The sequence below is a fragment of the Akebia trifoliata genome, chromosome 7 (assembly GCF_017979445.1).
Source record: "Akebia trifoliata isolate Shusen 1 chromosome 7, ASM1797944v1, whole genome shotgun sequence".
Lineage (NCBI taxonomy): Eukaryota > Viridiplantae > Streptophyta > Magnoliopsida > Ranunculales > Lardizabalaceae > Akebia > Akebia trifoliata.
In genome coordinates, this window is record NC_141381.1 from 23,787,812 (window position 1) to 23,859,557 (window position 71,746).

The 71,746-nt window shown below is 35.5% G+C and overlaps 5 protein-coding genes across 12 annotated transcripts in view; 4 read left to right on the forward strand and 1 right to left on the reverse strand.

The window, feature by feature from the left end:
- Window positions 1-239: 239 nt before the first annotated feature.
- On the forward strand, window positions 240-6,241 carry LOC147398461 (UDP-arabinopyranose mutase 1-like). Of its 2 annotated transcripts, none has more exons than XM_086447664.1 (4): window positions 240-682; window positions 1,927-2,177; window positions 4,711-4,888; window positions 5,667-6,241. In XM_086447664.1, exons 1-4 carry the CDS (start codon window positions 359-361, stop codon window positions 6,018-6,020), a joined length of 1,107 nt encoding a protein of 368 aa, XP_086303790.1. In that variant the 5' UTR covers window positions 240-358; the 3' UTR covers window positions 6,021-6,241. The 2 variants fall into 2 exon arrangements, with proteins under 2 accessions (XP_086303790.1, XP_086303791.1); XM_086447665.1 differs by having other exon boundaries at window positions 249-682; window positions 4,720-4,888.
- Window positions 6,242-18,540: 12,299 nt separating this feature from the next.
- Window positions 18,541-24,572, forward strand: LOC147398462 (uncharacterized). Its single transcript, XM_086447666.1, has 4 exons — window positions 18,541-18,966; window positions 19,055-19,254; window positions 22,373-22,602; window positions 24,063-24,572. The coding sequence occupies exons 1-4, from the start codon at window positions 18,875-18,877 to the stop codon at window positions 24,327-24,329; spliced, it is 789 nt and encodes a 262-aa protein (XP_086303792.1). The 5' UTR covers window positions 18,541-18,874; the 3' UTR covers window positions 24,330-24,572.
- A 7,108-nt stretch (window positions 24,573-31,680) lies between these two features.
- On the forward strand, window positions 31,681-44,860 carry LOC147398463 (uncharacterized). 2 transcript variants are annotated; one of them, XM_086447667.1, is made up of 14 exons: window positions 31,681-31,868; window positions 33,839-33,912; window positions 35,113-35,190; window positions 38,186-38,261; window positions 39,292-39,359; window positions 40,092-40,193; window positions 42,054-42,143; window positions 42,242-42,316; window positions 42,432-42,464; window positions 42,554-42,634; window positions 42,959-43,021; window positions 43,376-43,447; window positions 44,228-44,272; window positions 44,343-44,860. In XM_086447667.1, exons 1-14 carry the CDS (start codon window positions 31,826-31,828, stop codon window positions 44,475-44,477), a joined length of 1,035 nt encoding a protein of 344 aa, XP_086303793.1. In that variant the 5' UTR covers window positions 31,681-31,825; the 3' UTR covers window positions 44,478-44,860. The 2 variants fall into 2 exon arrangements, with proteins under 2 accessions (XP_086303793.1, XP_086303794.1); XM_086447668.1 differs by lacking the exon at window positions 42,959-43,021.
- A 6,246-nt stretch (window positions 44,861-51,106) lies between these two features.
- The window catches only part of LOC147398464 (SUMO-activating enzyme subunit 1B-1-like), a 21,447-nt gene continuing 807 nt past the window's right edge, over window positions 51,107-71,746 (reverse strand). For 3 of the 6 annotated variants that reach the window (XM_086447671.1, XM_086447672.1, XM_086447670.1), the window contains 11 exons: window positions 70,247-70,331; window positions 59,507-59,602; window positions 59,337-59,388; window positions 58,512-58,707; window positions 56,968-57,047; window positions 56,677-56,793; window positions 53,627-53,677; window positions 52,062-52,128; window positions 51,725-51,828; window positions 51,533-51,637; window positions 51,107-51,440 (listed from right to left, as the gene is read on the reverse strand). In XM_086447671.1, coding sequence (XP_086303797.1) covers window positions 51,339-51,440; window positions 51,533-51,637; window positions 51,725-51,828; window positions 52,062-52,128; window positions 53,627-53,677; window positions 56,677-56,793; window positions 56,968-57,047; window positions 58,512-58,707; window positions 59,337-59,388; window positions 59,507-59,589 — 957 coding nt within the window. In that variant the 5' untranslated portion in view covers window positions 59,590-59,602; window positions 70,247-70,331 and the 3' untranslated portion in view covers window positions 51,107-51,338. The remainder of the gene's footprint in view (window positions 51,441-51,532; window positions 51,638-51,724; window positions 51,829-52,061; window positions 52,129-53,626; window positions 53,678-56,676; window positions 56,794-56,967; window positions 57,048-58,511; window positions 58,708-59,336; window positions 59,389-59,506; window positions 59,603-70,246; window positions 70,332-71,746) is intronic. The other 3 variants (XM_086447674.1, XM_086447673.1, XM_086447675.1) reach the window with 2 other exon arrangements.
- LOC147398465 (uncharacterized) lies at window positions 63,589-66,857 on the forward strand. The gene is made up of 5 exons (XM_086446726.1): window positions 63,589-63,805; window positions 64,338-64,621; window positions 64,784-64,903; window positions 65,022-65,364; window positions 65,956-66,857. Exons 1-5 carry the CDS (start codon window positions 63,589-63,591, stop codon window positions 66,855-66,857), a joined length of 1,866 nt encoding a protein of 621 aa, XP_086302852.1.

Sequence of the window (71,746 nt, forward strand, 5' to 3'; positions counted from 1 at the left end):
AATATGATGGTTTACAGAACCATAGCTATTCTCCTCGAGATACGATTAACCAACTCATGAAACATCGATGGTTATCTGTAAAACACAGTATTAAAGACAGTATTGTAGTAAGTCAGTGTAGTAAAGCTCCTTTTGAAAACCCCCAGTAGAAGTAAAGCACCCCCCATGTGACTGTCTCCCTCACTTCATTGCTTCCTCGTTTGCAAGAACGAAATCCGCGCACCCCCACCCCCATATCGCTATAAAATAAGCCCAAATCCCCATCTCTCCACAGTGCCTATCCTACACCCGAATTAACTCCCTTCACCTTCACCTGCGCACCCCCCCATCCCTCTCTCTCTCTCTCTCTCTCTCAACCATGGCCCAACCTTCAAGCCAGATCTCTCCTCCTCTGACAGATGAACTCGACATCGTCATTCCAACCATCAGGAACCTCGACTTCTTGGAGCAGTGGAGGCCTTTCTTCCAACCGTACCACCTGATCATCGTTCAAGATGGAGATCCAACCAGAACGATCCGAGTCCCTGACGGTTTCGATTACGAGTTGTACAACCGAGACGATGTGAATCGGATCTTAGGACCTAAAGCCAGTTGCATCTCCTTCAAGGATTCGGCTTGTCGCTGCTTTGGATTTCTTATTTCGAAGAAGAAGTATATTTTCACCATCGACGACGATTGCTTCGTGAGTTGACTCTTTAAATAGCGAGTTTTAATTTTTTACTTATTTTGAATCGCTTTAGTTCAATAGAGTCGACAAATTTGAGATTTCTAGCCGTGATTTACGGTTTAGGTTACAAAAGGAAGAATTTTTTTGTCTCAATCGGAGCAAAATCTCTAGGAAATTCTTGTTTCATTCGTTCATGGTTCTTTTTTGAGACAAAGGAAAAGAGATCCCATCCATACACGACGACACGCGTCGCACTCACAGGAAGTGGGGTCCACTATTTTATAAACTTTTCTTCTTTTTCCTTTTTCTTTCTATTGACTCTAAAAAGCATATAGATGGAATCAAGCCAGATTCTTACAGGAAGTCGTTTAAGTGGGACCGGGACCCAAATATGTTGTTCCCCCACATATGCCTGATTGCCACGTGTATTCTTACAAGTATGTTATTGTTTGCATTACATTGTATGTGTTAATTGTTCAAAAGTAGGGGTGTCACTGGGCCAGATAATTTACCCTGGCCCACCCAAGAAAACTAAGGGCTATGACATTGATCTTGAGCCCACAAAAGTAGGGTCCGGCCCAAACTCTCCAATCCATTAAATTCGGAAAGTTTTTGCTCACAAAATTGGGGATTCTCACTATACGTGACTTCTTGTGGTTGGTCAATCTTAAATTTTTTGAAATCTCATATTACCTTTCTTGTGAGAAAAAAATTATTTTGGACATGATTTAACAATGCCCAATCTGAGACCAGACTCATTAGTTTGTTTTATACATCCGAACTTATAAAATAATAAGTTTACTTTCTTCTCTAATTATTATTATTTTTTAAATGAAGATGACAATAAAATTATATTTTGATGAAAAACAACATCGGATGATTTCATAAGCGGCACGAATTTTATTTTATTTATTTGTGAATCCTACTAAACTTGGTTGTTATGATTGAACGTGGGTTTGGTCAATTTAGGCCCAAGACTTAGTAAGGATCTGTTTAATTGGGAATCCATCTCATCTGCATGTCGTTTGAAATTAGAGATTTCTCTAAAACAATAGCCATAGGCGGCCATAGTCATAGCTTTCGGGCCATTGCAAGGCTGAGTTAGTCGAATGTTTCATTGGGTCAACCTGAAATGACTCTGTTTCTGAATCGAAATCTCTGTATTCTCTCAGATTTCTTCTATATTTCCTCTACTAGAAAGTAAATAATGAACATTTTCTCTTCTCGATTGATGTTTGTGGGGAAAAAAACAACTAAAGGTGGCGAAGGATCCGAGTGGAAAACAGATAAACGCGTTGGCTCAGCATATAAGGAATTTACTGACACCATCGACGCCATTCTTCTTCAACACGCTCTACGACCCATTCACAGAGGGGGCAGACTTCGTAAGAGGATACCCGTTTAGCTTCAGAGAAGGAGTGCCAACGGCCATCTCTCATGGACTGTGGCTCAACATCCCTGACTACGACGCACCCACCCAGCTCGTCAAGCCTCGTGAACGCAACACCAGGTTGGTTGGTTCTTCGATTTAGGTGTTGTTTGTTAAACTGAAAAAAATACGTACTGAATAGCATTAAGTGCTGAAACATATAAGCGCTAAATTTAAGTGCTAAAAAAGTTGTTTGTTCAGATGCTCAATCATGTTTGTTACACATTACTAGTAAATTGTCTTTTTTACCCTTATTACAATCATATTATACAGTATTTGCCTATTTCTTATCAAACACAATAAAATATATTATTTCTTGTAAAATTAAAATACAATTCATTTTTAAATAATAAGTAATACTCAAATTTTCAATTTATAAATGATAATTTTTATTTTTAAAAGCCTACAAATTTCAAATTAAAGACAATAATGTCATACAAGGCACCAAAATTTGAAATTAACATTAAAAGAACTTAATTTTGAATGAATAAATTTTTATGGAAATAAGGGATGTGTAATTATAAAAGCACCCTATGAATTAATAAGGGCAACCCACACCATAGCCAACTTTTTTTGTCTTATATGAGTTAAAGTTTTTTAAATGAGCAAATTTTTAGTGAGGAAGATCTATATGGCCTAGAGATCATCCTCACAAAAAATCAACCCATTCTGAAAGTTCTTACCACGTCAAAAATGGTTTCAAAAAAAAAATTGGACGATTTACAATTCTTGAACTTGTTTTGATGGGGTTAGAAGTTTTGGGATGGGCTGATTTTTAGTGAGGATGATCTCCTCATTGTAGAGATCATCCTCACCAAAAATCAACTAATTCCAAAACTTTTAACCCATATAAAACAAAATAATTTGGCCATGGTGTGGGTTTTTAATTTGTGGGGGTGCTTATATACTTATCCATGGGATATAAGAGATCCTTTTAAGTATAAGGGCATATTTGTCCGTGCCCAAAAAAAATGAAGGGCATACTTATCCGTGCCGAAAAAAGCAAGTGTTTATCGTTTCAACACTTTTTTTTCAGCATCAAAATAGTGTTGAATTTTTTTCACTTATTTTCAGTAATAAGAGTTAAAAATATAGAGTAAACAAACGTGCTATTTTGACAAAAAGTGCTGAATCTTTTTGTTTCATCAATAAGCACTGAAAAATAGCGCAAATAAACATTGCCTTATTTGTTTTGTTTTTGTGGTCTAGTTTTATTTATGGATCTATATTTTGTTTCATAAATTTTATTGGATTATTTTTTGAGCTTTTTAAGTTTGGTTTTGTAAATTATTTTTTGGACATTGTTAAGTGCCTAAATATTATTATTATTAAAATTTTTTTAAACCGGGTATCCTTGTTAGACAGGGGACTAGGCCCGTGTCTGGGCTTTGCCCAGTCCATAGACCATGGTCTTGGCCAAGGACTAGTCCCAGGACACTTAATACTCATATTGGGTATCAAACTCACAACCTACGGATTTTCACCACTTATCGATTCGAAATGGAGCCAACCACTCGGGGTTGCCTAGATATTAGTAGTATGAGTATGGACTATGTATAGTAATACAATAAGTTATGTCACATAGAACAAATGTTGATTGATGATAAGATTATGATTAGGAATTTGAGTTGTGTATTTGTGTTGGTTTAGAATTTTATCTTTAAATAAGTATTGTAATTTGATTTGAAAATAAAATGAGAAGTTTTAGAATTCTTTGGATTTAGAATATTTGACCATCTCGAATTGGTTTAGGATGTCTAATTACCTTCATTAATTTTTATATTCTTGTTTGGCTACATGATCGTGAAGTTACCATTTAGGTTTGTAATAGACATCATCGTAAATTAGTGAGTCAGTAAATCCATTATGATCAAACCCTTATCCCAAAAGTTTGTGTTGACTTATAAATCTTGTTCCTCCATTCAATTTTTCCTAATCTCGTGGATTTTGTTAATTCACGTGTATTCATATGTACTCACCACATCAATTTTCTTTTGTCTTCTCTTACTTTTTTAGAACCTTCAACTTGTATGTCCTTTGTAACTAAGGTTGTTATTAGTCTTTATTGCAGAACATCTCACTTGACTATTCCTTAGTTTATCAGCTTTTGGAGCTCCTCTACATTTTCAAAAATTCTTTCATAAATAATTTTATCTTTCTTAGTCATTCCACTCATCCATCTCAACATCCTCATCTCTGCTACGCCCAACTTATGAGTGTATCGCTTTTCTGTTGAATTGCGCTTAAAAAAGGTTCCTCTAAATTTTATGGAGATATGTTAATCACATATCGGTCCAAAATCACAACTTTTAAATCCTTCAACTCATTGAGTCAGTAAACCCTGACTGAAATTATTTACTAAGAACATATTACAAGAACTTAGAAAAAGAAAATTTTGAAACTAATATCTTTGCAGCGTTGTCATAATGAAGAATAAGTTCAAAATGCTGGAAATAAAATTCAAAATGTGGAAACAGAAGAATACAGCACTATTTTTTCATACCTGTTTGAGGTTTTTCATTTATATTCAAATATATCATAGTATATTGCATCTTAGTTCAAAATTCATGTCGTCATCCATCTATATGCCTAAATTTGCATTAATTTTTTTTAGCTCTTGCAGGTATGTAGATGCGGTCATGACAATACCCAAAGGCACGTTGTTCCCAATGTGTGGAATGAACCTAGGGTTCAACAGGGAGCTCATAGGCCCTGCCATGTACTTTGGGCTCATGGGTGATGGCCAGCCCATTGGCAGATACGACGACATGTGGGCTGGTTGGTGTGCTAAGGTATTTATTCTTGATTTTCTTTATCTGTTCAGCTATCTTTTCTTTATAAATGGGATTTCTCAAATGAAGAGTATTAGATAAAATTCTGCTAATCAGGTGATCCTAGTATCTATTATAAAAAAGTGGGTACCTAATTCGATTGTTAAAATTATCGAATGTTGTCACTTTTAGGGATTTGGCTAACTCACTTGGTGAGTGATCTATGGATGCTCTGAACACATTATTTGCTTTCTCTCATATAACAAGGCATACAGTGTGGGAGCCATCCTCTCTACCATCTTTTGTGGGTAAAACATTCTGTCTTAAACAAGACCAGTAACTCTGGGTGAAGGCAAGTTTGGTGAGTTTTTTGGTATCAACGCCCACAAACATTACCAACTTAGCTCAATTTTACCTTCTTCATTTCCACCCCACCTAGATGTTTCAGTACACATGAACATGCACAATGGTTTGTTGTTTGATGGTTCCCATCATCCCATGTATGAGAAAATCATAAGTTTATGTTCAATTATGTTCTTCACACTATGTATGGAAAAATCTGGTGGTTACCATCATCTCATTAGTAGAGTATTATAGGATGCATTAGAATAAGGTGTATGGTGTTACACCAAATAGAATATGATTAGATTATGTTTACTTATATTATAGTTTCTTTTTATTCAGGATTGTTCGCTATTTTCTATATAAACCCTTTTATAGTTCATTGTAATTCAATTAAGAGAATTAATCCAATTCCCTTCTTCTTTACTAATTAAGTTTAATTGGATTTGATTTCCAGGTGATCTGTGACCATTTAAGCCTTGGAGTAAAGACAGGGTTGCCATATATTTGGCACAGCAAGGCAAGCAACCCATTTGTGAACTTAAAGAAGGAATACAAGGGCATCTACTGGCAAGAAGAGATCATCCCATTCTTCCAGTCTGTTGTCCTCCCAATAGAATGCACAACTGTACAGAAATGCTACATTGAGCTCTCGAAGCAAGTCAAGGAGAAGCTAAGCTCTGTTGACCCTTACTTCCAGAAGTTAGCGGACGCCATGGTCACATGGGTCGAAGCCTGGGAGGAGCTAAACACACCGCCACAAGAGCCTACTTCCACACTAGTCAAGGAGTCCTCTGCCAAGCCCAAGTAGAGGAATACCTTTATTACTTTGGTATATTATGTTATGTTCTTTATCTTATGCTCATTTATGTTATGGTTCCTCTTCGGGCCTTTACTATCTTTGCTTGTATTAGGTTTCATTTCTAGAGTACGAGCTTCTATTATCGGCTAGGATTATCCTTCTAATGGCTATGAGAATTTATTGTACCATGTTATCATGATTTGATGATCCAACATAGTTTTCTTTTCCCATCTCTTCTTCCTACGTATTCTTCTTGGTTAGTGGAATACCATGGAGATTGATTTAATTGTTCAAGTCTATATTGCAAGAAGAGCCCATTTCGACATACACAAATAAGTAACTTTTTGACTTTTGAAAGTTACAAAGTCTATTTGGATTCATTTTAGAAAATTATTTTTAAAAATTAAAAATTCTTATTTGTTAAAAAGTAAAAGGAAACAAATTTCTACTTTTGAAATGTTACTTTCTTTCAAAGTTATGTTTTTTACTTTCTATCCAAACGGTCTCTAAATAGAACATAAGAAATGTAATTTAATTGACAAAATTAAATTACTCAAATTACTAGAGCAGGTTAATCATCCAATTATTTAAAATTAACAAGAAAAGAAAAAACTTATTGATTTTAGTAATATCTATAGATCGTGGCACATTTCGATCTCTTTGTCATAAGGTGGAGGTCTCCACTTTATTGTATTGGTATGAGGCTCTTGGATATCCACTCATAACAACAGTCTAAACAGTGAGAAGAAGATAATGCTTCAATTTGTAGGTTTTAATCAAAAGTACCATGACGATAAAGATGATTAGAATATGTACTTTTGCAAAGGAGAAGAAAGAGAGGGACGTATGGATTTTGTTATTTTCTGTGAGAGAAAACCTATGCAAAGAAGATCCCATTGATGGTGCGAACTAGCTTAGTTGGTAAAGTTTATAGGTGATGATTCTATAGACCTTTCAGGCGACCTTTCTGCCCTCATTAAGCTTACCATTTGAAGAGGGAAAGAAAAAAGAATATTCTATTATGTGGGGTTAAGATCCCTATGGTTGTGCCATGTGACATGAGTTGGTTCATTTTGTGAGGGGTATGATTTTCTACCATACAGACAGTACACATGGATCAAGACGTCTATACTTAGACGCCTATCGTGATTGGGTTCAAAGTATCTAACATATACTAAATGTGTTTGGTTGGTTCAAAGAATCCAAGGGATGCATTTAAGATTGAAGTAGAACTAAAGAAAAAGAATTAATATTTTCTTATCTAAAATGTCTACTCATTAGACCAAAGCCCACATGCGGACCCACAACTTGATGCTTTGATCCCATGACTTGAACCTCCGACTAGTATCATGTGGAGTGTGAACGCACATCTATGTGATATACTCATCATTGTCGTGCCTTACTTTAATTAATGATAAAAATAAAAGGAAGAGTCCTACTACTGTCACTCACCATATATGTTCTTCGTGCCCACTTAGGGTATGTTTGATTGCATATGAAAAATAGGGTAAAAAATCAATTTTCATAAAAAATAACATTTTTTAAGTGTTTGATTCCACATGGAAATGAAAATTCATTTTCCACCCCAATCAAAAAATCCATTAAAACAAGGATTTCACTTTTCCTCCTATATGGGTGGGAAAGTGAAATTCACTCATATTTTTCATCTCCAATTTTTCCTCACTCATACTTCTTTCCTACCACTACCACCACCATCATACTAACCTCGTTGTCGTCGTCACCATCGTCGTCGCCGTCGCCGTCATCACCATCTCCGGTCATCTTCTCTCTCTCTCTATTTCTCTTCTTATCCTTCTCCATCACTCACCTCCGCCTCCGTCACCACCACGTTCACCCCTCATCTTCCTCACTTACCTCTGCCGTCACCGCCACCACATTCTTCCATTTTCTTCCTTGTCATCTTCTTCTTCATTTATCTTTGTCGCCACCACATCCTCCCCTTTCCCTTTTTTTCCTCTCCCTCTCTTTTCATCTTCTTTCTCCTCTTCCTCCTTTCCTTTTCCTTCTTTTTCATCATATAATTTTTCCATGATTTTATCTAAGAAAATCAAACAATGGAATTTGATTTTCCAACTCTACCTATTTTTCATCATTATTTTTCCATAGATTTCAAATTCTATGGAAAGTCACTTCCATGCAATCAAACATACCCTTAAGATTTTTTTAAAATTACATTTTTTTTACCATTGCCCATACACACACCATCTTTTCTATCCATTTTCCTCCATCATCTACCTCTCACTCTCTCAATTTTCTCGTTCTTCTTCTTCATACTCACATCCTTTTGAGTTTTATGAAAGGTTGAGTCAATGGAGATTAGGCTTTAAGGATTTTTCTTTCAAAAATCTTATTTTTTTTATTTTTATTTTTATTTTACTTTTTTGCTTTTTGAATCAAAGAACTCAAGGTTTTTTTACAAATTTTTTTCAATAGGTTCAGATCAAATTTGTTTTAGTCAATTCAATAAATATCCTATTGAGCACAACTTCCTATCGAACATTACAAATCCGATTTGGTAAATGCCTACCAAACAAAACTTTTCTCTTATAATCCTAACACCTCCAATCACATCTACGATCTATTGAATCTATTTTGTAATGTTTGATAGGTACCTAGTGAATCAGATTTGTAACATTTGATAGAAAAGTTATGTCCAATAGGATACTTATTGAATTTTTTAAAACAAGTTCGGTATGAACCTACCAAACAATATCTATATAAAAAAAAAATCTCTGAGTGCTTCGGTAGGTCGCATCAAATTGATTTTGTAATGTTCGGTAGGAAATTATGTTTGATAGTATACTCACCCAATCGGTAAAAACAAGTTCAACTTGAACATACTGAACAAAATCTATCAAAAAACTTCAAGTTCTTTCGTTTGAAATCGTCATTTTGAAGGTTTTAATAGTAGATTTTTCATCTTCTTTGATAATTTAATGCACACACAAAAAAAAGTATTAAAAAAAAAAAATATCTCAAAACCTAATCTCTATTTATTCAACTCTCACATAACTCAAGAGGAGATGAATATGAAGAAGAAGATTGAGAGATGGGTAAATGGTAGAGAAAAATAAGAGAATGGAGAAATATGGTGAGATGGTTGGGATTTTTATTCGATAGATAAAAGAAAAAGAAGATGATGAATGTGTAGAGTAATTTGATGAGGGTATTAGTGTAATCTATATATATTTAAAATAAAAAAAACTTAAGTGGGCATGAAGAGCATATATGATGGGTGTCAGTAGCGACTCTAAAGGAACTTATAACCTAGAATACCTTTATTCGTATATTTGGGAGGAAATATTATAACAAACAAATAGTCACAAATAGAATAAACAACATATGTTGAGGACAACAATGCAACCTCAAGGTATTAATAGAATATACAACATTCATTCTTCTTTTTTGTTTTCCTTTTTTTTTAATGATTAAAATCATTAATTTAATTTCACATAGGAGAGAAGAAAGAGGAGAATATAAGATATACACAAGGAATGCTAACATCCAAGACCTTGTGGGTACGTTAGCATTTTTTGACACATTTTTTTCAATAATACCCTTATCTATTTTGTCTTTTAATGAAAAAGATAAGGGTATTTGATTTTTTACATAACAAATACATGTTTGCATTAATTACCAAAGCATTTATTACAAACTAAATATTAAACGTCATTAGTATTTATTGTATAAAAGACAAGTGTTTATTATGTAAATAAATATTTATTATGTAAATAAATATTTATTATGAAAAAGATTAATATACTCTTATCTTTTTTATTAAAAGACAAAATGAATAAGGATACTAATGAAAAAAAAAAATTTAGAGAATGTTAACGTCCCCATAAGGTCTAAGACGTTAATATTCCCTTATATATATGATAGCGTTCAAGAGCCAAAGTGTTTTGTCTTATATGGGTTAGAAGTTTCGAAATGGGATGATTTTTTCATCATAGAGATCATCTTCACAAAAAATCAACCTATTCCGAAACTTTAGGCCTATTTAAGGCAAAAACTTTGGGGGTCGGGTTCGGTTGACACTTTCCCAAACAAAATTCCACACAAATTGTTTGGAGCATTGGATCTTTTTCAATCTGTGATAATCCTACGATGGAGAGCGAATTATAAACCATGTGCTCTTTGTCACTTAAAACTTCAATAAAGTGCAACTACCTCCCCGAAATTGCAATTACCTTCTCATCCCAATTCATTGTTTTCTTTCTATTTCACATAGTGTAAAGTATTGGTGAGAAGTGAAACCAAATGCAATTAACTCATACATGTATCACCAAGCTTCTTGGAATATGCACACTAGTTTGAAATTGATTACTTGCTTTGGTGATACACTTCATATGAATCGGCAAGTAAATTTTGGGGTGGAGAATATATTTATGTAAAATATAATTTTAGAAGACCAAAATTTATTTGGATGAGGCTTCTTGTTCTATTTGCCATTGTTCTTTAATATGTGTGTATTCTTTCTTTTTTCCTTGTTTTCCGGTTAGTTTATTGCACTTGCAGCCTGGGATCAGACCCAATCATACCCATTTTTTTATTGGGTCGGATCTTCAATCTTGGATCTATTTTGGGTCTCATAAAGAAAAATCAAATATAATTTAACTTGAATCCAAATCTGACACTAGGGATGAGATGCATCCTTACTGTATTACATGGTATCCCATGGTTAAAATTGAATGGTATCTAGAGATAAACGAAGCCAATTCACATTTTCTTGTAGGTCGGGTCAAGTTCAATACTTCAGGTCATAGATTAGATGGGATTGTGTAACATGGATCTGGTTCGACATACATAAATTTGAATCTAAACCACTTGGGTCTGTCCCAAATATAAAAGGTAAATAAATTGATTTGTGTCTTGATTGTGTGAAACTCTTGTTGGCACTCTCCCGTAGAAAGAAGAAGACAATGAAATGGGACGGGAAGGTAATTGCAATTTTGGGGAGGCAGTTGTAATTTATTAAAGTTTTAAGCAAAATAAAGAGCACGTTGTGTATAATTTGCTTTCTACCTTAAAATTATCGTAGATTGGAAAAGATCTGACGTTTCAGACAACTTGTGTTGATTTTTGTTTGGGAAGGGTCGACCGAACCTATCCCACACACATACATATATATATAAGCTCAAGGGCCAAATGTAAAAACATATGAAAAAACAATGGTTTTTTAAAATATTGGTAAGAGGTTTTGGATTGAGCTGATTTTTTGCAAGGATGGTCACTATGATGAGAAGATCATCCTCACAAAAAATCAGCTCAATCAGAAACTTCTAAATCCATCAAAAGTGATTTACAAATTAGTGACAAAAATTAGCAAAAAATCGACGGTCCACATTCTAAATCACTTTTAATGGGATTAGAAGTTTCAGATTGGACTGATTTTTTTTTTCGGATGATCTTCCCATCATAGAGATCATCCTTACAAAAAAATCAGTTCAATCCAAAATTTCTAACTCATATTTTAAAATTTTATTAATGTTACATTGTTTTTACATATGTTTTCTCATATGTCCCTTGAACCTGACCCTATATATATATATATATATGTATGTACCGAGTCATCATAGGTGCCTGAATAAGATCTATATCGAAAACTCACCGGGAGGTTTACCTGCAGGTTTAAGTAACTAACCAGATGGGGGAATCCCTTTGCTGGAGGATATCTTCATCCTTTCATTCCGTGTGTTAAGCGAACGTATCAAGTAGTCTAACGAATCAAAACCTATCTGGCCACTGTTTGTGTATGCGAAAACGGCATAAAATAACGGAATGACATATATATATGATGGGGTTCCTACGACCCCCATTACAACTCACATTGTGACACACCGTTTGTCTTATATAGGCAAAAATGTTTGGAATGAACTGATTTTTTGTGAGGATGATCTCTGTGATGAGAGGATCATTCTGGCACAAAATCATCCCATTCCAAAACTTCTAACCCCATCAAAATTGATTTACAAAAATTGAACGGTCTAAAATTTTTCAACTTATAAACATGGGGCTAGAAGTTTCATAATGAGCTGATTTTTTGGCAAGGTTGATCTCCTCACCATAGAGATCATCCTCACAAAAAATCAGCCCATTCCAAACATTTTTGCCCATATAAGACAAAATAGTATGTTCCAATGTGAGTCGTAATGGGGGTCTACGGAACCCGACCCATATATATATATGGAGATGGATCATGGGACATATGTAAAAACATAAGTAAAAACAATGTAATAATAATAAATTTTCAAAATATGGGTTAGAGGTTTTAGATTGAACTGATTTTTTGTGGGGATGATCTCTATGATGAGAAAATCATCCTAAAAAAATATCAGTCCAATCTGAAACTTCTAACCCCATCAAAAGTGATTTAGAATGTGGACTGTCGATTTTTTACCAATAATTTGTAAATCACTTTTGATGGACTTACAAGTTTCAGATTGTGATGATTTTTTGTGAAGATGATCTTCTCATCATAGAGACCATCCTCACAAAAAATCAACATAATCTAAAATCTCTAACCCATATTTTGAAAAACCATTATTTTTACACATGTCCCATGATCCGCCCTCTATATACATATGGTGTTCGAGGGCCCTAAAGAGAATCAAACATTGTGCAAGCATTTTTTCAATGTACAGGTTAGGAGTTTTGTAATGGGCTGATTTTTTGTGAGGATGATCTCTTCACCATAGAGATCATCCTCATAAAAACTCAGTCAATTTCGAAACTTGTAACCCCTATTTTGAAAAATGTTTGGCTTTCTTTAGGGCCTCCGAACGCTTCCCTATATATATGGATCTGATCACCCTACTCGGAAAAAGGATAAACCTCTCTTCCCCAGCCGGTATGCTATCGATGTCCCACAATTCGGCTTAAAGCCTATTGGTTGGTTAAATGGCATGTGCCGCAAGCTATGGATGAGATTTCGCAAATTCCTTTATTTTTTAAAATCCCTTTCCCCCAAGATTTTTAGGTGTAGTGTAGTCATGTTCTTGTTAATTAGCCGTATCTTGCAGGTTAAACCCAAGATTAGGGATATGGTTCTAGAGTTTAAGGTGAGGTGTACACAAGAGAGCGTAGTGGCCTGAGAGGCATTCGTCTTGCTGATATCGAGAATGACCTTTGTTGCCCGCCTTGGCTTTCATCTTCGATCAAGGGGCTTATTTGCTTTAGGAGTCCATGATGATATGAATCAAGGTAACACTCACGCAGAATCCATGTTTTTGCTGGGTATATATACATATAGGGAAGCGTTTAGAGGCCCTAAAGAAAGTCAAACATTTTTCAAAATAGGGGTTACAAGTTTCGGAATTGGCTGATTTTTTGTGAGGATGATTTCTATGGTGAAGAGATCAACCTCACCAAAATCCAACTCATTCTGAACTTCTAACCTTAGTTTATTAGTTGAAGAATCGTGGATCATTCGATTTCTATAAACCACTTTTGATAGGGTTAGAAGTTTCAAAATAGGATGATTTTTTGTGAGGATGATCTTTATGATGAGAAGATCATCCCCACCACAAATCAGCACATTCTAAAACTTCTAATCCCATCAAAAGTGGTTTACAAAAAATGGATGGTCCACAATTCTTTAACTCATAAACATGAGGTTAGAAGTTTCAGAATGGGCTGATTTTTTGTGAGGATTATCTCCTCGTCATAGAGATCATCTTCACCAAAAATCAGCTCATTTTAAAATTTCTAACCCATGTAGGACAAAACATGTTGGCCGAATATTTGACACCTAAACGATATCTTACATAGAGATCTTTCTCACAAAAAATCAAACCATCTTGAAATTTATATAGCTCATGTATTGAAAAATGCTTGGCTCCCATGAGTTTTCAAATTAGTGACATACCCCCCTTGAATTTGATGAGTAAGACGAGTTGAGGGTGTCTAAGAGAAAAAAGACAAGGGGTTTTAGCTTAAGTTTGAAGACTTAGGTCATTTAAATTAGAGTCGTACTGGGGTGACACAAACAGAAACACAAAGGTGACAAAATGATGTGGTGTCGCACACATTACCATAAATACTTTCCTTGAGATATGAGTAAAAAGTATCTATGGTTATGTATACACCATTATATCATTTTTGTCACGTGTCTCTGTTTGTGTCTTTCCAGCATTTTCTTTTAAATTACCTAGGAAAAAGCGAGACCAAGGGGCATATCTTCAAGCTAAAATTAGGGGTGTCTCAAATATTCATTAAACCTTGAAGCAGCAAATGTAAATTACCTAAAGATATAATGGAATAGGTCCCACAATCCAACTACTATAACATTTTTTCAAAGTTCAAACCACTCAAAATACATTTTAAACGCACCAAAAATGTGTCCACACGTGTAAACTGAGTTGTTTATTTTGCTCACGAAACTTTGGTCACAGTGCTCCGGTTACACGTAAACCTAATAAGGGTATTTTTGTAAATTTGAGCTGCATTCAATACACCCTACCTGGATACCGGATTGTAAGGATAATGATGGATACCGGATAGTAAGGATAAAACAAATTCGTGATAACTTAACGCGCTTTTGGTGTACGCATGCACACAGATTTAGAATGGTGTATCCTATGCAACAAAGGTCAGGTGGCCCCTCATTTCATGCATGAATGTGTGGTCTATTCCTTAGCGAACCTACTCACAAAATATCAGTTTGATCGGACATGTGAATCCATTGATAATTGCATTGTATTAAAAATGATTTCAATTCATTGGATTCAATCTCTTTTTCAAGAACTTAGAATAGATATTAAGTTATAAACACTATGATTTTTGGTATAGGTTCGCCTAGGGATGGACCACATATCCATACATTCAATGGGTCCACAAATACGACATGGCATTAAATGAAGTGTCAATTAACCTTTGTTACGTACAACACATTGTATCCCAATCCTTTGTATTCATGCCAAAAGTGTGTCAAAGTGCATACACGAAAAAATCTTAATTTATCACGATTCAAAAAAAAATTGATGTAAATTGATCTGTGGGCCATAATTCTACCAAAAGTGGGGCCCAAAAATTTAATATGCATGGTTTTTAATCTCGTCCGAGACTGAGACGTATTGCTCGAGTTAACTCCATATCAAAGCTGAACATGACCAACTCACAAAGTATTTTGAGACGACCGCATATCATGAGATAAGCGAGTCATCTCGGACAATATTTTCTAATATCTTGGATGATACAAACGAGACAACACAGAAAATGATTAACTCATGAGTTAAACGAGATGTATTGAATAAGATTTTCAAAATCTCATCCAAGTTAATCGAGACAAATAAGTTAAAGTCTCAATCCTCTATTCTTTCACTCCCAATTTGATTTTTTTAATATTATATATATATATGGGAAATGTTCGCCACTAAACATTTTGGCAAAACATTTTTCAAAACATGGGTTAGAAGTTTTGGAATTGATTGATTTTTGGTGAGGATGATCTCTACAGTGAGGAGATCATCATCACCAAAAATCAGCCCATTCCAAAACTTCTAACCCCATAAAAAATGGTTTACAAAAAATGGACGGTCCACGATTTTTCAACTTGTAAACATGGGCTAGAAGTTTTGGAATGGGCTAATTTTTGGTGAGGATGGTCTCCTCACCGTAGAGATCATCCTCACCAAAAATCAACCCATTCCAATACTTCTAACCCATGTAGGACAAATGGTTGGCTAAAATGTTGGCCAAAATGTTTGGTGTTGAACGGGATCCTATATATATAGAGGGCGGTTCAGCAGTCCTAAAGTTTGCCAAGTTTTATGCCAAACATTTTTCAAAATATGGGTTAGAAGCTTTGGAATGAGCTGATTTTCTGTGAGGATGATCTCTATGATGAGGACATCATCCTCACCAAATATCAACCTATTCCAAAACTTCTAACCCCATCAAAAGTGATTTACAAAAATTAGACGGTCCAAGATTCTTCAACTTGTAAACTAAGGTTAGAAGTTTCAAAATGAGTTGATTTTTGGTGAAGATGATCTCTTCACCGTAGAGATCATCCTCACAAAAAATCAGCTTATTCCAAAACTTCTAACCCCATCAAAAGTGATTTACAAAAAATGTTTGGCACAAAACTTGGCAAACTTTAGGGCTACCAAACTGCTCCCATATATATATATATATATATATGGGGACGGTTCGAGGGACGTCTTAGAAACCGAATGAGAAAATCATGTTTCTCTCTCGTTGGATTTAGAGAAAACAACAGCTAAGATTTCGTCAGACGTCAATTCCAATTGGTAAAAAGAAACTCGTTATTTTTTAAAAACTCCCTCGTTTTTTGTTTTTTTAAATTAAAGTAAATCCAACTCTCTGTTTAAGGAAATAACTCTCTGTTTCGCTCTCACTCGACTGAAATCCAAGTCTCTTCTCTCTCGATCGATGAAAACCCAAGTTTCTTCTCGTTCGATCAACTGAAATTACAGGGAATCTCTCTCTCTCTCTCTCTCTCTCTCGATGGGGCCATCGCAACATGCATAACCTTACACTCCACTACCACCTCCATCATCACTGTAGTCTCACCCATCGCCACTGACTTCACACAGTAAAGAAACCCATAAAAATGAAAGTACGGCACCGTCGACAACACTACGGAAGAAAACTCATTGGTTTTCCGACTCGTATGGATTTTGGTCACCGCAGATATAAAATTTTGGTGAGTCAACACTACACCTTTGAATCGTCCAGTTGTACCAGATGAGTATAGAATCATTGCTAGATTGGATTGGCTCACCTCCATTTTGGTAAACTTTCCTCTTGCAATTGTTTTCATAGAGTGGAAATCAAGCGAGTCAATGAGAATCATTTGGTATTTAAAAGAATGGAGCTTGTGAGCAGTAGTGGAGATCGCGAACGTGATTACTGGTTTGGAAAATTTGATTTGGTTAAAATTTCAGATTTGGTGCTTGTTGGATTGGCGGGAGAGATAACGACACCTAGAAAGAAGTAGAGAATTAGAATTTGAATGTTGGATGGAGAGATTACCAAAGTGGAATCTCCTTTGGAGAGATCGATTTGGATTTGAAGAGAGGCGACGAGAGTTTCAATCTGATGGAAGAATTATGAGTAGGAGAGGTGGTTTTTGGTGGAAGAATCGATCAATGTAGTGGTTTCCGGTGAGGAGGATATGCGTTGGAGATTGGAGACATGATCGGTGATGGAGAGTGGATAATTCACCAGAGGGATGGTAATCGTCGGAGGGAGGGTAACAGCCGGTCAGAGGTTGTGGTAGATCTTCATTTCCAAACAGAAACCGCTCTTAGTATCCGCCATTAGAGAGATAGAGTGAGAGAGAAGAGACTTGAGCTTCGTGTGAGACAATGAGCGTGTTTTGAAAGTTATTTCCTTATTTTAAAAAAACAAAAAACGAGGGAGTTTTTAAAAAATAACGAGTTTCTTTTTACCAATTGGAATTGACGTCAGACGAAATCTTAGCCGTTGTTGTCTCTAAATCCAACGAAAGAGAAACATGGTTTTCTCATTGGTTTCTAAGACGTCCCTCGAACCGTCCCCTATTTATATATAGGATAGCATTATTACGACCCCTATTATGACTCACATTGCGACACACCGTTTGTCTTATATGGGAAAAAATGTTTGGAATGGATTGATTTTTTGTGAGGCTTATCTATGTGATGAGGGGATTATCCTGGCAAAAAATCATCCCATTCCAAAACTTCTCACCGAATCAAAATTGATTTACAAAAATTGGACGGTCTAAAATTTTTCAACTTGTAAACATGGGACTAGAAGTTTCATAATGAGCTGATTTTTGGCAAGGATGATCTCCTCACCATAGAGATCATCCTCACAAAAAATCAGCCCATTCCAAACATTTTTGCCCATATAAGACAAAACGGTGTGTCGCAATGTGAGTCGTAATGTGAGTCTACGGAACCCGACCCATATATATATAGGGAAATGTTCAACACCAAACATTTTGGCAAAACATTTTTCAAAACATGAGTTAGAAGTTTTGGAATGGACTGATTTTTAGTGAGGATGTTATGTACGGTGAGGAGATCATCATCACAAAAAATCAGTCCATTCCAAAACTTCTAATCCCATCAAAAATGGTTTACAAAAAATGGACGGTCCACGATTTTTCAACTTGTAAACATGGGGCTAGAAATTTTGAAATGGGCTGATTTTTGGTGAGGATGATCTCTTCACCGTAGAGATCATCATCATAAAAAATCAGCCCATTCCAAGGACATAAATAGTTGGCTAAAATGTTGGCCAAAATGTTTGGTGCTGAACGGGACCTATATATATGTTTGGGGTTCATTTTTTTAATAGGAATCATTTCTGAATTTTTTCAGATTTTTTAAATGATTAAAAATCATTGTCCCAGTGCCGAGACATGTGATCCGAGTCAACTCGGTATCGGCGTGAACGAGACGAGATGAGACGTGATACCGAGTTTAAAAACTAATAATGTGTGACCTGACAAGTGCAGTTGCAGACCGCAAACCATGGTGAGTCGAAAATTTATGTTTGTGGCCCGCACCAATTTTCAAGTAGACTGTAGAGTGATCGGTCTGAGTTTCTCGGGGTGTGTTGCACATTTTTGGTTTCAAGCTTTCAGTCTCAGCTATGGTTTTAAATCTCGTCCGAGACGTCTCGTATCGTCCGCGACGTCTCGTATCGTCCGCCAACGAGACGGATAGACAAGTCACTGTATCGGATGAGATTTAAATTTTGATGTACGTCTCTTAATAATATAAAAAGATCTCTTAGGTTCTCTGGAAAGAGAGAAATCTGTCTCAACAAATCAGGGGAGTCTCAATCTTCTCCTCTCTGTTTGGTTGTTTCTATCTGTTTCAAGAATGGAGAATCCATCAAAGAAGGTTTTGCTCACCTCTGACGGCGACGAAATTTCTCAGAACATCGCGTATTATTTAGCCAAGCGTGGTTGCAGGTTGGATTCTAGATTTTAGTTTTTCAGAGTTTGGTTTTGTGATTGTTAAGGTTTTTAGTGTTTTCGTTTCGTGAATTGTGATAATTAGGTTAGTTTTGATGGGAGATGAGAGTCGTCTTCGTAACATGGCGGGAAGGATTAGTGCTTCTTTGAAGGAAATTTATCGGATTGAAGTGGTTGGAGTGGATATGGAATCGGAGCAAGAAGCAATCTTCGATCAAGCGGTCGATAAGGCGTGGAAACTTTTGGGGAATTTGGATGCTTTGGTCAATTGCTTCGGCTACGAAGGTACGTACGTGGAAATGGTTCAAAATATCGCAATGTCTCGGTCGAAACCAAAACGAAAATGTTTCGGTCGAGACAACACCAATGTCTCTCTTCTTGATCGAAACATTGCCGCCAGACCATTTTAAAAGAGAGCTGTTATTGCCACACCAATTTTTTTCTAACGCCACACACACTGCAGTTCTTTGTTTATTTTCAAAGGAATTGAAGTGACATTAGCAAAAAATTGATGTGGAAATAGTATTCTTCGGTAGAAGTGATTTTTTTTTTCACGTCAGCAAATTTGCTCACAGTCCACAAGTCATTTGACATGTGACACAAATGACATCAGCAATGGAAATAAAATTTCTCTCTGACACCCGGATATCCTCTGCATACAAATTTCAATTTTAAGATTTAATTAATATCGAGGCCACATGGATTCTGATATTGTCAGTCAATCCAACAGGACAGTCTTCTTGATTTTATGAAAAAACTCCTATTCATGAACAAAATATTAAAATTAAAAAAAAATATTTGTATAATTGGAATTGAAAAAGAACGGTGGTACCAACTCTCCAAACTTAAAATTCAACAGTGAAAAAAAAAAAAAAGGTCTTTCATTCAGTTTTATTTTTTATTTTTTAAATTCGTATAGTTTCATCTCTACAACTCCGTGGATCGGACTATGTTTTTGAATTCGGAAAATTTTATTTTGCACTGTGGGCAAGAGAGAAAATTTTTCTCTCTTATTACTGATGTCATTTGTACCTCATGTCAAATGGTCATTGAACCATGAGCAAATTTGCTCACAATTAGCCCTGTGAGCCAACAAACACTCTCCTCTATAGCACATAGTTCCTGTAGTGGGAGAGGTATTTAAAAAAAAAAAAAAAAAAAAATTAACATCTCAACCTCTTGTGACCATGACTTAGATCAGATTTTAAAAAAATAAATAAAAATTTAAAACAAGTTTTTGATGCAGATCTATCTCTTTAAAATAAATGGTTATTGAACCCCACATATTTTAAAGCTGTGAGATCTAATTCAATCTTTAATGTGGAGTTTTTTCAATCATTGAAAATGTGCTACAAGGTTACTACAGGAACCATGTGCTACAGAGAATCCACTTCCATATTGAGGTGTGGGAGGAGGATTTCAATCCTCCACCTTGTGTGCATACGATCTAGAATCTCAATTATTCTATTTTGTTGTTATTTTAGATGATAAAATAGATTTTCGTTATTGTTTCAGAGTAGATTAAAAGAACTACTATTTGTTTCAAGTGATTATCTCAACATTACAAAGCATTATAACAACTTCAACGGTTATTTACAATTAAGATTAGGCTCATATAAAATCTTAAATCGAACAAATAAAAATCGAAACAAAAATAAGGGAGAGAGTTTCTATTGGTACTCCAACCTTTACTTATTCTCAATTATTGATTTATTTATTTTTGTTTTAATTGAGGTGTAACAAATAAAAGTTGGGGTGCCAATAGCAGGACTGTAGATTAATTTGATAATGCTGTTATAAGATCAAATATAACAGAATTGTTGCAATAGAATCAAGAAATGCTTAGGATAGGACTAGGAAGGCAAACTTCATGTTTATGAATTTTGAATTTTCATGGGCGTTCATTGCCCGTAACTTTTACGAAAGAATATTATGTCCAATTACATGCAACATAGATCATGGTTTAAATCTCGTTCAAGACCGAGTCATCTTAGTACCATCCATGAATGAGGTGGATAGACATGACATCTAATATCCGAGTCAACTAGGATTTTCTATATTTAAAAAAAAAATAATTAAAAAAATAGAATTTAAACATTTATTATCTAAATAGAATATGATTTTATAATAAAACATCTTCTAATCTACCATACAGTATAAAAAATAGTTAAAACTATTTTCATATAAATGTATATGAATGAATATTGTAAATCGAGTTAAATGATTTATCTCATTTGAGATGAGTTGACTCATTCAAAACAACTTAGTCTCATCCATGGACCACTCCCGACTAAGGCCCATTTCCATCATTTTAGTATCCCCCTGATTGAGTTGGTTTCTAATTCCAAATCAAATCCAAAACACATATCCTTGTCGTTCTAGTTAAGGATTCCTTTCCTTGTCCTACTTAGTTTCAAGTTCCATCCTTATCTTTGATAAATTTGTAATGATCCCATCTGATAACAGATCTTCGAGTGAGGATTATTGTGCACATTCATTTGAGGATCTTGTTGAAGTATGATTCAAAAATCAATTAGGTTTAGTCCAAATGTGTGTATTGTTGGGTCGGTCTAAGGTAATTTGGGTTAGACTTGTAACTTATGTAAGTGACTCACTTATATGGTGTTTCTAAAAAGAGTTTTGTTCTTTTGTTTTAAGAAGTATAATTTCAAGTATAAGTCTTTTCTAGATAAGAGAGTAGAAAAAAATAGAAATCCAAGAGAGGTCAAGAGATTTGGAAATATTACGATCTAGAAGAAGGTGAATCTAAGTGATAAAATGAGTCCTTGTATTGATTTGCCATGTTTTCTTAATAATGAAATCGAGTTCCAACGCTCATACCTTCGTGGACATAACCTTTGAGTGAATCACGTAAAATCTCATGTTGTGGGTATTGTGTTCTTACTCTTTTCTTTGTATGCTTGTTTATCTTCTTTACATTTGCTACTATTAGTTAGATTATCCTTTATTGTCATTATCAAATAAGGTCTTAGAAGGTATAGCATATAAGGTATTTGGCTAAATACCCAATAGGTGTTTGATCAAAATACTAAATGAACTTTATAAGGGTGTTCACATACACAACAGATCTAAGTTTGCAACTTAGCTGGTTGACCTGATCAAGTCGAGAGAGTAGGTTTTATTCATGACTTGAGATGACACATGCAATTTATGATAAAATGTTAGGTATTTTTTGTTTCACTCCTATAAATACCTTGTGAGGAACAATGTAAGTAAAACAACGTAATTATCTTTAATTATGTTGGTAAGTATATTTAACATATCTTTACAAAGTGATCAATTGCCAAGGGTTCTTGACAATTGCATATGTCAACTATTTCCTATGATGGATTGATTGTTTTTCATTAAAATGAGTGAGAATTTTTATGATGATGTTGAATAGGGAAGATGCAAGATCCTCTGGATTTGGTAGAAGATGAGTTCAAAAAGACAGTAAAAGTTAATTTTATGTCACCATGGCTTCTATTAAAGGCAATTGGTAAAAGAATGCGAGATTTCAAATCAGGAGGATCCATTGTATTTTTTACCACAATCATGGGTGGTGAGAGAGGGATCTATTCGGGATCTACTGCTTATGGTTCATGCTTGGCTGGCATTCAACAATTAGTCAGGGTATATGTTGATTTTTTTTTTTTTTTTTCGAATTCCTTTACATAAGGTTCCTGTAACACCGTGTAGCATAGATTGAACGGTTGAAAGAGCACCACATCAGCCATACTCTTACATTCCACATTTGAAATATTGGGTGTGCAGTAGCCGTTCATTTTCATAGATATGGATTTAGAAGAAAAAAAGTTGTTTTATGAATTTTATTATTTTAAATCAGATAAAAATCATGACCACAAAAGGTTGAGATGTTAATTTTTTTTCCAATATAGTTCTCTCTCATCCGTTGGATCTATGTTACAAGAACCATGTGCTACAGAGGATCCACTTCCGAAGGACACACATTTTATTAGAGTCGTGATAATTTGACTCCCCCACGTGGCATACTAAAAAATACTCTCCTAATGTGACATGTGCTAGAACCATAGAATTTATGCCTCGGGATACATAGACACATCCCCAAAAAATGTGCAATTGTGTATCTCGAGGGAAAACGATCTATAGTTCTAACACATGCCACATCACGAGAGTATTTTGAGTATGCCACATTGGGGAGTCAGAAAATCATTCCTTATTTTATTATTAGTTGATTTATTTTTGACTAAAACCCACACGACCCATGTAGGGCTTAACATGGGTCAAATATGGGCTGGAACTAAGTATATCCATGTCTATGTTTGAATTTTTTTTTATTTGGATCAGTATCCGAATTTGACTCGGGTTCTCTTAGCTAAAATTAGATTCGTACCATTTTGCTTTTATTAAATCCAAATTTGACCCAACCGAACTACTTAATTTGGGTTGATCTGATAATTTCAGACCATTTAACATTTTTTGCTATAATTCTTTTAGTTGTTATACTATTCTATTTTACTATTATAATTGTTTTATTTTAATAGAATTCATGTTATATTAAGAGGCCATTTGGAAACACACAAAAAAAAAAAAAAAAAAAAGTAACTTTCTTATTTTTGAAAGTTATAAAATCTGTTTGAATTCATTTTAGAAAATTACTTTTAAAAAATAAAAGATCTCAATTTTTAAAAAACAAAAGGAAACTACTTTCTATTTTCTAAAGTTACTTTTTCTCAAAACTACTTTCTATTTTATACTTTCTTTCCAAACGGATTCTAAAGTAGTAGAAAAAAGAGATTTTGAAAACGTGAAAAATATAATTTTCAAAGCAATATATCATTTAGATCTAGACGGACATAGGGATAGATCTATACCTGACCCCGATCCAACTCAAATCAAGGTCCAAATCCACTGAATTCAGATTCAAATCACTCAGATTTAAGATGAAATCCGACCCATTTTATGCCCTAGACCCCATCAAGTAGGGTGAGAATTGATCACCATTGGGATAACTGTCTTTAGCCTAGAAGTTGTAAGCCACTCTAATCAAGTCAATAGGTTTCTCGATTGAATTGTTGTTTTAATATAATATCTACACATTGCATGTTCAGGCGTCTGCAATGGAGATTGGAAAGCACCATATCAGAGTCAATGCAATAGCCCGTGGCTTGCACTTGCGGGACGAGTATCTATTGTGGGTGGGGAAGAATAAGGCAGAGAGGGCAGTCGAGGCGGCAATGCCACTCCTAAGATGGCTTGATCTGAAAAATGATTTGGCTTCAACAGTTGCCTATTTGATCAGTGATGAGTCCCGCTATACGACTGGGACTACTATATTTGTCGATGGGGCGCAGTCCCTTGTAAGGCCTCGAATGTGATCTTACATGTGATATTATGAAGTACCCACCTATCTATTGATGATCTTTTTCTACACTGTTTTGCTTGTCAAAATTAACATCAATAAGATTTAGTGCATGTTAATGCTACTTGAGCTCATTGTCAAAAGTAATATTTTCTTGAATAGATCTATTTGGTTGCTAGTCTGTTGGAAAGTCTTTGTTACAAGAGATCTCAGTAAGAAAAAGAAATCAAAATATTATAATTTTTATTTGTTTTTGTTACTCAATTGTCTTACTTTTGGTTGTGGAATTACTTATCAAACATTGATAATTAGGAATCAAGCTTTCCCAAAAAACAAATTCACAACAACCAACACATTTTGGTGAATATTTGCGTACACCCCAAGTTTTCAAATTGATGTTTTCCCCCCCATGGACATTGATCTTCTCTAATAGACTATTTGAAAATAACCTAAAAATCCTTGGTACTTTTCCAAAACCAGTTATCAATTATCTCACAAAAATTGTAGGATGAAAACAAAATTATACCCCTCGTGGCAAGTATTCCTCCCCTAAGAAAGGCATCTCTATATAGAATTAATATCCTCTAAGGAACCATCCAAAAAAAAAAAAAAGAGGAGGGGTGGTTACTTAATAGACCCTACCATGGTTTTAAATTTCGTTTTGTTTCAAAATGTTTCAAATGAAACATTTCAGAATTTCAACATTCCGAAATGAAATGCATGTAGTATCAAAACATTACAAGTTTCGTTTGATTTTTCTTGAAATAGTGAGATATAGACATATCTATAGAGAAAGAGAAAAGTACCTGGATTGTTGGAGTTGCACAAGAGTTGTGTCATTGGAATTTAAGTCAGATACTTCTCTCTTTCTCTCCTTGCGAAAAATTGAGGAAGTTGATGAAATGGAAGCCGAATCATTGGTGAAATATCTGATTTTAGCATCTATTTCTCTCTATCTCTGATTTTGTATTTGAGAAAATCAGATTGGGTTGTCAAAATGATAACATGCCCTTGACCCTTGTTAGCAATTCGGAATACGACAAAAATTCGATTCATGAAAAAATCAACTTCTATTCGATTTTGGATTGTAAAAATCCGGTCTAAAATTCGATAAATGGAAAATATGCCGCATATGCTTCATACATGTATTATCCACTTCATTTCAAAAATTCGAAAACCAAAAATCCGGCCATATGATAATGATGTTAATAGTGATGGTGATGATGATATTGGTAATGTTAATGTTGATGGTGAAGGTGATGGTGGTTATAATAATGACGTTGAGGTTACAGTTCCATTGATTTTTAAAAGAAGACCAAAGTCAAGGGACAAATCATCTATTTGAAAAATTTAGGTGTACTCTCAAATAAATGTAGAGGGACGTGCCATTATTTTTTTAAAGATAAAAGGGACATTTGTCGTGTAAAAATGTGGGTTCCTTCAAAATTTTGAAGCATGGCCGCTTCAAAGTCGATTTGTGTTACACGTCACAACTTACAAATTTACACTTTGCAACATACAACAAGTTATAGTAACATTTTTTTCTCCATCGAACTTTATAAAAATTCGTAAAAGTAGTAAAATTCATATAAAAAGAAGTGTTTTATTCTTTTCAAACTTAAAATTTGTGAATTATTCAAAATAGTTCAATAATCTAGAGAATAATACTTTCATTGAAAAAAAAAATGAAAAATTCATGAATTTTTCAAGAATTAAATGGGAGATTGCTAACAAGGCCCTTGACCTCGGTCTTCTCTTAAAGACTGACCTACTTATACAATTTCTCTTTCATATTTTCTAAATATTTGAGATACCCTTGTCTTTTCAAAGAATGACATGCCCTTTAACCTAGGTGTCTTATGAAAGATTTCGTTATGTGTTAATACTAATGCTTCATAATGTCTTGTTTGTCTCAAAAAAATTTGGTAAAGTTTCAACAATGTTTCAATTTTTGGAAAAATCAAAATAACAAAACAAAACAAGATTTTAAACCATGGACCTTGCAATAGGGACATCTTTCTAAATGCACACTAAGTTTTGGAGAACTTATTGTAACATCCCAATTAGTAAAATCTTTTTTTCTTAATGCCCCTCACCCAATAAAATGTCCAACTCAAATCATGAATTGTCAATTGTGATAATTTGAATATTTGATCTCAATTATTCATTTTCAAACATTGAAGATCAACAATTGTTAAAAGGCCGATCTCGACAATTTGAATCGTTGATTGCAATGAGTCATATTCAAATGTCAAGATTAACAATTGGATCAAAGGTTGATCTCAGTGATTTGAATTGACAATTTGAACATGAATCTCACTGATTGAAAGCGGGTGAGGGACATTAAGATAGAAAAAAAGTTACTAAAAATGAACTACTACGTTACAATGGAAAAAAAAATAAGGGGTATTAAAAAAGAAATCCCTTTGTCACGGTTCCTTAAGCAATTTTTCCAAAAAGATCACATATAACCAACGTTGGGATAAACGAATTGACGTTGCAAAAACCTACTTCACATTTTTTTTGGAACCAAGGTATTCAGGCCTCTTAGAGGCCCGACTAATAGGGCTGCAACTTGGGTGGGCAAAACCCGAGCCTACTAGATTGAACCAGACCTTTGGTCAGGTCTAGGCATAGTTAGCTTGGTTCGGGCAATAAAAAAAAATGCCTGACTCAAAGCCGGTTGGGAGCTGGCATAGGTATCAGCCAACCCCGATTTGCTCGAATTCAAACTTAATATGATTATAATTTAAAAATATTTCTTATCTTGATTTTTTTCACACATAATTTATATTTCAATATGTATGTTTATCTTTATCTATATGTCAAAACTAAGTATAATTCTATATTATCAGACAATGATTATATTATAACTATAAATGTTTTTCTTTTCTTAAAAATTACTATTATTAATATATAAAAATAATTATTTTAGTTAATCTTATTATTTTCCTTCTCTCTTTAAATTTGCTTCTAATTTTATGTATATAAACTTTGGAAACACAATTTTACGAAAAATAATTATAAATTTTTAGTTCCTTTACACATTACTTATCTTTTTATAAACTTTTACCAATACCAATTACCTAGTATAAATGAGGAATGCATTAACCTGTCCAACCTAACTTGGCTAGGGTTCAAGTTGAACATTTCATGCCAGAGGTCGGGTTGGGCAACTACGCAGGTTACTATTTGTCAAGTTTGGGTTGGGCACGGGTTGATCCCCAACCCGGCCCAACCAACCCGCTCGAGTTGCAACCTTATTGAGTAATCCTTCAACCATGTGCAATCCCTTCCTTCCACACCCACAAAGTGATTTCTAGGATAAATCCTTGAGGGTGGCTCTAAGGGGTATTTAAACTCAAGATCTCCACTTCCTAAGTCATGTTACCATCTCACCAAGTGGCATGCTCAAATGAAAAGTTCTACTCAAATCAACTGTTTCTAGCTAGAGGTTGAAAGTGAGGGCAGTTAAGTCATTTCATGTTAGCGTCTCAGAGAAGACAAAGGTACAAGGGGAGGCGTCATTGTTTATTTTTAGTATTCACTAGGGGTGGCAATGGGTCGGGTCTTGTTAGTGTTGAGGTAAGTGTATTATGAAAATTTACCAAATTCAAACCTGCCCCATTTAAAAATCATGTAAAAAATTTAAACCCAGTCATTTATAGATAGATAAACATGATCCAACTCATATATAACATGTTTAATAAATTCTAATCTTTATTTAAAAAAATAAGTTCATTTCCACTATCAAAACTAAAATACTATTACTAAAAATAAAGTCATACAACCATAAACTAAGTTTACTAGTGAAAAATAACTTCTTTTGAATCTTTTTTTGTTGTTGTCAAAGTTCATATACTTTTGTCCTTTACAATGATGTGGCATCATATTATGTTTTTAGAGGCCATAAGGTGATGTGGACGGAAAACTTTCCTTACTAACTTAGTAAGGAAAGTGTTTATTATTATTATTATTATTATTTTTGCTTAGCAAAGTGTATTTCATTATCGCATAGACATACTTGCCTTAAATCTTAGTGAGGATCATTTTGCCCATATGAATTACCATATTAGGAATCAAACATTGCATGCCTCTAGATTTCAATTAAAAAATAAATTAAAAAAATATAAATATAAGTATATAAATAACTTAGTAAGGAAAGAGTGCTTTATTTCCCACACTAAAAACTTAATTATTAACTATTTGAAAAATATTTTAAAACACCTTTATAGTTTATAGAATTTGAAAAAAAAACATATATTATGAAAAAATTCTACGAAATTCTAGAAATTGTTAATATATTTAAAACTACACATTAATGGCAAAATATCTAAACAAGTCAAAACTGGTTAAGTGGGTTGATACCCCTAACTTAGACCCGACCCATGTAATAATCATGTTAAACAAGTTGACACCATTATGACCCATTCACCACCCCTAATATTCACCAAAACGTGCAGATCACCTTTATTTTTTGAATGATTTAAGCATGTCCCTCTACCTTTTGGTCAATATTAGTGATACCAATAGAAATGGATGCCATGCCCCTTGACATAGATGTTGTCTAGGAAACAAATTCAAAATGGCCTAAATACCCTTATCTTCTAATTTTGAATAGAAGAATTTCCCTTGAAATTTGTGATCTTGGTGTTTTTAAAACTATTTTTTAACATACTCAACATTGTCTTCAATGTATTTGTGAGGGAAATTCTAAAATAAGGACACGTGGCAGGAATTTAAGCTTGGAAATATCTCCAAAGCTCGGACGGACCGATATGTAAGCCCTGTAGATTGAACTCCTCGGGTGCAAATGGATTATTGAGCTCGGATCCGAGTCACCGATAGGTTAGGTAGTACGGGTAATGGCATCATAGGTCGGTTGTGTGGATCAGACATATGCGACAGTTGATTGACATCATTAACGACTCACGTCATATCAAATCCGCTCTAACCATCCCAGAAGTGGCAGGGCAGATACAACAACTCCTGTAGCTGACATGTCAGGGGGTGAGCTAACTGCCTTTAGTCATTTCAAAGGGTGGCACAAAAAACGATCAAGTGGTATGCCTATAAAAGAGGATCATGAATAAAGGTTTAAATCTCTCTCTCTCTCTTTTCTTCTAAAAAGAAAGAAACTAAATTACTCTGATCAATTTGTCTAACTTGATCGTCGGAGGGGGCTGATTTGCAGGTCTGCCCGAGCTAGGAGAGAAGAAAAGTGTAGAGCAATTTCCTGCATCTACAATATTCTAAAAAATCATTGATTTTTCTATTAAAAAATTTGTCATTCTTGAAAAATAATAATTTGTTCTTGAGGTTTGAACGTTGGAGGAGATGGAGTCATATAATCGAAGGTTTGGTAAAAACCTTTCATCTGTAAGTTATTAACCTCAATGGTAAATTATTTTTAACCTATTCAATCTAGTATTCGATTCCTATAGAAATCAATGATTTTTCTCAATCAGCTAGAGATTAAAGATGAGGACATTTAGATTAGTTACATTAATATCTCATAAAAGACCTCGGTCAAAGGAGGCATGTTAATAGTTTGAGAACATGCTTATCACTAAATACTAGAACAAACGAAGTTTGACAAGTTCAAAATCTAAATCACCTTTACTCTTTAAGAAAATTACTTAAAAGGCCCTAACAAAGGGATTTCAACCTAAATGGTCTATGAGTTTTGGCCTGTAACTTTGATAGTCCATTGAGTAAACTTTTTATTTCTTGGTGATCCCACAATCTCATCTTAAGTTTTAATTATTTTTGAAATACCCAAATTACCATTTTCTCATCTTCTTCACTTACTTGGATTTTCCAATGAAGATTGAGACCAATTCTGGCAATTTTTCGCCTTGAATGACGAATAGAGAATGATATGTTTCTGTTTTTAAATATTTGTATGAATTTTTTTTATTTATTTCAATAATTTTATATATAAAAAATGTAGAGAGGATTTAAAATTCTAGAGTTTTTAAAGATTTCATTGTAACTTTTGATCCAATTGTCCATTTTATATATATAATATATACATTCTAAGTATTTCAAGAAGATCTATGTAGAACCATAGTCGAAAAAAAATGAAAAAAAAAATCTAAATCACATTTACAGTGTCAAACTCTCCAATTTTTATTGTCGAGTTTAATATCTATTTTTTAAAATTGTCGAATTCAACAATAAAAAATATCGAACTCCACAATAAAAAATGATGAGCTCGACACTATAATTTTTTTTTTTGAATCTCACATTCGTTCTTCATTTTTTGTTACAAATCATCAAAATAAATTAAAAAAAAAATACACCTAAATGTTCAAAATTAGAAGTATATCATTTCCATTCATCATTCATAATAAAAGATATTGGAAATGATAACATTTGCTGTTGGAAAACCTAAGTATGTGAAGATGAGAAAAAAAAAATGATAGTTTGGATATTTTAAAATAGCAAAACTTTAGAAGGTTGAGGGACCATTAAAAAATAAAAAGTTTATGAAAAGGACTATCAAACTATAGCCCAAAACTTAGTAACTATTTTAAAAGAAACCCCTCCACCACGATCCTTTAAATTATTTTCTTGTAATTTTTGTTCTCGAATCAACAGACTTTTTTTGTTTTGTTTTTGGGCAAACTTATCCTTGATTTGGCATATTTCTTTTGGTCAAAACTTGAGTATGATATTTAGAGAGCAAGTCATTGGCATCCCAACTTTTACTTATTACACCCTAATTAAAAATACATAAAATATGGTGAATCTCCATTTTGTTTGTTGAATATAATGAAATTCCAATTTCAGGACACTATTTATTTTAATTTCCAAAGTACATTTTTACAATGAATTCATCACTTTTATAAATTACGAAATCGTTGATAAAATACCAATGATTTTTCCTTTTCAATGATCTTGTTGGTGATTAATCATTGAATTTGTTGATTATAAAAGTGATGAATTCACTGAAAAAACATGTTTTGCAAATTAAATTGAACAATGTATTGAAATTAGAATTCAGACATACATTGCACATGTTTTGAGAAAAATTCTTAAAAATAAATGAATAGTTGAGAATAATTAAAAATAAGTGTGGGAAGCTCTATTTTTTTATTTTTTATTTTTATTTTGCTAGATTTATTTTTTTGGATTTAGGAATTTATATGAGCGTTATCATAATTGCAACAACTACCGAAATTGTTAGCGTTATAAATTGAGGAGTGTTTATTAATCTTTGACTGAGGTGTGATAAATAATTTAATAACCACTTAACGAAATATACTATTCCGATTTCAGAACAACCAGCTCGGGCTCTTTCGTAAATTAAAACAAAACCAAGGGCAATAATATGTCCTGACAAATAAATAGGGTTTTTCTCTGGGTTTGGTAGATTCCTACTGCAACAACACAGAGAGAGAGAGAGAGAGAGGAGAATCCTAGCTTCTCTCTCTTCGAGACGTCAAACGAACATTCGAAGATCAATGGTGGTTCGATTCTCACAGACTTGTTGAAATTTTACCGTCCATGGCCCTTCCACTAGGGAAGCTCACCATCATCATCGGTGCAGGTTCTTCTCTCTCTCTCTCTCTCTATCTAAATCTTCTTCTGTTACTGTTAATCAGTTTTAGTTTTCTCTCGTAGTTTCTAAAAGAAGTGTTTTTTGGTCTTCAATTAGTTTTGGATTGGATGCTTTGCTTTCTTCAATTGCTATTCGTATTTATCCAAACTCAGACACCTAATTCAGTTTCATTGTGTTTTTGATTTAATATGTTGTTACATGTGTTTAGGGCTTTTGATAAACCCCAGGTTTGTAAAACTATTTGGTAATCTAAAGAAGTGAAGTTGTGAAGCAAAGCCTTATATGTCTCCATAGCTGAAAGAAAGGGAAAACATTGGGTAGTTCCAGTACTAGTATACTTAAAATAGGTGTCTTTTTGCAGTACACATGATCGGGATCGTTCAATCAGTGTGCCCATGATGGAATTATCTCAAATTCTTAAATTTTTAATCACTAGTTTTCCTTCTCCCTAAATTAGTCTTTTTTTCCCCTTCTTTATTAATTTTTTGTTGGAAGCCCAAAAGAATGCAGTAGGTTGGACGATTAGGATCATATTTCTGGGATAATGTGGGCTATCCTTCCTCCTTTTTGAGATGGGACTAGTCCCTACGGTGGCACACCCCTACCCCATTGAAATTTCCTAATATTAAGTTTCAAACATTTGACCAGAGGGAGCAAACTCTTATCGTTAGTTTTACAACTGAGCCAACCCCCTGGGGGTTGTTTTGCCAATTTTCTTCTCAATCTCCCAGGACTGGAGAATATGGAAAGAAAGTACATTTGAATTCTTGATAGTTTTTTTTTGTTGAGACATTTGATTGCCACACCAACTTTTACTAAGAGCAACTCAATTCATATGATATAAAAGAAGAATTTAGCACACATCTTGGGGTGCTCTTGGTAAAAATTGGTGTGGCAACAGAAGCACTCTTTTTTTTAATTATGATCGATTTACCGCCCTTGGATAGTAATCTAATCTAGCCTTCCAAGAGTCTATTATGTCTCCCAAGGCTTTCCAGGATTGGGTTCAAATAGACTTGTTCCTGTAATTGGTGGCAAGAGGAGTAGTGTAAGATATTTATCTAGAAGATGCTATAGGTCACAACCCAGAATGTGGAACATTTCTGATCCCGAACACCTTACTTTTTAAAAGATGGGTGGCTAGATACGATCCTGCCTCAAAACACATAGTGGACCTCTCAAGAATCTAAGTTGGACTGGGGAGGCATCAATAAGGTGTCATCGGTGAATTGTAGGTGGGATTCCATTCGACTTCTTTCCTTAACCACAAAAACCATTAGATTTTCATTCTCCACAGTTGTTGACATTAACCTTCCTAGAGACTCAACCACAATATGTAATAAGAAACTAAGGAAAGGGGACAAGGACCACCTTGTCTTAAGCCTCTATAACTTCTGAAAAAACCAATTGGGCATCCTTTCACCATGACAAAGTACACAGTGGACCGGATTTGGATATATAATTGTGGGATATTCTACCATCTTTTATTTCAAACCCTTTCTCTTTTTTTGGTGATATCATCTGAATTACTATTTTATCTCTTTCATAGTTGGCTAAGCTTTTTGCCAATATCTTATCCTAACATATGCATTGGATTTGACCAAAGCTGCTTGTTGATGCTAAATAGCCAGCTGGTACAAGTTAAAGGAAGTGAATCCACTTTGTTTAATCATATATTTATATTTCTTGTTTATTTACACCTTTTCCAATCACACTACGTCAAAGACTACATAGCATTTATTCTCTGTGTTTGATTCTACCAACCTTGGAGGCCTAGTGTACATAAAAACCAATTTCTACTAAATTTCACCTGATTTTCTTTTCCTTTTAGGATGGTCCCAATTCCCAAAGCTTGAAATATCCAGAAGTGGACCTGTGTATAGATGTTGATTTACTACCCTTTTGGATGGAAAGGAGCTTTTGTTGCTAACCAATGTCTTATCGTTTTTGTCTGTCAGGTATTCTTGGGTCTGTGCTTGCAAAGGAAGGGCGCATCTCAAATGTGTCTGATTTTTTTTCTGGTGCTTTCAAGGTATCAATTTCGTTAGGCAGGTCGAGATAAACTTGAGTTTGGCATGTAGAACATTAGAACCATGTATCCAACACTGCAAATCAATCTATTCACTCTCTGCGCCTACATTATTATGACAAGCCAGTTTTCAATACTGAGTTGAAGGTTTTCTTTCACTTCTTATTATTGGAACAAGAAGAATGGAGGAATAAGAGTCATTTGGCAGATCCCAAATTTTTGGTATAAAGCTTTGATGATGACTTTAGTTCATGTTAAGCAAACTTTTAAGACGGATGTATTTAAACAAGCTAAAACACATTAATAACATCTTAAAAAAATATATGAATATTATCTAGTGAAAAAATATTCAAATAATTAGAATTCTGAAACTTTGTGTCGGCATGCATGCAACATGTGAGCATGATAAGATATCTGACATGGAAAATTCTTAGAAAATGGCTTGGTTTTGCTATATTGGCTGGAAACCATGACGACGAACAAACCGACACCTTGCGCCAGTCAGTCTCCTCCGCTCTTACTGAACTGTCTGACTTGTTGTACGGTGTTGTGTCCCGTCCCGCAGAGGAGATCGGAGTACATACACTTTGCTAAAGTCGGAGTGAGCAGAAGCTAAAGTGAGACGGTCAGAGGCCATACATAAAGTGAGGTTGTCCATGCGCAACCGGTTTTCTGGCAGGAGTTCTTTCCTCGAAATGAGTTCTGGCAAACGACCGGAAAAAAAAGGTCCCAATACTCTGAATGGCAGGTTTCTCAATGCGAGATGGAACTGGTAGGATGGGTTGGACGGTGTACCCTCCTTCGGCTCTATGAGAACTCTATGGTTTTGCAGCCATGTGCCAAACCTAAGTGGCTTCACTGCACACCAGAATTTCTGTATCTTCAGATTAGATAATGAGATTAAATTTTCTTACAGTTTATTCTATCAATAAAAGGTTTCATAAGGCAATCAAAAAAAGTGATTTAGATATTTTATAGGCTGATGGCAGTAGTATTGTTAGAGCTATAGTTCAGATTGTGCTTTTCTGCAAGATGTACTACTTATTGGTCTTGATTCCTAAGTGATTGATTAACTGTCTTTTACTTTATTTATATAAGAATTCTTCATGATGCATTGTGTTTTAGAATATTATTACCTTACCTTTAATGTATAGTGTACTGTTGATTGCCTTTAATTCATAATTGATTCACTTTTTTCCTTAGATTGCTTTTAAGCAAATTAAACGAGATGATTCCCCTCCATCGACTGGCAAACCACAAAATGACTCTCTGTTATCTCAGGTTAGCATGTTGTCTTGAGTTGTCCTCTTACTGCTTTTTTGATATGTTTATTCCTCTTTTAAAATCCAATCAATTCTTGGAGCATCATTATATGGAGTAATCTTGGCTTTTTATCTTCTCATCTTTTTTAATGTGGTTTTTGTTTGTTGATTTGGTTAAATTCATTGTTGGGCTCTGCATCATGTTGGCCTTCTACATTCACTTGCCCCACGAGTTGGATGTGATGCATCTCATTCAGAGGGGAAGGGGATGGAAGCTTGATAGAGAATATTGGCATATGAGTGGCCTATGCTCATATATGGTGGGCCTTCATTTAAATTTTCTTTCTTTATCAACAACTACAATGATAAAAACATTATTATTAATATATATATATATATATATATATATATATATTTATAACCAAAGTTTTATTGAGAAGAGAACAAAGAGTTATCAAAAAGAAGAACAAAGCAAACAAAACAAAGAACAAATAAAAAGACAGAGAAATACACAACCCCACCCCAAAAGGATCACCCACTACAAATCAGCTCCCAACAAAAAGTCTTCAAAACGAAACCCCCTAAACTCCTGAAATAGCTTACACCAGTAAAACAACAAACTCACAATTCTGAAAATGATTTCCTGAAGAGATGACTCCTTCCCTTTGAAGATTCGCCCTTTTCTTTCTTTCCACAAACCCCTACAAATGGTAGTTGGGGGGATAAAATTCCAAAGAATCCTCTTTTGGCCAAAAAAAGCTGTAAATCTCCATCAATCAAGTAACAAGCAGATTGAGCTAGGGATGCACCAAGAAAAATTGAATAGAGAAAAGAAGTGGGACCAAACCTGACAAGCCACCCCGCAATGAATGAGAAGGTGACTAACAGACTCCTCGTCGGATTTGCAAAGTGAACAAAACTCCGCAAAGACCACACCCCTAGCTCTAAGAGGATCATGGGTTAAAAGCTTGTCCAAAGCAACTAGCCACAAGAAAAAAGAAATCTTTGAAGGAAGGACAAAAAGGCCAAACCGAGGCAATAGGAAAAGAAGTGTCCTCAGAATTACCAGTGAGAGAGAAGAAAAGCTTTTACACTAAAGTTTCCGTTGGGATTACCCACCTAGGTCCAAGAATCCTCCGTAGGAAAAAGGCGAGTCCAGTGAAGGCAAGAGGCTAAGTAGGGATGACTCCACTGGAATCTAACAGTTGTTAAAGTTTCTTCTAAAATTGTAATCCCAAGACAGTTCCTGGTCTAGCTGCAACAGAAAGGAAAAAAATTGTTATTAATATAAATGAAGATACAAGAGATAATAGTAGTACTACATTGGGGTGAAAACATAAAAATTTACAAAAGAGAAAAACAATAGAATACATGGAAATCCACACTTTTTTCCTTTTAACATCTCGTGTGTGATAAGGTCAATTAGAAAGCAAACATATTTTGAATATATATATATATTGGTAGTGTTCGCTAGACAATCTTAGAGGGACAACATTGGGAGACAAAATTTATCCTGTATGGCTTAAAACTTTTGGATCGGGCTGATTTTTTGTGAGAATGGTCTCTATGGTGAGGAGATCATTATGAAACTTCTAACCCCATCAAAAGTGGTTCACAAAGTTGAAGAATTGTGGATTTTCCATTTTTATTTTTAATTTGTAAATCACTTTTGAGGGGGTTGGAAGTTTCAGATTGAGCTGATTTTTTGTGAGGATGATCCCCTCACCATAGAGATCATTCTCACAAAAAAAATCAGCCCAATCTGAAACTTTTAAGTCATATAGGACAAATTTTGTCTCCCAATGTTGTCCCCCTAAGATTGTTTGTTGAACGCTCCCCTATATATCTATCTATCTATATATATATATATATATATATATATATATAGGTCCTGTTCAATGGCTAACTTTTTGGCAAAACATTTTTCAAAACATGAGTTAGAAGTTTTGGAATGGGCTGATTTTTGGTGATGATGATCTCATTTTTGGTGAGGATGATCTCTACGGTGAGGAGATCATCATCACCAAAAATCAGCCCATTCCAAAACTTCTAACCCCATCAAAAATAGTTTACAAAAATTGGACGGTCCATGATTTTTCAACTTGTAAACATGGGTTAGAAGTTTTGGAATGGGCTGATTTTTGGTGAGGATGATCTCCTCACCGTAGAGATCATCCTCACCAAAAATCAGCCCATTCCAAAACTTCTCACTCATGTTTTGAAAAAGGTTTTGCCAAAAAGTTAGCCATTGAACGCTACCCATATATATATATATGGATGGCGTTATTACGACCCCCTTTGCGACACACCATTTTGTCTTATATGGGCAAAAATGTTTGGAATGGGCTGATTTTTTGTGAGGATGATCTCTGTGATGAGGGGATCATCCTGGCAAAAAATCATCCTATTCCAAAACTTCTAACCCCATCAAAATTAATTTACAAAAATTGGACAGTCTAAATTTTTTTAACTTGTAAACATAGATATATATATCTATATATATTTATATTAAAAAAGTTATCATAAAATATTGATAAAAAATAATAAAATTATAAATTACTTATTGGAAGGACACATAAAATACCTTGGGTATTGTTGTCGTCGAAATCTAATTTTGCTTGTTTTTTGGCCCCACTAAAATGGGATATCCCTGCAAAGTGCCTTGAGACTAGTTTATCGGCCAAATCTCAAGTAGTAAACTAGTAATTATAACCAATATCTTGAAGTTGCCAAGACTTCTTTCTGAACTTTGATATGGATTAGAGTCTGTATATGGTAAGTCAGCTGGTGTTCAAGCCTTACTTCTAATGATTATCTTTGTTCTCTAGATTTTAAATTATAACCTTTCGCTTTTCATATTTACCCATTGAAATTGTTTGTCCTTGCAGTTTCGTTATCCTCTACCATAAAATTTATAGGATTTTATTTGTGTGTCATGATACTGATGTCATTTTTTATGAACTTGAAGAAAATTGCATGCTGCAGATTATGATAGAACTATTGTTATTTTACAGGTTAATAGCTTACGGCAGGAGCTTCAACTCTTGGTGTCAAATAGACCGGTTACAATTGTCACTGGGAGTAGATCAGGTTGGGGTGTAGTAACTTTTCCCTTGCTTATAAAATGAGAAACATTTTATAGACTACTTTCTAGTGCTATTAAGTTGCAACCTTTTGCACAACATGTTGGTTGGACATTCTCACAAAATTTCACCAGATCTTTTGTGACACACTCACTTGCACACACAAACGCATGCGAGGCATGCCTCATAGTGTGAGGTCCATTAAAAATGTCTGAAGGCGCGAGAAAGAAATGTAAAAACAGCTGAAGCACGTGTATCAGAGCTAGAGGCGTATGCCTCAATTTGAGGATTGACCAAGACATGCATACACCTTTTGACTGGGGCATACGCTTCACATTAATTTTTCTATTTTTTCCTAGTTCTTTAAAATTATATAATAATCATATTGTATATTTTCCTCTTATCATTTTCTTCTTATTCTTTTCTTTCTTATCTTCTTCTATTTCTTTGTTGTTGCTGGCATGCAACGTAACTGGAGCATTTAAAAATAAATTCGTCTATAGAATAAATTTTGTTGAATTTATTTGATTCATTAATAATTTTTTGTAGTATTTAGTACGATGCAAAAAAAAAAAAGCTATTGAAAAACAGTATTTAGTTACATTTTTTTTTGGTAAATATAAACATAATTATGTAATGCAAAAACACAGACACACAAACACACAGAAATAAAGGTTTTTGGTGAAAATCAGTGAGCTGTATGTGCCAAACCAATCCAATTTTCCAATGAATACTGCCTTTCTAATCAACATAAGAACTTTCCTATTAATGTGCATATTTTCTTCTTCATGTGTTAGACTTTGATATCCTGAATATCTTAGTGAGTCAGATTGATTATTTAATAATCATGAATGGTGCTTATTCTTTGTACTAGAATATCCTTGTCATGAGAATTAAGGTGTTCATTTTGATTCAATGGACGGTATCAGCATTTATGCTTCTTAATATTCTTGTTTTGTAAGTCCAGGTGATATCCGATGTTTGCTACACGACTGTCATTTCAAAATATCTTTCTAATGAATGTTCATAATGTGCAGGCTCGAGGTCCTATGGTGTCCCAGTTGTTGTTGTCTTTGTTGTAGGATATGGGTATATATGGTGGAAGGTAATCCCCTATTTACTAGACTTCGTTTGTTCCATCATATATTTACTAGATTCTATGTAAATGGAATGAATGAACCTTTTAAGTGATATTGCATGGTGAACAGCTGCCATTTCCCTCCTACCCTAGCCTTTATCGCCACAAATGTTGCATTATTTCAGATTACTAATAATTTAGGTTTTCTTAAATTTGCAAGCTTGTATACTCACCAAATAAATGTAAGTTAATGTTCAACATTTTGGTCGAAGAGGAATTTATATTTTAAACTCTTATATAATTTTTTCAAATACATTCTAGTTACTTCCACTTTTTGATTTTTCAAGCTTCAACTCTTCTTGGGTCCTTTTACTGCTTGAGTATCCGCATATTTCCTCATGCAATGCACGTGTGACCATAAGTATCCCAACCTGAAGTGACTAATTAAAGAAATTAAATCAGATACTGTTTAGGATCCATTTCAATGCAACTCCAAGCTTCTAGTCTAAATAGTATATCTTGCCATAGACAATGTTTGTCATGGGACTTGTCCACATGGAAACAACTTATGTTGAACTTTGATGGTTGGATAGGGTCCATTTCATTGCAAACCCCAAACTGTTTACTGAATTTGTACATTTTGGCATACATGGGATCTTTTTTGGCCGTACAATTTTACTTTGAGCTTATGTGCACTGTATTTGAATCCTTTTTGTTGTGTTTCCATTGTAATTTTTGGTTTGCTTTAACATTTTTCAGGGTTGGAAGCTTTCTGATATGATGTTTGCAACAAGACGCAGTTTTTCGGATGCTTGCTCAACTATAGCTAAACAACTTGACCAAGTGTCCTCTTCTGTCTCGGCAAGTTTCTGCATTATATTCTTAAAGTCTCTATATCAATTTTTGTGGAATATTTACATAGGGTTCCCAAGCTTTTTTTTCTTTTTTATTTTGGGTGGAAGTGGGGGGGGGGGGGGGGGGGGGGGGAGGTGATTTAGACATACCCTTCTACATTGTGGGAAGAAAAAGCTAAAGGTTGAAGATGAGGGCAATTAGGTCATTTTTCATTAGCCTGTTAGAGAAGACCGAGGTCAAGGGGAGCATGTCAGCAGTAGGAAACAAAGGGGTATCTCAAATACTCATCAAAACATGGAGGGGCATGTCTAAATCAACTTTTTTTTTTTTTACTTTTATTATTATTATTATTATTTGCATTAAACGACAAAATACAAATGTTTTTTAGATGCAAATGTGAAAAACACATTTTTGTGGAGGTTGCTAACATCCATTTTTATAGAGAATTTAATCTCATTTTGATTATTATTTTCCCTTTGTATATAAGCACTTTTAAAAAAAAGAAGATGTCTTTGATTGTTAAATTAATCCTCTTGTATTGCAGTATGCAATACTTGATTACATGGCACAATGGGAGATAGCTGTCCATTGAATTAAAGTTCTCAGTGAAGAAACTGATCTGATTCTTAATTATTTTTTATGTGGATACCATATTTCATATTTTCTTTGAAAGCTTTTAATTAATACCATAGTTAATATTGATTGCACTGTAATGGATGTGCACAAGAAATGTGGAGTGTCCAACTAACCTAAAGTTCTTATTTGGGAAGACACACAAGGTAGAAACAAGGAGATGGTCCTTTAGTTAGTAATTAATATTTATATAATTTATGACGCCCCCTTTTGTTCTCCTTACTATTTGTTAAGCTACCTCGAAGGAATAAGAAGCCCTATGTAATAACATGGAGAAGAAGATAGTTCTTGACTTTGTTACCTTGATGTACATTGTGCTAGTAATGAATTCGAGGTGACACTTTCAGACTCTATAACATCCAGTACATAGAGAATTAGAAACCCATAGCATTACTACCAACTGTGGGATAAATCTCAGCATCAGTAGCATATAAACAGCATAGTGAGATGCTCATACAATTTCTAACTATATTTAAAACTAAATAAAATTTCCAATGAACAAAGGTTTTTCCTTACAACCTTGTTAAGGAGAGATTCTAGAATGCATGCTTTTAGGTGTCTGCCATGACAGTATTTTGAAAATGAATTGAGTGTTCTGTCTCATATTTATTAATTTTAAATGATTTGTGTAAAGGAATGGAATAATATTTAATGGAAAAGTGTTTTACACTGGCTGCCAACCTGATGTACCCTCCTCTATCGGGGCTTTGGATTGGCAATATAGAGTAGAAGGGAAAAAGAGAGCATGGATTGCTGTATCGAGAGTGGATATGAGCAGACTTGATTTAAGAAAGACATTGGTATGTACACAATTGAATGGAGGAGGAACAGGGTTCATTGAGCCAACAACAAAATTTTAGGATAAGGCTCTAATGATGATAATCAAAATGACAATGTAGAATGGTGATATTCCCTGAGTAATGTAGGCATGTAGCATTAGTACATTGTATGTTAAAATATGTGTTTCACTTCACTGAGATGGTTTTAAAATTGAAAGTCTCTCATTGTCTACACCTTATCCTCAAGGAGGAGTGTCTTTCTTTTTCTAATGTTAATTATTGTGTCAAAGATGGAGAAAACAAAGAAATAACATTAAGCACACATATTACTTTTATGGATCAACCAAGAAATCATTGGCCAGCTTGTTAACTTTGATTACTTTGGAAAAATAACAAATAAGAAAAGATGATCCTATATTCTTCCCCATCTTAGGATTGATCTTTTAATTTGCAGGCTACAAAGCGACATTTATCTTCGAGAATTGATCGTGTCGATTGTAATATAGATGAGTGTGCAGAGCTTACTTCAGCTACCAAAGATGAGGTAGGATCAGATACCCTTTTACCTAGTAATTAAGATTTTCTGTTTGGTGAATTTCAAATTATTTGCACAAAAGTGTCACAGAAGTTACATATTTATAGGTTTCCCAATTACGAGGAGATCTGAGAATATTTAGTGTAGATGTGGAATCCGTTCACCGTGTGGTTCAAACGCTGGTGAGTCATTTTCAGGCCTCATCTTTTGACTTACAATTATTATTATTTTTTTTCTCCTTTTAGATTTTATTTAAATTGATCCTTATGTGTGATTAAGGCTGATTTTAATCTGCAGGAAACCAAAATTCATAGAATAGAAGGAAAACAGGTATTGGTTTATTTTAACAACATAACAACATGCAATATAATCTATTTATTCTGTTTGATTGCAAAGGGTTCTTTGAATATCTGTTTCAGGATATTACTGCTCAAGGAGTTCGTAGGTTATGTGATTTCGCCGAGACATTTGAAAATCGCAAACCTGGTGCTTTTATTCAGGCATAAACATAACTTCTTCAACTTTTAAATGCTATCATTTTGTGGCATTGAATTTTAGCATTTGGTTTATGATGAACATTTTTGAAAGACTTCCTTTTGATTTGTTTCTTTACTTAGTCTCCTATCCAGATAATTTGTCTCACTTTAAGTTCCATCTTATCCTTCAGATTTGAGCTTTCAATGTTCTGTTTTCAAGCATAAATTCTTTGGACATGGCTTGATTATGGACCATTGGATATTTACTATAAATTGACTACTTTTTTAATACGATGCTCTGTAGTTTAAATCTCTCTTTGTAATTTCTATCCTATTTGAACTCTGTAGCCATCACCGTCCAGTTCTTCTAGGCCAGCTCTTGAACTTCCACAAATTACTCCCATTTCAAAGGTAAGTCTCAGGATACAGCATTACATTGTCTTGTCCTTAGTTGAAGAAAACGGTACATTTTAAATCAGTGGGAGGTTGAGAAACTAAAGTTCTGGGAAAAATGAAATTGAAACATATGTTTTTTTTAACAATACATTTTTTGCTGTTAATATTAGCAAGAAAATTAAGTTTTTCCTTATCCTGCCTTTGATACTCAAAATCTTTTTTTTTTTTTTTTTCTATTCTTAAGTAACAATCAGTAAAACGAGGGTTGATTTTGTCAGTAATCTGATGTGTACTCCATTTTTTTTCAAAGATGCACTGCTGTGCGTGTTAATCGTAACTCATTCTTTGATTCTTATTGGTGTGTGGCAGGCCAACTCTTTGTCACCCAAAGTTCTATCTCTGGAACCACCATCACCTTCATCATCTAATGAATCACCCAAGGTTTGTATTACTTCCAATGAGAAAAGTATGGACAAGGTTCTTTCTGATTTGCAGTATATGTGCCACATTGGGAGTGGGGTGAGGTGTTTGACTAGTTACTGTGTCTTAACTAGGAGAGATCTCTGAAGAAACAACTTGTTTGTTAATCTTAAACCTCCTGTTGCCTTTTCCAATTGCTAAAAGAACGGCAAGTTTGGTTCTCAATCTCGTTCAAGATCGAGATGAATCACCCGAGTCATCTCGGTATCATCCATGAATGAGACGGATAGACATGGCGTCTAAAATCTGCAGAATCTCACGAGATACACATGTTGAATATTTTGAAATCTCGGCCTAGTCAACTGGGATTTTGTATATTTTAATGAAAATTATTGGGATTTTTTTTTACTTATAAAAAAATTACTTTTTTTTTTTAAATTTAAACATTTATTATCTAAATAAAATATTATTTTACCATAAAACATCTTAATCTACCTTATTTTATAAAAAAAAATTATAATTATTTTCATATATATATTATGAATAAATAATTGTAAATGGTGTTAAATGGTTTATCTCATCCGAGATAACTCGGTCTCATCCATGGATGAGATGAACCGAGATTTGAAACCATGATGGCAAGCAGCAACATTGTGAACCTTGTGTTGCTTCTGAGACCCTCTCCCTGATCTGTCATTTGCACAGCAGACGTAGAGAGGATGCTTATTCCCCTCCTCCCTTTTAGTGTTATCTCAAACAAAGACGTGTTTTTCATTTCTACAACTCTAATTTCCTTTGCAGGTTTCACGACCATTGCAAAGCACTGCGTCAGGAGCTGGTTTGAAGGTTAGCTGACAATGTTAATTCTTTTTACCTCTTTTCACATCATTGATCCCAACTCTCTTATTTATTTCAGGACCTCCAAGAGATCTCCGAAACAATTAATGCTGTAACAGTTCTGAAGTACCTAAAGGGACCTTGCCCGTCGAAGATCCAAAGAGCAACGGCTCTTCAAGTTCCGGTCGCTTTGGATGGAAGTTTCCGAGTCTAAATGCATCTTTTCTTTCTAGAACCCATAGTGCAACTACCTCCTTCAAGTAGTAAATAGGTTAAACAGCCATGGATCCTCACCATTGATCTGTATATGTTACCCTCTCTTTGCAGTGGAGGGTTTTTTTTGGTCTTTGTTTTTGTTTTGCCGTATGGAGTACCCTTAGACAGTGAGAGTGCTCGGAAAATAGGTTAATAAGGACTGGGCACTAAATTTTGTAGATTTTGTATTACACTTTTATAAGCACTTAGTCATATACATAATCATTTAGAAGGGCTGTGATTTTTTCTTAATGAAAAGTTGATAAGGATAGGAAGAGAAGGGACAGAAAATTTGACTAAGATGACCTGCAAATTTATAACATTGATGGATCTTTATTGCTCTGTTTGCTTTGCTGCTCTTACTTAATTGATTGTGTACTACACCCCCTCCCCCTTTAACCCTTTTGTAATTATTAAATTTTAGAATAATGCTGAAGTGACCTCAAAATTGGACCTCACATCGTATCTATAACATCTTCTGACCCATTAGGTTTGGGTTGGTTTATGTTTTGGTGAGTAACATGCCTCCCTGGGACCTTGGTCAACTCTTATGGACTAATGAAGAATGACTTAAATGCTCTAATCTTCAACTTGTAGGTCTAAAGTATGAATTTTCTTCCCAAAATTTCAGAGTTTTATCCTCTTTTATAAAATATATTTTACCTTCACCTTCTATTCTAAGATTCTATGTACTGCATGATGAAATTTTCACAGATGTGGAAGGTTATGGAATTTTGGATACAAAAAATCAAGGGTTTTGCTGAAGGGGTTAAAGTGGGAGTCACAAATTTGGTTTAATAGATAAAAATGATCTACATTCATTGGGCTCACATAATTTAAATTTAGCTTAAGAAAGTAAATATAGAAAAATACAGAATGAATATTATATATATTTACTTTGAGAGCTCGATTTCTATTTTATCTTTTTTCTTTGAACAAAGTTGGAGAGCAGCTATTAAAGAACTTTGAAATCACTTTTCAGTGTATGTATGTATTCTAAGAATTGACTCAACAAACGAGTCTCTCACTACATTTTAATCTCCCCCTCCAATTTAGTGAACCATGTTGTTCTTAACTTATTCTAACTGGAAATAAAGCTTCTAAAGGAAAATTAATGGAGACTTCCAATATGGTTGAGGCATATTGTTCTTAACTTCTTATTGGAAATAATTCTTAGAATTTTGATAAATGAAGCTCTTTTTGACTCATGCCCTTGATGCCCCCTAATGTGTTTGCTCACAACCCAATAGACATTTGACATGTGGTGTGAATGACATCAAAAATAATAGAGAGAAAGCTTCTCTCTTGCCCCCATGTCCTTGGCCCAGATTTTGAAATCTTAAAAAAGGTGGGGAGCCCACATTTATTATCACATTAACAATCCAACAATATAGTTTTCTAGATTGCATGAAAATATTCATATTCAAAAAAATTGAAAATTAAAAAAAAAAAAAAATTTCAATCTTGATCCAAGGTGTTGAAAACGGATGGCTACCGAGTACCAAATTTAAAAATAAATTTCAACAGTAAAAAATAATTATTTTTATATTTATTTAAAGTTAATATAATTTTATGTTCTACAACTCCATTTCATCGGACCATGTTTTTGAATGTCACAAGTGATCAGATCAGATAGTTCTTTGTTTTACTACGGGCAAGGGAGAGAAAAGTGGCACTAAAAGGGTGTTATATTATTAGCACTCTAATTCTTATACAGAAGAAAATTTAAGGAGATGGAAAAAAAAAGATTTTAATGAAGAAATTGATAGGCTTTTTAACTCAATCAAAAGCAATTTTCTTTGGAATAGATTCTGTCGCTGCACAAAGGGTATAAACTCCATCCATGATATATCATATAAAGAAAGCTCAGATCTTTGTTAATTAATTTTGTGTCCCATTCCTATAGCAACATATGTTGTTTACGTGCCACATTTTTATTTTAATCAACTCATCGTCGCCCGACTAAATGACAACAATCCATCTCAATGACTTAAACAAATCAACCATCAATGCGACACCTGACAAATAAATAAATAATTAAGAAAAAAGATTCCTAATCTCAAAAGGTAAATTTTTGTATATAAGGATGAAAACAAGGCTATCCTAGGTAATTTAAAACACAAAGAATTTCAATATATCATATTCAAATAATAAATATTAAAAATCTAAACAACTCTCAAACTAAATTTGTTTTGGCCGACACCCATCACATAGGAAATGTTATGGGCCTCTAAACCAAACCTTTCTCAGTGACTGCTAAACTAGTATCCTTTCATTTCATGTTTTGCATTTTTTTCACTGTGAATTACAGACCTTGATTTCTCCTTTTTTTTTTACTACAATATGAAAAAAAAAAAATTGGTCTCTTTACCACATGGACCATTGTAGATGCCGGTTCTGCTTTACTGCTCATTCAGACTTTTACTCTGAAAAAGCCGTGCAGAGTACCTGAACATTACTTGCTTCTCTGTTTGACAAAAAGGAAAAACAAACAAACAAGAATAATGATCTCAATCTATTAATATGTGGAATCCAACCTTCCAAGAACAATACCACTAAAGTTACAATCTAAATAATGCCACCCCACGTAACAAAATATATGAGTTCAACATCATCACTAACAAACTTACTTCAAAAAGGGAAAAATAATCAATCTCAAGCTAGAGATAGAAATTAATGAGTGAGATACACCAAATAATCTCATCCCAATCTTATCAAGAGAATGATCCAGTGTACCACTTTATACTCATGTAAGGAACATGAACTCCCCATTTTCATCCAAATGTCCATCAAATCTTCTCATTGAGATGATACAAATAGCAAACACCATAAGAACAATGGCTATCCAACCCATCAACACCATACATTTCCCTCCGTCACCACCACCACTAACATCAACAACTTTCTTCTCTTCCACCCTACGCTCCACCACCACCTTCTCTCTCTCCACCTTTTCTACAGACACAGGAGAAGTTGAAGAAGAAGAAGAAGAATTACAATAATCACCATCATACACATCAACACCACCATTACCATCACCACCACCACCACTATCATCATCATCATCATCATCATCATCATCAGTAGATGAATAAGAACAAATAGATCTCACTTCACTTCTTTGAATCAAAGCAGAAGAAGAACAACCATCACTTTTATTCCCTCTCATACCCATTTCACTTGCACTCTCCAAAGCCTCAAAAAGACATCTTCTCTTCAATTTACCACTTTGGATAGCCATCCTTCTCTCTCTAAGGATCTCCACAACTGCCAAATCATTGTTCCTCACCTTCCACTCTCCCTCCTCCATAGGAGTCTGTTTATGTTGTTCAAGATCAGAAGATATTATAAGATTTCTTGGTGAACTGTCGAAGAGAATGTTAACAGCTGATTTCACAGCAGATGAACCTTGATGAAGATCCCAAGGATTGGATTGTTTGTAGGACTCCCAATCTTCTTCTAGGTCTTTGAATTGCTTCTGTAGTTCATCATCATCATCATCATCATAAAAAAAAAAAAATTTCTTCTTGGGATCTTTCCATGATGACTTCTTTTTTTATTTTCTCCGCTTTTTCTATTGTTTTTCCTGGCTTTCTATATTGGGTTATGATGGATGTTTCATGTTAGTGAGTGATGGGTATGAACAGTGAACAAGAGAGAGTTGGTTTGTATGGAGTATGGGATTTGCTGTTGACGAATTAGTGTATTAAAGTGTAATTGAAATGGCCACCTGTCCCTCCCTATAATTTTTTTTATTTGTAATTTCTCACAAATAATTCACAATTTTTGGGCGACGTGGTGTAAATTCTGTTAATTTAACAACAGTTTTTTATGGGATTGATTTTAATGTTGGATTGACTGAGAAAATAGCGGAATCATAACAACCCACGTTAGGATATTTTTTTGACTTTTAGATTTGATTTTGAATTCTTTATGATTGGAACATCTCTTATATTATTGTTTCAATTTTGCTTTTCTACGTAGTTGGGTTGCAAGTTTCGACTACTGGATCCACCCAAAGCCGGATTTGTATTCAAGTAAACTAGGTGTATCGATTATCGAGGGGTGTTCAACCGGGTAACCCAGACCGGACCAAAACCAATTTACCCACTTTTGATCCGGTTTGGGGGTAAACTGAAACCTGCACGGAATTGACCGATTCTGGGTTCAACTCAAACCCAGAATTGGTGGCCCGAAGGTGAACCCAAAACCCATGAAACTAGGTTCAAGTCAGTCTGGGTTTTGTCCAAAAATCTATAAAATTTGTAAAAATTGTATTATTTGCATAAAATTGAGTCAGATATTTTGTCACTACTCTCACGATTTTAATTTTATTTTTAAATGTCAGAATGGTCTCAAGACCATTGGAGTGGTACAATGCAGGTCAAATATTGTGTTAAGGGTTTTGGTCCAGGTTTCCTAGTTATTACCGACCCGATTCCGACTTCGGTCCGAATTTCCTAGTTATTACCGGCTTGGTTCCAGGCTCGGTCCAGTTTCAACCACCTAACCCAAAATCGAACTTATGAGGATCAGGTTAGTCATGGTTCAGGTGGTCCGATTTCTGGAATAAAACGGTCTGGGTTGGTCCAGGTTACCAGTTCTAGAATTTTTGAACCCCTTAAATGCATCGATATGCGGATTCGGGCCTGACCCACCCGATTGCCTCAATCCTTTGCATGTTGCATAAGATAAAGTTATCTTCTTTTCTTTTATAACTCTTTTTAGGGGTTAATGAGTATGCTTCTCTGCTTTCTTCTTTTGCCTCCACTTTATATCTTGGAATCATAGTGTTTTTTTTCTCTTTATTATCCTACTTCCACTAATTAATAGACTAACCACTTTCTTTAAATAAATAAATAAATAAAAATCAAGCACGTGTGGTGCTATGCACGTGAGTGAAAAATCAGCACCAAAAAATATAGGAAAAAGTATATATATGCTTTTAAAAAAAGTGGTAGTGATTAATAAGGATAATGATTTTTTAACACATTTTTTTTCACTTGATCCGTACTCTCGGTTGATGTGGAAAGGGCACAGAACCATAGATCTTTTTCCTTGTGTATCCCGAAGAAAATGATCAATGATTCGGTGCCCTTGCTACATCAGCTAAGTGGAAAAAATGAGTCCAAAAATCAGAAGTTGATTAATAATTAGTGAGTGAAGGCATAGGCTATAACTCAAATATAAGAATAAATCAGATGAAAAACATAGGCAAAAAAAGAAGAAAAGATAAAAGTTTAGAATTTTGGAACTTTACTTCAAAGAGAGATTTCTTCAGCTCAAATCTACTAGTAAGTTGAAAAAAAAAACATATAAAGTAAGAATTTTGTTTTTTATTTTTTTTGGCTAATCAATTTTGGATCCATACCTTGAAAAGATAAAAGAGAGTAGGTGAGTCAATTATAGACAATTTTTAAGGAGGAAGAGTTTATATAAAAACCAAGAGAAGGGAGGTGAGTCTTGTGAGGCTTTAAGAGGCCCCCCTCCCCCCCCCCCCCCCCCCCCAAAAAAATAATAATAATAATAATAAATAAAATAAATAAAATTAATCTTTTAAAAAAGCAGAGGTTCAGACATTTAACTGTCACTTTTATAATAAAATTTATGAAAAGATTATATAATTGGATATCAATTAAAGGCAAGGATTAGGCGCTTCTCCAAAGTAATGGTCGATTCTGCTTCGCTTTTTTACAATTCAAAGTAATTCGGATTCTTGGAATAAATCTTGGAAGCACCTCATTCTCCACAGAGAAATCCAAGCTTTATATTTGAATTTTGAAGAGATCAGTTTCGACTTTGCTTGGCGCGAATCGAACAGGTCTGCTGATTGGCTAGCAAAGAAAGGTCCACTTCATTCTTTTTTATTTAATGTTCCAGCTGAACTGTTGATTCTTTTAGAGGATCAAACTTGTATCTTTCTTCGGCATTAACCTCGTTGAAATAAAATAGGGTGGGGACGTCTATAGCCACAGCATACCAATCAGAAAAAAAAAAAAAAAAAAACAAACAAACTTGCATAGCAAACGATCTTAACAGACCACACTTAGATCCTGATGGTTAGATGTGAAAAAGCCATCACATTAGACTACATACCCCAATCTAGTATGAGAAAGGTTGCAGGTCCCTTGACTGATAGCCATTCACTATGAAAACCCTCAAGAATGAACATTTCAAGAAGAGTCAGTGATAATTGACACACCCCTACGCCCCATTACATAACCGTAGATCATTTGCCTCAGAATACACAATAAAAACACTTATGGGTTCTGTGTATCCCGGGGGCATAGGAGACATCAGAAAATCATTATTCTTTCAAGAACTCTTGAACAAAAAAATTGTTCGATCAATCAATCATTCAAACAAATGGCTGTGTAATGAATTTTCCATGGTTCAGATTGAGCTGATCAGATGAGCCAAGGCTTTTTGAGCAATGTAAATCTTCGGTGTAAGAACCACTAAGAACTTAGCTGAAAGCTAGCCAAAATCAAATAATCATCAATAGACGATTTTTTACGATACCCACACTGTGATCAAAGGTGCAGATTCATCCAAGTTAAAAGCTTTGAACTGAAGTACATTCAGGTCTGAGGATCTCAAAAGATTACTCGATGATTTTAAATACAAATGTCTTTTAAGTTAAAATCCAAACTGTAAAAAACAACCTTTGCAAGTGTTGGCTTTAATTTACCTCTCAAAAAGTACTCCAAATCACCATAATCCTCAAATGGTGACCTAAACAGTTGAGCAAATTATAAAATGCAAAGACAAGTATTCAGGGAATTACATCTTGATGCTGATCTCAAAGTTTCTCAAGCTTCTAACTTGAAATATCCTCAATTACGCCTTTACCATCCATTGCATCGAAGAAGAAAAAGTTTTTTAGGGGATCCCCTTTGCCCGATATTGCTTTAATAACTTCCTGATAAATTAGATTTGGGTGGCATAATATTCCAGTCATTGAAAATTGAAATTCAAATAAGCAAAAAAAAAAAAAAAATTTGATTTAATTACCTGACCAAGAATCCCACCGATGATTGCACAAACTGGTGGGTGTTCTTTTGTGCCCACTACCAATCTTTCCAGCAAGCCATCTGGGATATATGTTTCATTCAATGACTGCCATGTTTTATGATGCAGCCATGTTAGAAGACATAAACCATTGTAATTCAAAACAAGAACCATATGGTGCACCAAATCAATCACCTGTGCCTCACAAAGTTCCTTCTTCAACTTCAAAACATTTGGGAGATCTGCAATTGAGCTTTCACCAGGATTACGCCCCTCAGCAAGTTCAAACCTTTCGATTACTGCATAAAGTGTGAGCAAATTAGGTAGTATAGTTAGTATTCTACAAGAACAATGATCAGAACTCAATATTTCAGATTTATCTCGATGGAGCCCACATTCCCAAAAAGTGTTGTGGCGCAAAAAAGAGTTTAGAAAGAACTGAAATGATTTGTAACAGAAAATGTGTTTTTTTTTTTTACTTTTTCCTCTGATAAGTGACGAAAAAAAAAAAACAGTACAATATGTCACAAACCTCTCATGGCGAAGTAAAGCTTTGACACTCTCCTTGGAAGTGCTTTCCAAGGTACGGCAATTGCTTCCTGCCACAACAAATGCAAAGAGATAAGTACTTAATTACCAAAGCCTCAAAGTAAAAAATATATAGAATCTAAACAAGTTTGAAAAAATATGTTTAACTACTGTAATCATTCGTTGGACATGTAAAAATAGGCTAGCTAAGGAACAAAAGACAGTAAACCTTTAATAGTCAAAAGATGCGTTTAAGATAGTGTCATGAGTAGGGCTGTCAACAGCCTGGATCGTGAATGAGCCCAATGCAAATTGGACTTCAAAATCCCAGTGCAAGCCTGCCCTGTCTTAATGGTTAGGCCGGGCCGAATAAAATGCTTATGTTAAAGCCTGGCCCACAAGTATTTGGGCTTATTACGGCTGTCTCGCCCAGAAATTTTATTATATATGTTATAAATATAGCTACAACAAATTATATAAAAGCATCAATGGACCTAGTTCCCAAGCCTGAGCCTGGCCCTAAACACAAATCAGGCCAGGCCCAACTCGATAACTAAATAAAAATGTATATGTTCACGCCCGGCCCATAAATATTTGGGCTCAATATGGCTGGCTGGGCCACAAGTTTTATTATATATATGTTATAATATAGCTATAACAAATTATATAAAATTATCGATGGACCTAAGCCCGGCCCTAAACATGAATCAGGCCCAACCTGATAACTGAATCTAGTGCCACTAACCATGCCGGGAAGGGCCAACACCCGACCCATTGAGACAGTCCTGGCCAGGAGTAAAGCTACCGCCAAATGGTGGTTCTTGATAAAATGAGGCCATTCTGAAATGGAGAAATTCACAGCAGATAACAGAGTGGAGCACGCATCCGACATGTAAAGCAGGACCAAAAACTTAACAGCCCCACCCCCCCCCCCCCCCCCCCAAAAAAAAAAAAAAACCAAAGAGAGAGAGAGAGATCTCCTCTCTATATAGTAAAAAAAAACAAAAAAATTATGGATGATTGTAATTGTACTCATCCTCGCAAAACCGGCTTGTAAGGTGAGGATTGCCCAAGGTAATGATACCCAGGCGATGTGGGACTATTACTCGCACTCCCCCTCGCGTGTAACGTATCTCCTACATGCCTATGGTTACCCACTCTGATACCATGTAGAAGCCCATGGGCCTAACTCATCCTCACAAAACTGGCTTGTAAGGTGAGGATTGCCCCAGTAATGATCCAATTACATTCTTCATGAATATCAGAAAAAACAAGGGGAGTTTGAGTATCCCACGTATTAAGAGTGATTTAAAGATCCCTCTGTCCCTCCCTCTTGGCCAGAGGAAGTGTACAAGAATAGAATATTTTTTTTTCAAAGCACTTCAATGATCATAGCAGATGATTTGGTAAGATCTTGCACTTCACTGAAAGAAAGGCAAATTATCATTTGAAACATGATTTTCCAAGTGTATTCCACTAATCATAGCAGATTGTTTGGTTAAAACACTCACTAAATTGATTGAAAGATGAAAATTATTATTTGAATGAAATAATATTCTAAGTAAATACCTCGAAGCTTGGATACTGCAATTGGCATTCAATAGTTTCATCACACTTTTTCTGCCAAGAGAATACGTAATGATATTAATTCTTCTACATGGCCGGTACAAGGTAATCAATGCATGATATCAAGAAGAAATTCAAAATTGTAGAACTTTCCTATCCCTCTGAAAGCTAAGTTTATAATACAAGTATTAGAACAAAAAATAAATAAACAAACAAAAAAACCAAGTCTGAGGAACATCAAACAAACAAGTAAGCTGATAGCATCTCCAAAGAATTTTTTTGCAATTGGCACACATCATGATTATCTTTGGAAGATGGCAGTGAGGAAAAATATGGTTTTGGAACTGGGGAGAGAGTGCCATAGTGAGATCACCATACAAGTGTAGCACAAAGTGTTGAGTTTGAGTTTAGTCCCACATCGGAGACTCATTGCCTTGTCTCTCTCCTTATAAGCTCCCAGGCCTCTCCACTCATTAACAATTGGTTTTGAGTTGGACCCCCAAATTTATCATGGTATCAGAGCAGGCCTTTCTCTCCTCCACATCACCCAATTCATATCTCCACGTGCTTTGGTCCAGTCCGGTCCACATGTGCGGGGGCGTGTTGAGTTTGAATTTAGTCCCACATCGGACACTCATCGCCTTGTCTCTCTCCTTATAAGCTCTTGGGCCTCTCCACTCATTGCCAATTGGTTCTGAGTTGGACCCCCAAATTTATCACAAAGAAAGGCATTTCGAAAATACTCCTTGAGTTGTTCCGAAAGATGATGGCATTCGAAGTAGGAAAAATAAATTGGATCTGGTTATGAGACTGTTAGGGCAGAATTTCTCCTCTCATGGAACAGTTCCCGAATATACAAACTCCACCTCATCCAAGAAAAATCCATTGATTCAGAACTTCATGGCTCTATCTTTTTGAATTCAGAAGGATTTTAATGGCTGAGAAGTTTAGTCTATTTCTAGCCCTATATATAAGTGAATAGAAAAACAAATTATCACTTCCCACCCCTACAAACCAGGTTTGTTCTAGAGAGACGAACAACAGACGCAAATTCAAACTGAGCGAACAAAGCAACAAAGGTCAAGTCTTGGAGGGGAAGGAGCATGCCATGTTCAAGTTCATAACAACATTCTCAGTTTCGTCTTTTTCTAGTGCAAACTATTTTACCAACTTCAAGGGGTTTCCATTTGAGGATTTTATGTTAGGTGGGGGATTGCTCGTAAAGATCTCATGTAAGTTGTCGATGGTTCTCCAATTACCTGGTTTGACCTTTTTTTGGACTTTTTCTTGGTTATGTATTCAGGTAGGGCTCCTCGACCTCCTTCGTGTATCTTATCTTCTTGGATTTAATAAATAATTCTTTTTACCCAACAAAAAAATTAGAGAATCGTTCAATGCAATCTTAGACAGTGGGCTTTCTTTTCTTTTGTGTTTTAGTGGGCAAGACGGAATTGAATACACAACCTTATGCTTTGGTTGCACAAGCTAATAGAGCTATGACCCTGACCCAGTATTTAGATAATGATTGTCGTTGCTTGGCTAATTATTTGTCATTATAACTAAAATCCAATTGAAAGCAAGCATACTTCCATTTATGGGGTTGTCTAGTTAAAATCATGGCAGCTTGAGTAAAAAGGGTGGAATGGGACTTTCTTTTTTTTCCTTGTTCTTTTTCTTTTTTGGATATAAGGAAAAATAAACCATCTCAAACACAGAAGTGGAGAAGATAGATTTAGACTAGGGGTGTCAACTGGTCGATTTTGGTTATACCCGAAACTGGAACCTAAAGAAAACATTGGTTCTGATCATTGTTCCAGGAATGAGACCCTTGGAACTAGAACCGACCCTACAAATTCCTGGTAAGATAGACAATTATTGTTTAATGAAAAAAAAATCTAATACCTCACTTGATAGTTGATACCAACAACGATTTTTTCAAGCAAATCAATCTTTTGAGGAGAAAACCTTAGAAAATTATGATATGGAGTGTTTATTTGTATTGTAATTAAGAATGAATGGGGAATATAAACAGATGTTTAGGCCAAGGAAAAAGTAAAACATAAAGAGATCACATTCTCTCTAGATTCTAATTTTAGTTAAAATACATTTAATTTTAGTACCCACTTGATTTAAATTTAATTAGACTACTAATGTTCTTCTAAAACCTAAAAAAACTAATGTTCTTCAAAATAAGTTATAAATAAAACAAGTTGATGGGTACCCGACTAGACCCAATTCTTATAGAATCCCTAAGAAAGTAACCTAGAACCGAACCAAACCAAAAAGTGATTGGGTCCATGATGGTAGACTAATCAGTTCTGGGTACATCAGGTAATTTGGTTGCTGGTCTATCTGAAGGCTGGCCCAGCTTTTGAACAGAGAGGATTAATGACAATGTATAACAAATCTTAGAAAAACTCATAGAAGAAGAGAACTAAGCCACCCACACGCACACATATTGATGTTCCATGTGTGATAAAATATTTTCAATAAAAAGATTAAAAATGTAAATTTCTATCAAAGAAACTAACTGAAAAAGGTCAGCTACGATACAGCATGAAGTTAATACCAATTCTCAAGTTATAGAGCAATCAACGATCATCATTAATAGCAAATGGCACAGAAAGCTAACAGAATGAGCTGACACCATGAGTAATAAGCTAAGCCAAAATACCATGTTTCAACGCAAAAGAGCCAATCATGTAGTACCAACTACCAAGAGTCTAGGACACCACAATCCTCACAAAATAAAGGTTCAAAAACAGATCAGTGTGTGATATAATATCTGGAAGAGATTACAAAAAACTTTTCAAATTCCCTTGGACATCATGCTAATCCTATTAACTAGTTGGCAGAGTTGTTGAATATTAATTCCACAACTTTCTGTTTGCCAAATATGTATGTGTTTCAGTTGAGCGAGAGAATGTAAAAGACATGTTCTTAATATAGAAAGCATAAACATGCAGTGACTTCCCAAAACAATAAGAAGCCAACACGCCAACAAATAAAAAACAACTAAGAATGCTCCACAAGAAGAGAAGTAAGATGTGCACCTGTGCATAGGTATAGTTTTGTAAATCGACAAATATTTCACCACATGAGTCCCTACAATCAACTGTGTAAAATGCAATCCTCTTTGGTCTCTTCCGACATTTTTCATTGACCAGTTTCTGAAAAAGAAGCAAATAGTAGAAGGAAAATGAACAAACCATTACAAGAACAGCCACTCACAAGGATTAAAAACAAAGTAGAAGAATCACATAAGCTAAGGAAAACCTGGTGAATTTTCCACATCAAGGTATCATTTACCATTATTAATTATTAAGGAAGAATGCATAATATACCTTTGTTGTAAGTGAGCAACAACTAACTACAACAGCACTAAATTTGTCGTAGAAATCTCCATCAAAGCTTGATAAATCACCTGCAAGAATGAAGTACAGTCTCACCACCAACAATAGCATCACTGAACCCACTAAACCCGCTACACTTCAAAAGATCTAGTCATGCACACATAAACTAAAATGAATCAAGAATGGAAATTTCAGAAATTAAGCCAGCGTGGCTCTAGTATACATGGCTTTTGGATGGGATTCGTGTTAGCATGTGAAAAAAAAAAAGACGTTCTTTGTCAAGTTCTTTTGAGGATTGATAGAGCCACTCATAATTACTCTAGCAGAACCATAAACAACACATTTATATAGTTGTTCTGTCCTGTTGTTTCCTCTTCTTTCTTTCTTCCTTTTGTTTTTGTTTTTTTTTTGTTTTTTGTGCTTATCGTGGGTAACCCCAACCTTCAGGTGCGACTAAGCTCATGGTCACACGCACCACCCCCTCGGAAAGTTCTAAGTGCAACTGGAGGGTGGCCCCAAGGAATTCATTGCTTCTTGGGGTTTCAAACATTTGACCTACCCTTCCTAAGGAGCTTATCAAGGCTTGCCCTATTGCTTCCTCTATGCTAATGCAAGATAATTCTAAAATCCTTACTGAGAAAAGCACAAGGAAGAGTTGAGAAATGTTTAGGTGACATATAGATTTTGACCTTTCTTGGGATGTCCAAGAAATTCAGTAGCTGGTTGTAACAACCGACTACAATTCGAAAAAGCTACTCTTTACTTAGATTAGTTGGGCACTAGGAAAATTATAATTTCTTATATTAAGATGGAACTATAATCATTTTCATTCAGGAGAACAAAATGAGCCTGTCTCCTAAAGGTGAACATCCAACAGCTCAAAAGATTAGGATAGACACTTTGTGAACATCTTTAACTTAGGGTATCTCTATCATCCCAGCTTATAAATTTAGCTTATCAGAGAATTCAAAGTTAATGAGTATGACCCGATTTTTAGAGAGAGAGAGAGAGGAGGAGGACAAGATAGCCCCCTTACAAAGGAAAAGAAAGAACAAAAACAAGGGATGCTTGCCACAAGGCTAAACAAACCCTTGCGAACCTACAAGAAGCATAACTCCTCCCACTTGAAGACAAAGTCCTCAGAGAAGACCTCGACAAAATACTTGCATAACTTGCACCAATAAAATAACAACCCCAATATCTCCAAGATCAATTGTTGAGGCGATTTTTCCTTTCCCTAGAACACTCCCCTGTTTCTTTCTTTCCGACTTTCAAAGTCATTGTCTTTTCCTTTTACCTTCCCAAAAGAACGAAGACATTATCATACAAGTTATTCGAACAGAAAATGAAGTTTGGATAAAAACATAACAGAGTCCACCCTCTGGATACAACTAGAAAGTAAACAATTAAATGCAAGAAAAACCCACGACGCTAAAATCAGTTTCAATTCCACAAATGAAGTCTCCTGAGATTTCACTGTGAAGCAAATGAATTTAAAGTCATTACAATTTTGAAAAGGTATAGAAGAGACTCACCTGTTTGCACTGAAACATGGACCATGGGATTGAACTCTCTTAAAGCATCACAACAAATTTCAGCAAGAGATTTCCCACTGAACTTATTCTCATCTGGAGGAATTAAAAAGTTTGACAAAAGTGCTTCCTTAGTGACCATCCGATCATCCATCAGAGTCAGACTACCAACTCCAGCTAGAACAATATTCTTGCAAAACTGCACCAACAACAAATGACCCGGACCCAAATCTGTCATTATTTAGGTTAATTTTCTCATATATAAAACCTAAATTCTGAGATTGGGTCTATAAAAAAGGACCCTCCAATTTCTAAGAATTTTTCATGTAAGACGCCATATTGTACTGACAAATACTTTAAAAAACTGAAATTATATAAATATTTTATTTCAAATACACCACAATCATCACCACCAACACCAACAAAAAAATCCTTATTTCAAAGATTTAGGGTCGGCCAAAGAATCCCACTCCTCCATTCTACTCAGTCCAGAACCACGTCTTTCGTAATTGAAAGTGAGTTCATATCTCCTTATACCATTTATACATGAATATTTTTATTTTTTATGGGTAAACTGGAATTTATACGTGAATTAGCTACATATTCGTCTATAATAATATTGTGATTTCAATAGAAATCATATAGAAACATGTTACGAGTTAGAATCCCATCTTGAATTGTATTAGACTAATGAATGGGTATCAATATTACAAAATTATCATGAACCCATGTATTTTAAAGATTATCTCTCTCAACATGTTGAACGTATCGGTGTCTTTGTTAAATAAAGATTGGACATTTTTCTTAGCTTAATAAGTCCAGAATTACCTCAACAACAGTGCCTTTCATGCCGCTAACAAGTACATGTGACTTACTCAACCTATAAACAAAAATGGATTCACAGTTAAACACACATAGATTGTGACCTTAGTTTACACACACATCCAATCAAGACCGTTGGATTCAAGTCTAAATAAATGTTAATGGGTTTGATTTACCTCCTCTGGGCATCAACGCCCCATACACGAATTTGCCGATCGTACAATGCTGTCTCTTGCTCGGTCAACTCCTCTCCATCCATCCTCAACCGCAACCTGACATTGTTGATGTATATTTATGGGCAGAAAATAAAGGAAAAAAAATTAGGGGAAAAAAACCCTAGAATTGAATGAAATTAGTTATAAAAAAAAGAAAAAAAGAAAAAGAAAAATAGTTATAGAATTTAAAACAACAAATGTGATAAACCCTAAAAGGGATTGTAAGTTCAACCTAAAAAATTTGACGACTTTAGTGTTCAATGAAAACGAAAAACAAGAGCGTTCGCAAACAGTTTGCTGGGGATGGGAAAGGCGGAATTTATTCTCGGGAAGATTTACAAGTTGAGAAGCGAGTCAATGAGTCAATATAGTTTAATGTTTGATACGCTTGGTGTGCACGTGTAAGATTGTTATTGGTGAAATATAAGGAAAATATTTTCCTTTCTAGAAGAAAGGTAGCAAGGACAAATTGAGGTTTGCTGTTTTGAAAGTTATGTGCTAAGCTTTTTCATCGACGAGGACAAATTGGTTCATCAGCTTAGCATATGACTTTTAAAACAGCAAATCTCTATTCAGTAAGGACTAAGGAAAGTTCCATGGCTGCACCTATGGTATCATAAAACATGATCTGATGACATTGGGATGTTCATGACAAATTTTAAGTATTTAAAAAATAAAAATAAAAGGATAATTTTTCATCATTTGATTTGAATTTGAATTTTGGGAATTCCATAATCACCGAAATTTAGGAACAAAAAAATTGTTTCTCTTTTTATAAAATTTGATCTAGGCCATGAAATACATTTTTAGGGCCATGGTGTTATTGGACTCTTGTTAGTAATTTGGAATATGGCAAAATTTTGATTCGTGAAAAATGCGAATTCTATCCAATTTTGGATTGTAAAAATCCGATCTAAAATTCAATAAATGAAAAATACGCGGCATATGCTTCATACGTGTATTATCTGTTTCATTTCAAAAATTCGGTCACGTGATAGTAATAGTGATGATGATGATGGGTGATAATGAGTATATTCAGGTTATTGTTTCATTGATTTTTAAAAGAAACCAACGTCAACGCTAAAGCATCGATGGCATCTCGCAACGTCAACGCTATCGCATTTGCCGCTACTGAGAAAGGTAAGAAAATCCTTTCTTCCAATCTTGAATCTGATCAGGTTACTAGTCGCAATCATCATGTGACATGAACAATGAAAAAGACTGGTGAAATCAAGCTAGTGGAGCCTCTCCAGCATCACTCTAAGAAACGTGCCACAAAAACGGCACTTACCACGAAAGAATCGTGGGCGGACGTGGTAGAAGATGACTTGTCAGATTCTGAATCTGATTCGAAGTCAAGCGAGGGATCGTCTAGATCTCTATCGATCACTTCTCCGTCGCAAACTCACACCTCTATCAGAGCAGTGATGACAGCTGGAGCGTTAATAATGGAGGAACAAGTTGCCCAGTTGGTAAACACCATCAACAAATTAACAAAAGCAATGGAAGAGAAAGACATTCAGATTGCAACCCTTGTTAGTCGTTTGGAACATAAAGACAAGGAGAATGAATCGAGTGCTGGACCTTCGCATCCTCCAGGATTCACCCCTGAAGCATACATGGCTCCGCATGAAGAGAAACAACGAGCAGACTATTCTGGTTCAGGAAAAGCTACTCGAGATCCACCACAAGAATCTGTTGCCTCGCTTTCTATTCAACAACTACAAGCAATGATTACTGACACCATTCGTGCTCAGTATGGGGGCATGCCATAGTCCTCATTGGTTTACTCCAAACCCAACACTCAACGCATCGAACAAATGCGTCTTCCGGTAGGATATCAACCACCAAAATTCCAACAATTCGAAGGAAAAGGCAATTCAAAGCAACATATTGCCCACTTCATCGAAACTTGCAACAACGCCGGTACATTCGGTGATTTCATAGTGAAACAATTCGTTCGCTCCCTTCGTGGTAATGCGTTTGATTGGTACACCGACTTGGAACCCAATTCAATAGACAGTTGGGATCAACTTGAAAGAGTGTTCCTCGGCTGCTTCTACAGTACTAGAAGAACAGTAAGTATGGTGGAGCTCGCTGCCGTCAAACAAAGGAAAATGAACTAATCATCGAGTACATAGAGCGATGGAGAAATCTTTCCCTCAACTGCATGGATCGACTTTCCCAATCTTCTGCTATCGAAATGTGTGTTCAAGGGATGCACTGGCAACTCCTTTACATCTTGAAAGGAATCAAACCACATACTTTCGAAGAGCTAACTACTCGAGCCCACAACATGGAGCAGAGTATAACTGTGCATCAGACTCCACGACTCAGCGAGCCTCGAAGACAAGAAAAGAAGGACGGCAAGTCCTTCAAAACTAAAGAAGTTTTGTCTACCACCACCAGCAAACCTGTCAAGATCACAGGTAAGAGAAGAGAAGATCAGCCACGAGCTGATTCAACACAAGAAAAAGAAAAAGCTTGGAAAACTCTCAAAGAGCTTGAGGCAAAAGAGTACCCTTTTCCTGATGCTGATGTCTTAGGCATGTTCGAAGAGCTACTGAAGTTAAAGATCATCGAACTTCCAATACCCAAACGACCCGAAGAAGCAGGTCGTGACAATGATTTGAGGTATTGTCGTTATCACAGGGTGATTAGTCACCCAATTGAAAAATGTTTCGTCTTCAAGGAGAAAATCATGGATTTGACACGTCAAGGGAAAATTGAACTTGACTGTGCTGAAAATGTTGCTACTTCCAACATGACATCTGTCACATTTGGATCTTTTGATCCAATATTCTTGGTAAGTCAGTATGCAACGCAGATTTCATCTTCTCAAATCCCAAAAGTTCTACCTCAACCATCACAACTCATATCCGTACATTCCGATGTTGAAAAGGCCCATCCCACGCTGGCGGCAAGGCCAAATCAAAGAAAAATCATCACATTTCTTACTTCACTTCAACAAGGACCACAATCTCATTCGGCTTCAAATTCAAGGTCGAGTATCTCACAGTCTACTTCAGTTGACGACGAAGGGTGGACGGTTGTCGCTCGTCGAAAAAGACGTCCTACATACGTGCCGACTCTTTCTACTCCAAAGCCAAAGAGAAATAGAAGAAAGTCAAAACCAAGTACAGGGTTAAAGAAACGAAAGAAAGTAACAAAGAAGAAGGCTTTCCGAGTTCCGCCTACAGACCCCGAAGACATCCTTCAACCACCTCCTCGTGTGCCAGTCACACTTCTAGAATTCTTACCCAAGAAGCTCTTAAAGGAAGTCTGATGGTTTCATGTCATCAAGTAGAAGCAGAAGTGCTAGAAGATGATGTCGGTGATAGGTCCGAAGAACATCCTACTACTTCCAATAATGGAGATCAAAGACTTGAGAAAGACAATAGCACTTCGAAATAGAAGATTGGCAAGTCGACTTGGATTTGTCTAGTAAATTCCAAAAAGTTCAGCTTACTTCAAAGCAAAGCTCGACTGATTCAAAACAAGAAGTTCAACCTGACATAAATCCACAACAAGATAGTATGTGTATGGCCACAATCACCTTTACTGACGAGGATCTCCAATTAGGGTCTTGACCTCACAATAGGCCTCTTTACGTTACAGGTTATGTGAGGGAAACTAAAATTCAAAGAATCCTCCTAGATTGTGGTTCTGCGGTCAACATCATGCCAATTCGTACTATAAAACAAGTTGGCATATTCATCGGATCAACTTGCTCGCAGTAAGTTGATGATTCAAGGTTTCAACTTAGGAGGTCAAAGAGCGATCGGCATGATAAAAGTCAAGCTCTCTATTGCAGATTTGGAGTCAACAACACTCTTTCACATGATTGATTGTAAAACTTCATATCACTTGCTTCTCGGTCGATCATGGCTACATGAAACCGGAGTAGTACCATCCACGTTACATCAATGCTTCAAGTATTACCAAAATGGTGTGCAAAAGCGTGTAATAGCCGAAGATCAACCGTTTGACAAGGCAGAAACGCGTTATCCACAGTTGTATTGCCAACCCCAATGCTTCGCTACATGCCACAATCGAGTCGAAAGCCTGGACAATCACCTTTCGAAGAGATTTCTTCAAAGACCAAGCCTTCTGTCTCTAAAGTCGAATTGGAGATACTGAAAGAAGAGTTTACCCTACCAGTTACACCACTTCGAAAATCTTACGTCGTAAAGACACCCGTGAAAAGTATTATCCCAGCTACATCAATCACAAACAACATCACGAAGGTTGAGTCTGAAAGTTGGTTCGGTCCTAAAACTTCAAAGTTATTCGAAATTGCTGGTTAAGGAAAAGGTGAACCCGTACGATTGGGTGAACTACTACCAACTGATAAAATTCATGGTTTAATTGCAACACAAGTCAAACTCGTTCGAGCTGGAGAAAATGTTTCATTCACATGAGCGGGGCTAGGGTATACGCCAGAAGCTCCAATCAAAATTTCTAAGATGAAGACGGCTGCTTCACAATATACTTCAGTAGAAATCATTGATGAGTCTGTAAAAACACCAATTCCACGAACATCAGTCTTTGATCGAATTGGTGGCCACATCTCGACCACGTCGGTATTTGATCGATTGGGTGCTTTAGATGATCGTCATGATGTACAAACTCAAATCTCGTGTGTCTGCTTTATCTAGACTTGGTCAGAAGGTTGGAGTAAAAATACGAAGAGAATCACGACATCAACCTAAGCAAATGAATAAACATGTGGAGCATAAAGATAGTAGTGGCTTGCATAGCACTATTCCATCTCGCATGAAATGACAAGCAGCTTTAGAAGTCTCGATATCAGATGCATTGATTGTGAAGCGACGCACTATTATCCTCACAAACCAAACGGGTAACAACCTAGCTTCAACTGTTGGAATAGACAATTCTGAAGATGTTGTTTCTGTAAATCATATTACCATTGAGGAATTCCCTGAAGAAGATTCTACTTCGTCAGATGAAGAACTCGAAAATGTTCCACCGGTCTTTGAAGAAGGCGGACAGGCCACTGTCGAAGACTTAAAAGAAATAAATCTTGGGACAATTGAAGAGCCGCGACCCACTTTCGTCAGCACTCTTCTAAACTAGCATGAAGAATCCGAGTACCTCAAGTTGCTATAAGAGTACAGAGATGTATTTGCTTGGACTTACAAAGAAATGCCAGGACTTGACCCGAAAATCGCTGTTCATTAACTCGCAGTTAAACACGGAGTTCACCCAATAAAACAGGCACAACGTCATTTTCAGCTAGAGTTGATACCACAGATTGAGACAGAGGTCAACAAGTTGATAGAAGCTAGCTTCATCCGAGAAGTAAAGTATCCAACCTGGATTTCCAATATAGTTCCGGTAAGAAAGAAAAATGGACAAATTCGAGTATGTGTTGATTTTCGCGACTTGAATAATGCATGTCCAAAAGACGATTTTCCACTCCCAATCATAGAACTTATGGTTGATGCGACTACAGGACATGAAGCCTTGTCTTTCATGGATGGATCTTCTGGTTACAATCAAATTCGAATGTTGCCAAAAAACGAGGAAGCTCACAGTCTTCCGTACCCCAAAAGGTATATATTGTTACAAAGTTATGCCTTTTGGACTTAAGAATGCTGGTGCCACTTACCAGCGAGCTATGCAAAAGATCTTTGATGACATGTTACATGACAAGGTGGAATGTTACGTTGATGACCTAGTAGTGAAGTCAAGCAAAATAGAAGATCACTTACAACATCCACGTGATACCTTCGACAGATTACGGCGATACCAGCTCAAGATGAATCCATTAAAATGTGCTTTTGGAGTCACCTCAGGTAAATTTTTGGAATTCGTGGTTCGGCATCGCGGTATTGAAATCGATCAAAACAAGATTGAAGCCATTCAAAAAATGCCGGCACCAAAAACATTCATGAACTCAAAAGTTTACAAGGTCGACTTGCCTAAATTCGTAGATTCATCTCAAACTTAGCTGGGCGTTGTCATCCCTTCAGTCGATTGATGAAGAAAGATGCATCATTTGAATGGGATGAAGCTTGTGAGAATGCTATGAAAAGTATCAAGGAGTACCTTCTCAAGCCTCATGTTTTTTCTGCACTAATTCCCGAGAAGCCACTGATTCTCTATATTAGTGCACAAGAAATGTCACTAGGAACATTGTTGGCTCAAGAAAATGCCGAAGGAAAATAAGGTGCACTCTACTACTTGAGTCGAACTCTTGTTGGAGCAGAAGTAAACTATTCACCCATCGAGAAGACATGTTTAGCGCTCATCTTTGCTACAAAGAAACTCCGGCACTACATGTTATCACACAATCCGACTCACTGCGCGAGCTGATCCACTCAAGTACATCATGACAAAGCCAGTCTTGTCGGGAAGACTAGCTAAATAGGCACTTCTCTTATCAGAATTTGAGATTATTTACATCCCTCAAAAGGCTGTAAAGGGGCAGGCGTTAGCCGACTTTCTTGCTAATCATCCTATTCCAACTGAATGGGAATTGTCTCACGACTTGCTCGACGAAGAAGTATTCTCTGTTGATGTGCTTCCAGCTTGGAGAATGTTCTTTGATGGTGCAGCTAGAAGAAATGGAGCGGGGGCAGGTGTAATTTTTATCACCCTACAAAATGAAGTATTGCCATTCCCGTTTGCTCTGACGAAATTATGTTCAAACAATGTTGCAGAATACCAATCTTTGATCATTGGGCTAGAGATGAAGTTACACCAACTCTATGTGTATGGGGACTCACAGCTTGTCATCAACCAACTCTCAACAGAGTATGACGTTCGAAAACATGAGTTGGTACCTTATCACCAGTATGCTACACAACTTCTAAGTCAGTTTGAAGACGTCATCATTAAGCACATACCAAGAGCCGAAAACAAGCAGGCTGATGCTTTAGCTAGTCTTACTGCAAGTTTGGCTATGCTAGAAGGAGAGACAATGAGTATTCCCATCTGCAATAGGTGGGTACTACCTCCTTTGATAGATGAAAATTGCGAATTTCATGAAGCAAATATCATCGAAATAGCCGAAGTCAAAGATTGGAGACAGCCACTTATTGACTATCTACAGCATGGGAAGCTGCCAGACGACCTAAAGCACAAAATCGAAATACGTCGTAGGGCACCTCGATTTTTATATTTCAATGATAAGTTATATCGTCGTTCTTTTGACGATATCTTGATGAGATGTCTCGGAGATAATGAAATTCAAGATGCTTTAGAAGAAGCACACTCTGGAGTGTGCGGTTCACATCAATCAGGGCCGAAACTCCATCATAGTCTGAAAAGGGTAGGATTTTACTAGCCTACTATGGTGAAAGATTCTTTAAACCATGCAAAAAGGTGTAAAGCTTGCCAATTTCATGGGGATTACATTCGTCAACCACCAGAGCCATTACATCCTACAATCGCAACTTGGCCCTTTGATGGGTGGGGACTTGATGTCGTTGAACCACTCCCAAAATCTTCAAGACAACATCTTTATATCCTTGCCGCAACTGATTACTTTTCTAAGTGGGCTGAAGCAGTTCCCCTTCGAGAAGTCAAGAAAGAAACGATAGTAGACTTCATCAAAAATAATATCGTCTTTCGTTACGGCATTCCACGATATATCATGACAGATAATGGGAAATCTTTTAGCAATAAGCTGATGGATCAATTCTGCATGAAGTTTAACATTAAGCAGAGATGTTCTACAATGTACAACGCTGCAGCAAATGGACTCGCCGAAACCTTCAACAAAACTCTCTGCAAGCTTCTTGAGAAGGTTGTCTCAAAATCGAAAAAAGATTGGCATGAACGAATTGGAGAAGCATTATGGGCATACAGAACCTCATACCGCACCTCCACACAAGCCACACCTTACTCATTGGTTTATGGAGTTGAAGCTGTTCTCCCATTGGAACGACAGATACCTTCTTTAAGGATTGCGATTCAAGAAGGTTTGACCTACGATGAGAATGCTAAGTTACGTCTGGCTGAACTTGAAGCATTGGACGAAAAAAGATTGAAAGCACGACTAAAATGTTACCAAGCCTGTCTGTCACGTGCATTCAATAAGAAAGTTCGACCACGTTCTTTTCAAGTTGGCAATTTAGTTCTCGCTGTACAACGACCAATCATCCTCTCACACCGTTCTAGAAAGAAGTTTGATCCAAAATAGGATGGACCTCATGTAGTGAAAGAAGTATACACTAATGGTGCATACCTTCTTGTAACAACAAAAGGATTACGTCTTGGTCCAATAAACGGCAAATTCCTCAAAAGATACTATGCTTGAAAGAATGATGCTCCCCAGCACGAGCTTAAACTATTTAATAATGCTCCCCAACACGAGCTTAAACTGTTTGATAATACTCCGCAGCATGAGCCTAAACTGTTTGACAATGCTCCCGCAGCATGAGCCTAAACTGTTTGACAATGCTCCTCGGCACGAGCCTAAACTGTTTAGCAATGCTCATTATCGTACGAGCTTAAACTACATGATACTCCTGACCCGCATGAGTTAATACTGTGAACGGTCCAAAAAAAAAAAATTTTGAGCTCGCTAGATTGAAAACCCAAGAGGGCGATCTAGGCAAAACTTAGAGCATTATCCATCTAAACTACGTTATGGTTTGATCCCATTTTGGGTACGTAGGCAGCCTGTAAAGTTACTTCAGGTTCAACCACATCAACAAAAAAAAGTAAAAAAAAAAAAGAATAAAAAAAAATCATCATGCTCAATAATGCTCTAACGTTAGAGTTTGGCCAATTAACTGTACAAATAGTTCGTCGCATGGTTCTTTTAGCCAGTTGACGTTTGTCAGTCAATTGACGTTGTGCACTTTTAAACACTATTGATGAACAACTGCTTTAAAGATTGGCCAACCGACTGGACAAATGATTCGTCGCATGGTTTTTCTAACCAGTTGACGTTTATCAGCCAATTAGCGTTATGATGTTACTAGTCAGTTGACGTTGTGTACTCTTAAGCATTACTGATAAACAACTGCTTTAAAGATTGACCAACTGGTTGGACAAATGATTCGTCGCATGATTTTTTCTAACCAGTTGACGTTTGTCAACCAATTGACATTGTGATGCTGCTAGCCAGTTGACGTTTGTCAGCCAATTGGCATCATCCACTCCTAAGCATTATTGATAAACAGTTGCTTTAGAAGTTAGTCAATTAGCTGGACAAATAGTTCGTCGCATGGATCTTCTACGTTCATAAAGCTTGCGTACCGCGATTCTTTTAACCAGTTGACGTCATCCACTCCTAAACGTAACTGATAAACAGTTGCTTTAGAAGTTAGTCAACTAGCTGGACAAATAGTTCGTCGCATGGATCTTCTACGTGCATAAAACTTGCGTACCGTGATTCTTTTAGCAAGTTGACGGCATTCACTTCTAAGCATTACTGATAAACAGTTGCTTTAGAAAGTTAGTCAACTAGCTGGACAAATAATTCGTCGCATGGATCTTCTATGTGCATAAAACTTGCGTACCGCGATTCTTTTAGCCAGTTAATGTTTGTCAGCCAGTTGACGTCATCCACTCCTAAGCGTTACTGATAAACAGTTGCTTTAGAGATTAGTCAACTAGCTGGACAAATAGTTCGTCGCATGAATTTCTACGTGCATAAATCTTGTGTACCGTAATTCTGCAAGCCAGTTGACGTTTGTCAGTCAGTTGACGTCATCCACTCCTAAGCATTATTGATAAACAGTTGCTTTAGAAGTTAATCAACTAGCTGGACAAATAGTTCGTCGCATGGATTTTCTACGTGCATAAATCTTGTCTCCCGTAATTCTGCAAGCCAGTTGACGTTTGTCAGCTAGTTGACGTCAGCCACTCCTAAGCATTACTGATAAACAGTTGCTTTAGAAGTTACTCAACTAGCTGGACAAATAGTTCGTCGCATGGATCTTCTACGTGCATAAATCTTGTGTCCCGTAATTCTGCAAGTCAGTCGACGTTTGTCAGCCAGTTGACGTCATCCACTCTTAAGCATTATTGATAAACAGTTGCTTTAGAAGTTAGTCAACTAGCTGGACAAATAGTTCGTCGCATGGATCATCTACGTGCATAAATCTTGTGTCCCGTATTTCTGCAAGCCAGTTGACGTCATCCACTCCTAAGCATTATTGATAAACAATTGCTTTAGAGGTTAGTCAACTAGCTGGACAAATAGTTCGTCGCATGGATCTTCTACGTGCATAAATTTTGTGTCCCGTAATTCTGCAAGCCAGTTGACGTTTGTTAGCCAGTTGACGTCATCCACTCCTAAGCATTACTGATAAACAGTTGCTTTAGAGGTTAGTCAACTAGTTGGACAAATAGTTCATCGCATGGATCTTCTGCATATACAAATCTTGCGTCATTTGATTCTTCTAACCAATTGACGTTTGTCAGCCAGTTGACGTTGTCACCTCCTAAGCACTACTGATGAACAGTTGCGCTAAAGATTGGCCAAGCTGGACAAATGGTTCGTTGCATGGTTCTTCTACATGTACATTGTTTATCATGCAATACTTTTAACAGTTCAACATTGGCCACCGTTAAACAGACTAACAGATAAATGTTCTAAAAGTTAACTGATAAGGATTATAAGTTCTCAATTTGTAATTCTGGTTACAATTCATAAGAAAGGAAATGCGAGGATGACAAAGTTCAAAGAAAATATATGGGAAGAATGACTAAGATCCATACCTTCCTGTGGTTTCGAAGCTGTAGTCGAGCTGCAATTGACCAAAAAGAATCAGATCTTTGTATCAATATATTGGTAATCCTGGATCTGTAAGAAAAAAAGAAGTTCCAATGAAATTCATTCTCAAGTTCTGAATCGTGAAAAAAAAAAGTAATACCCAATAAGGAAAAGAAATCAAGTATGGCAAAGTAATCAAAATTAGAATCAATTCAAGAAGGTTATGCTCAAGAACTTTATTCATATTGTTCAACAAATCTTTTGAAAAAGAAAAAGGATTTGTTATGCTTCAGCAGAAGTTACTGCATCATGAGTGGTCATGTGATGTTTTCATTAAAAAAAAAATTTTAGAATCAAGCTTCTTGTCAAATTATTCAATATTATTTGATTTGAATTGATCAATCAGGCAAAGAATCTTCTTTTCCCTCGATTATGATGATTCAAACAATGAATCAAACTCATCGAATCTTTTTTTTTTTTTAAAAGAGAGCCGCTCCCTCTAAAACCAACACAAATCTTTTGAATTACTGAAGAAACCGGATGAGTCGATAAAAAGTTTAAAGGTGTTGACTCCAAAAAGACCAAAGATATTAAAGTTTATCGGTGATTATCTTTTAAGAATGGCAATTCCCGTTGGTTTCCGCTTTCAAGTAGACATCCCAGACTGGACTTGTTCATCCAAGATGGATAATTCATCAAAGTGGTTAGATACCCGGATTTGGCCGATTGAAAACAGAAATACAAAAAAAAATTAGTAGGGAATTGCCATCATCCGAGATCCACAAATTGCATCCAACAACACATGTCCAAGGAGAGGCTTCGGCTAAAATCTGAGTTGAGTTCTACTTTCTTTAGTTAGAAACTTCATGAGATGAGAGAAGTTGTTTCCAAGACATGGACACTAAAGGAACATGAAAGTTTCAAGAGACTTGTGAAAATGAATCTTGGATAAATAAATAAATAAGAATTTTATGAAGCTTGCAGTGATGTGCTTCCCTCATAAAGACAAAGAAAGCATAGTGAGTTAATACTTTAATGCATTCATCCTTTGTATGAGCAGGCAGATCAGATTGGCCTTTGTAGCGGTCGATAGTGATGATGACAATAAGGTCGATGAAAATGTAGACAAGTCTAAAGAATTAAAGATACTAGCTTCAGCAATGTTGATTCTTCTAGTTTAATTCAGTTATCAAATGTATCCCAATTTCAAAGAGGGTCCAAAAGAGACTTTATTTTGTTGATAGATGTGAACCTTTGGTTTGCTACGAAAAGTTGGTGTGTTCGACAAATTTCTAACAAAACCAGTCGATCCAAAAGGTTTGTAAATCTTTGTTCCTCAACATCCATTAATGAAGGAAGGAAAGTGAAAAGGAAATCAAAGAAATCACATCACAAAGTCAAATCTCTAATGTTTCAATCTATCCCATGAATAACCATGGTTTCTTCGGATTTATAAAAAAAAAATTTGCTGAAATTCAAGAGTCTACAGACTCATACATTCATCT

Coding starts and splice junctions, on each gene's coding strand:
- LOC147398463 (XM_086447667.1), top strand. CDS start 31,826: ATGGCCCTTCCACTAGGGAAGCTCACCATCATCATCGGTGCAG. Junction 40,194..42,053: donor AAGTGTCCTCTTCTGTCTCG/GCAAGTTTCTGC, acceptor TTTAATTTGCAG/GCTACAAAGCGACATTTATC. Junction 42,635..42,958: donor AACCTGGTGCTTTTATTCAG/GCATAAACATAA, acceptor TGAACTCTGTAG/CCATCACCGTCCAGTTCTTC.
- LOC147398462 (XM_086447666.1), top strand. CDS start 18,875: ATGGAGAATCCATCAAAGAAGGTTTTGCTCACCTCTGACGGCGACGAA. Junction 18,967..19,054: donor TTAGCCAAGCGTGGTTGCAG/GTTGGATTCTAG, acceptor TGTGATAATTAG/GTTAGTTTTGATGGGAGATG. Junction 22,603..24,062: donor GCATTCAACAATTAGTCAGG/GTATATGTTGAT, acceptor TTGCATGTTCAG/GCGTCTGCAATGGAGATTGG.
- LOC147398461 (XM_086447664.1), top strand. CDS start 359: ATGGCCCAACCTTCAAGCCAGATCTCTCCTCCTCTGACAGATGAACTC. Junction 683..1,926: donor CCATCGACGACGATTGCTTC/GTGAGTTGACTC, acceptor AAACAACTAAAG/GTGGCGAAGGATCCGAGTGG. Junction 4,889..5,666: donor GGGCTGGTTGGTGTGCTAAG/GTATTTATTCTT, acceptor TTTGATTTCCAG/GTGATCTGTGACCATTTAAG.
- LOC147398465 (XM_086446726.1), top strand. CDS start 63,589: ATGCCACAATCGAGTCGAAAGCCTGGACAATCACCTTTCGAAGAGATT. Junction 63,806..64,337: donor CACGAAGGTTGAGTCTGAAA/GTTGGTTCGGTC, acceptor AATGACAAGCAG/CTTTAGAAGTCTCGATATCA. Junction 64,622..64,783: donor AAGAGCCGCGACCCACTTTC/GTCAGCACTCTT, acceptor CCAATAAAACAG/GCACAACGTCATTTTCAGCT.